We start from the raw sequence: 72089 nt of genomic DNA on the forward strand, positions 1-72089 counted from the left end.
TCTTCTAATTATTTTTTTACCTCATTTTTAACCACATATTTAATTTTTCAAAAATTCAGTATTACTCCTTCCCTCCTTGTCAAGGTGTCCAATTCATTTTGAAGACAGAAGGAGAAAATTCCTCACTTTTGTGTAGAAGGAGACTCAAGTTACACATCTCATTTTGCACAGAACAGTAAGGAGGCAACATATGTCTTAGCAAGTATAAAAAACAGATCTATGGAGGTGGTGGGTGTCTCCCTGCCAAGCAATATGGAAGAATATTTGAGGGGACAATATGGCAGATAGGGAGCTATGCTGCCTTTCTGAATGCATTTCTGGGATAAAATGAAGTACTTGAGAATTTTGCCAAATATCTGGCACATGAAAAGATGTTCAATATCACTAATCAGCAAAGAAATCCAAATGAAAATCACAACGAAGTATCACCTCACATCTGTTAAAATAACAAATGTTAGAGAGGATGTGAAGAAAAGGGAACCCTTGTATACTGTTGGTAGGAAACAGTAACTGTTGGTAGGTAAACTGGTGCAGCCACTATAGAAAAACAATATGGAGGCTCCTCATAAAATTAAAAATAGAACTACCATATGACCCAGCAATTCCACTCTTGCATATATTTCTGAAGAAAATGAAAACACTAATTTTGAAAAGATATATTCACTCCAGTGTCCATAGCAGCATTATTTACAGTAGCCAAGATATGGAAGCCACATAAGTGTCCATCAACAGATGAATGGATAAAGAAGACGTGATATATATAGTGGAGTATTAACCATAAAAAAGAATGAAATTCTGCCATTTTAAACAACATGGATGGAACTAGAGAGTATTTTGCTTAGTAAAATAAGTCTGATAAAGACAACTATTCTATTTTATCACTTATATGTAGAGTCTTAAAAAATGAATATAAATAAAACAGAAACAGGCTCAGAGAAACAGAGAATAGACTAGTGGTTACTGGTGGGGAGAGGGATGGTGGAGGGGCAAGAGAGGTATGGGTTTAAGAGATACAAACTACTATGTATAAAATAGATAAGCAACAAGGATATATTGTGCTGCACAGAGAATTATAGCCATTGTTTTGTAATAACTTTAAATGGAGCATAATCTATAAAAATATTAAATCATTATGTTGTACCCCTGAAACTAATATAATGTTGTAAATTAATTATACTTCAATTTAAAAATATCCTAGGAATGAAATGTACAAATTCCACAGTTATAAGCTTAGCATTCTTGATCACACATTGAAATAGAAAAGTAGATAATGAGTTTCAGATATAGAAAGGTAGCCTAGGGTAAGATAAAGAATCATAAAAGATTTCAACAATCTGGATATCTGCAAGAAATCATACTAGGCTAAAATCAGCTATGTGATGAATTCTTCCTTTAATTTACTGTTAATAGAAAACAATAACAATGGGAACTATTAATATGGACCTAATTCTGACTATCAAATTAAAATGAGTTGCTTAAATTGAAATAAATAGTATTTGGGGGAGACAATGAGAACAAGGGTAAAATGGACATGGTCAAATATGTATCTTAGCCTTTAAAGAGGCAGAATGCAAAATTTATGATCTGTGGGTTGACTCTTAAAAGTGAATATAGATTAAGAAGACTTAAAATATCTTAAATATAATTCTAAGTAAATAGTTATAAATGACACAGGTAAAGATAAGTAGTTTGTCTCTAAAAAACTGGTTGAAATTACATAGACTGTCCCTCCCGTAATGTTAAACTAATAAGAATGGAATACTTTTGCTAGCATAGTCTAAAAAAAGTCTTCAAATAAAAAGTGACTCTTAAAAATATTCTAAGGGGGATAAAGGGGTCTACTATATTTATATTCAGAACATGTAAAAGAACAAATAAGATAGATAGGGATTTGGTTTGGAGTGGGTGAGGTCATAAAAATAAATGACAGAAATAATACAAAACTGATCAATCTTAATATAACAGACATCTCTATTTAGAAGACTGATCATCAGACTGAAAATTGTGGAACAAACACTGGCAAGAAGTAACTAAATCCTACAGTATTTGGCATTGATTCCAAGACATCACATAGTTGCTTTACAGAAATCCAGGATCTCAGTTTACCAAAATAGTTCCCAGATGATATTGTCAAAGTACAGTTTACAATATAGGAATCATGATAACTGGAAGAAGTGACAACAAATTTAGGTAATGAAATACAACACTATTTTTCTAAAAATCTGAAAGAAAGTGCATCATGCAATGGGTAGGTGAGTTTTATGTTAACTGTAAGAAAGATATCAGAATATGTATATATGCATTACTGGGTTTTAATTATTTAATACAATAAGGACTTTGTATTGGAAGTCAGTTATATCATAAAAACAGCATCCAGACATGTTGGGATGCCAGTAGCCAACCAGCAGGGAGAGAGGAAGGTGGACCAATTCACTCTCTAGGTCTGATCTCCAACAAAGGTAGTGCATATTCCAAAAAGAGCCTCCAGAATTAAGTTCTAATTTGAACTGCCATCAATATCCAAAAGATCACAGTTAAATTACATTGTGGCATGATATATTTAAAGTGATGCAAGGGAGAAACGTACAACCAAGAAGACTCTATCCAGCAAGGCTCTTGGTCAGACTCGATGGAGAAATCAAAAGCTTCACAGATAAACAAAAGCTAAAAGATTTCAGCACCACCAAACCAGCTTTACAACAAATGTTAAAGAATCTTCTCTAGTCATCAAAGCCTAAGAAATGAGAACAAAAAGAAGAAAGAAAAAAAAAAAAAGAAAGAGACCTACAAAAGATTGCTTTGGCTCTTTGGGGTCTTTCATGGTTCCTTATAAATTTTGGAAATGTTTGTTCCAGTTCTGTGAGGAATGTCGTGAGTATGTTGATGGGGATTGCGTTGGATCTGTGGATTGCTTTGGGTAGTTTCGCCATTTTGATAGTGTTGATTCTTCCAATCCAAGAGCACAAGAAATCTTTCCATTTCTTTCTGTCATTTCAGTTTTCAGAGTACAGGTAACCTCCTTGGTTAAGTTTATCTCTAGGTATTTTGTTGTTTTTGATGTAATGGAAATGTCTCTGCCAGTTATAAAATTCTGGGTTTTGAAGTGAAAAAAAAAGTGAATGAAGGGCTGCAAATGGTAAAATATCCTTCTTTTTTATGGGTGAGTTGTATTCATACACACACACACACACACACACTGCATCTCCATTATCTATTCAACTATCGATGTGCGCTTAGGACGCTTCCGTATATTGGCAATTGTAAATAATGTTGCTGGTAATAGCAGGGTGTATGTATCTTTTTGAGTTAATTCTTCTTTTGTGGTTGGCTTTATTCCTTTGATAAGTAAGATAAAATGCTAAAGCTCTAAACGTTCTTAGAAATGATGAACAGTACATATATGTAAATTAAAAAATATATGTGCAGTAAAAAAAAAAAAAAAAGAGCTATCAAGCCATGAAAGACATGGAAGAAACTTAAAAGAAATATTACTAAATGAAAGAAGCCAGTCTGACAAGGCTACAAACTGTATGATTCAGACCAAATGACATTCTGGAAAAGGCACAGCTACAGAAACAATAAAAAGATCGTGGTTTCCAGGGGTTTGGGGAGACAGAGGGAGGAATGAATAGATGGAGCACAAGGGGTTTTTAGGGCAATGAAATTATTCTGTATGATACTATAGTGGTGGCTACATGCCATTATGCATTTGTCAAAACCCATAGAATGTACAACATCAAGAGTGAACCCTAATGTAAACCATGGACTTTGGTTCATAATAATGTCCATGTTGGTTCATTAATTGTACCAAATATGCCACACTGATGAGGGATATTGAGGAATAGGGGAGTGTATATATATATATATATGTGGGTGGGGAGGGCTATGTGCAAACTCTGTATTTTCTGCTCAATTCTGTTGTGAACCTGAAACTGCTTTAAAAGAATAAAGACTACTAAAAATAATTATATTGAGGAGTCCAGCTCCTGGTTAAAAACTTATGAGTGATTTTTCAAGTCTGATCATAGACAATTACCTGGCAGGCTTTAAACGGGGGAAATCTGCCCTCCCCAATACAGATTTGATGCACAGGCAAAGCATTGTAGACCCTGAAGGGTGTTGCAGTCAAATTCTCAGGCCCCTCTAGCTGGTCATGCTCTTCACTTATTTGCATTTTGAGCCCAGTCGCCTCTATTCCTATGTCTCCTTTCCGGCGGCCAAGGGCAGAGCTCCTTCTGCTAAGGCCTCCTCAAGTAGGGAGGGGAAGGGGGGAGAAACCTTGAAGACACTTTCCCACACTCTGACTCAGCACCAAGTGCTTTTCCATTCCTAGCCTTCCCCTGTTGGCTCCCCATGGCCCCAGGATTGATAAAACTGCTAGAGCCTTTTGTTAGAATCTGTTACTGGCTAAATAGTGCCCCTCAAATTCGTATGTCTATGCTCGAACCCCTAGTACCTGAGAATGTGACTTTGTTCAGAGATAAGGATTTTAAAGAGGTAATGTGGATAAGATGAGATCATATGGGTGGGCCTTAATCCAATCTGATTGATGTCATTAAGAGGAGATTTGGATAAAGAAACTCCTAGAGGGAAGACCATGTAAAGATACCAGAGGAAGATGGCCTTAGAGAGAAACAACCCCTGCTGAGACCTTGGTCTCAAACTTCTTAACTCTCGAATGGCAAGGAAATGCTTTTCTGTTGTTTAGGACACTCATTCTATGGTACTTTGTTATGGCGGCTAAATTTATTTGCTAGGACTGCCATAACAAAATGACAAAGACTGGGTGATTTAAACAACAGAAATTTATTTTATCACAATTCTGGAGGCTGGATTCCCCAGATCAATGTGTTGGCAGAGTTGGTTCCCCCTGAGTGCCTCTCTCCTTGGCTTATAGATGACTATCTTCTCCCTGTATCTTCACATGTTCTTCCTTTGTGTGTATGTGTGTCCTAATCTCTTATAAGGACATCAGTCATATTGGATCAGGAAGCGTGAGCTCATTTTAATTTAATCACTTCTTTAAAGGTCCTGTTTCTAAATAAAGTCACATTCTGAGATACTGAGAGTTAGTTAGATCTTCAACATATGAATGCGGGTGGGGGAAGGTGGACAGAATTCCATCTGTAACAGCAGCCCTATCAAACTCATGCATGCTCTCTCAGCAGTAAGATGACCCCCACATCTGTTCTGATCCACGTGACCTTCTACCAGCACGCTGTTCCTTGGGAAAATGGAATGCAAGGAGTCTGTATCTTCTCGAATTTTAGCCCCTTGTTTATGCAATGATAGAAATGACTAAAGTCTTGATTGTTACTTCAATTTTTGGCTTGTTGCTTGAACTAGATATTCTGATACCTGACATCTCAGTTAACTCTCTAGTTCAACTGAGTTCCTTACATACATATTCTGGTTGAAAAATATCCCAGATGATAAAAGTATAAGAAAAATGCTCACATCTTCAGCTCCATACTAAAAAGGGCCTGGCAGGACTTAAGAAAAAGTTCAGAGAAATGGTCAAACAAGTGGGGGACTCAATGCAGAAACAGAACCAAGCAAATGAGAAATAATCCCAGTGATTGGCAATGACCAGAATAACCAGTAACTTGGGAGGGGAAGGAACCAATGCAAATAAATCTTTGGACAAGATAATGTTTCTAGAAGACATTCCAGATTTCAGACCAGGAAGATTAATTCCAAAATCTACCTTCCTGTGAAGACTTGTCATAAATTATCACATTTTCTCAGACATGGGGTGGAGCAGAGCATGCCTTTGGGAAGGAAAGGCTGAAATTGACATTTTAAGAAAATTATCCAGCCCAAATTGATTCAATTTGCTTTTATTAGAGAGTAACCAGTGTTTTAATGATAGGAATTCTATGAAAATTATTTCATTTCTGTATTTAAACAATAATTAGAACTAAATGTTTCACGATAACATTTTGGAATGGTTGGCAAAGTGAAAAAAATAAAATGTAAGTTTTGTAGAGTTTCAAGCAGTTGAATGTCCATAACCATGAGGATCTGATTAAGGGATCATTATCAAGCTGGATAAATTTTTAAGTAATTTTGCTGTCAGCCCTGTCCTATTAAATATTTTTATTAGTGACATGAACAAGGACATTTAATAACTTGGTCAAATTTGTCAAAAATATAAAAAAGGAATGAAGAGCTCACATGTTGAACAGCAGGATGACAATCAAAAAAGATATAACGGGCCAAATGTAACAATGTAAAATTTAACAGAAAATAAAGTTAGGTATTTGAGTCTAACTATGCAGAAACCAAAGGACATGCAGCTTACTTGGTTTATGTGAATATAAGACATTTATGGATAGTGCTTCAAAGAAATGAATTTATAAGGCGATATGACTGATTATTTTCAAATTAAAATACAAATTAAATAATTACATATGAAAGATTACATTTATTCTATTTTATCTTGTACAACAAAACTAGGACAAATTAGTAGAATTTTAAGGGGGAAAAAAGTAGCTAAATAAAAAGTAAAATTTTCTAATACCCAAACTATCAAAAAATTTTTTTTTCCTAAGAGCTAATGAGCTCCTCTGCACTGGAAGTGTTCAAGCAAAGCATGAATAATAAAATATGGTAGTGTGTGGTAGCTTTTCTGATAAATTTTATATATGTACACTTTGCTTAAGGGAAGCCTTACTTTAATCAAAAATTAGATACACTATAGGAGTTGACTAACTCAAAAAACTTCCTGACAGTCAACAGTATTTCTATATCATGGACAAGAATTGGATTTTGAATAGAGTCATTTTCAGGCAAGAGTATCTAAGGGCCCAGCAATTAGGTATAATAATAAAAAATTGTTACATTTTACTTTCCTATGACTCATCTGAGCTATAAAATAAATTATCTGGCATAAATATTATATAGAAAACAGAGGCCATCTCACAAAAAAGGTCATAAATAATATTAACGTAGTAAACTGAAATGAGAAAGATACAGACATAATTTTTCATACTTCTCTTTTTAAATTGCTCTTAAGATGAAGTGATGGTAAAAAAACATCACTAGGGGATTCAGTGTTTTTCTTCAAAGGCTCTCATATAAAATTGTCTCAGTTTACTAGTAAAAGGATGATTTTCTCCCACATGGCAGCACTAAAACTTTGATTTTCAAATTGCAATATCTATGTTCTTCCCTTTCTCTTAGAAAAACAATGGAATTCAAATTCCCATGCCTGATATATAAAGCTGTCTATTTTGTTATTCACCATTTTAACGTGTAAAATTCAAGAGGCTTTCAGTACCTTCACAATGTTGTATAACTGTCACTACTATCTAACTTCAGAATATTTTTATCATCCCTCCTCCTCCCCCCAAAATATATACCCATTAAGCAGTCATTTCCCATTTATCTCTCCCTTCAACCTTGGTGGTCACTAATTCGCCTTCTGTCTCTACGGATTTGCCTATTTGGATATTTCATACAAATGGAATCATACATATGGCCTTTCCGGTCTGGATTCCTTCACTTAACATTATAATGCTTTTAAGGTTTATCCATGTTGTAGCATGTATCCGTATTTCACTCTTTCCTATGAGTGAATAATATTCTATTACCTAGAAATACCACAATTTTTAAAATCCATTCGTCAGTTTATGGACATTTTAAATTGTTTCTGTCTTTTGGTTATGGTAAATAGGAATGCTATGAACATTCCTGTGCAAACTTTTCTTTATACATATGTTTTTAATTTTGGGGCTGCTCAAGTGTAACAAAGTACTACAAACCTGATGGCTTAAGCAACAAAAATTTTTCATCTTGTAAGTGTTGGAGGCTAGAATTGAGAGATGAAAGTGTCATCGGGGTTGGTTCCTTTCGAAAATAGAAAAATCTAATCCACAAATATTCTCTAGTTTCTGGTGGTTTTCTGGTAATCTTTGGCATTCCTTAGTCACCCTTATCTCTGCCTTCATCTTCATATGTCATTTTCCCTAAGTGCATTTCCATGTTCAAGTTTCTCCTTCTTATAAGGGTACCAGTCATATTGGGTTAGGGTCCACCCTAATTACCTCACTTTAACTTGGTTACTTCTGTACAGAATATTTCTCCAAGTAAGGTCACAATCTGAGGTAACGGGGATTAAGACAGCAACATATATATGGAGGAGTGGAATTGCTGAGTCAATTGTGTCTAACTGTTTGAGGATTTACCAGCAATGTATGAAGGTTCCAATATCTCCATCCTTTCCAGCATTTATTACTTTCCTATTTTAAAAATTGCAGCCATCCTATCTTTGTCAATTTTTATAACATTACATTTCAAATACTCATACTAGTGATAGGGCTAGTGGATTATCATCAAAAATGGAAATATGTCACTTATATGTGGAGTCTAAAACAAAGACATAAGTGAACCTACTTACAAAACAGAAACAGACTCACAGATATAGAAAACAAACTCATGGTTACTGGGGGGAAAGGGGGTGGAAAAGGATAAAATGTGAGTTGGAGATTTGCAGATACAAACTACTATATATAAAATAGATAAACAACAAGTTTATACTGATTAGCACAGGCAACTATATTCCATACCTTGTAGTAACCTATAATGAAAAAGAATATGAAAAGGAATATATGTTCGTGTATGTATGCCTGAAACATTATGCTGTACGCCAGAAATTGATGCAGTATTGTAAACGGACTATATTTCAGTAAAAATGGAACTGTATAAAAACCAGTGATGAATAATGCATTCTTCTTTGAACATCAAATATTCTTCAGATCCTCTATAGATTAGTGTGCAGAAAAATAGCCCTACATTTACTTTCACAACAATATAATTGTATCATTGAGGGGTTACAAATAATTAATGTTAAAGTTATTACTCATTTAAACAATATTCTAATGTCATTTCTTTCTTTGACTGACAAAAACTTAAAACATGGGGGCTTTTTAAATGAAAATATGTCATTGATATGAATCTTTCTTTGAGTGTGTATTTCCATCTATTTTTAAGACAGGAACTCAGCCAGCCCAATTAATTTCTCTCCTAGGTCTCATTTAAGATGTAGTATGGGACCCTTCTCTATTACACATACAAGTAATATGAAAACTCAAAGCAGTCTCCTTTAATCCTTCTTGAATAAGAATTGTGACCATGGGGAAGAGCAAGTTACTATTTATATTAACATAACTGTTACTGTTATATTAGTGAAATACAATGTTACCTTCAGGATGAGGAAGCAGACAAGTTAGAACTCGATTCCTGATTCTCAGTAATATACCCTATTTTAAACCCAGCTTCACATTTAACACATAGATAAAGGCAATATTTAACCTATATGGGGCAAACCTACTTTGTACTTAAATCCAAAATGTTGAAGAGGGTGTTATAGAGAAATGTGATTATTTATCTTGGTAAATTTGCCTGAAATACTTGACTTTTTGAGGGCTTTGCTTTCTTCTTACACTGTACATGTAACTTGTGTTAGTATCAAAGAGACAGTTTAATATACATGAGGAACAATATATAATTCTTCAAACATGGGGAACCTAGCAGGACAATCTCTATTGCTCAATTTCTGTTGCATAATCTGATATTGACTAGAAGATATCTCATTTCAGTATGTATGTAAGATAACTTGAAAAATTCTAGCCAATTGAAATTTAGAGAATATTTTCAAGATATTTATTTTAACGTATCTTCATGTTTGTTTGAATAATGTTTAAAATTATAATGCATTGAAAAGTTACACTGAATTTGGTAGATAAACTGAGTGGCTTCATTATGAAAAGCATAACATGCTTAGGGAAATTAACCAGCATACATGCTGCATGTAGAGGTACAGATCATTTAATTAATGGAAGAAAATCTACCAGAAGTCTTGAAGCTGTCAAGTTCTCTCCAAGAGCAAATTTGAAAGAACAATTCCATTCAATAAGTAAATAGCCTTTTTCATAAATGCACATGAAATAATACTGAAAAGACATCTTACTTCTTCATCTGCAAGATGCATAAGGACTTCTATTGCATCTATTTACTTTAAAAAGAGAATCAGGTAACATATAAGTTAATATATGTTAATATAATGTTAATAATAATAACAATAATATTCTCAAGGTATCTCTAGTCTTACATCACTTTTTTCACATTTCTCTTTTACTTTCCATTTCAAAGAAGTGAAACTCGCTTCATGTTCTCAATTTGGGGATCCTCAAAGATAAACCTAATCCCACTTTTTTACTTTCTATTGGCCAATAAAATAGATTTTGATAAAGTCCATTCGGCCTGGTGGAGTTCTTCATCACACCTTTGTTGGCTAACCATACATGCAAAAACCTTGAGCTATTGAAAATATTTTTATCTCATATTACATGCTTTTTTTTAAACAGCAAAATGAGTCCCCCAAATGGCACTATTCTATTTTTCTGCTCATTTTGATGACATTAAAACAGACAACAGAATGTCATGTTAGACATAGACATACCTACCAAAACATAAGCCATTGAATCTCCCTGTAAGTTTCATATCAGTCCTCAAAATTCCAAAATATCTATCATCCAGAACATTAAAACAAAACAAACCTTGATGATCTTCTTGTGAATATTTCCAATTGTTTAATAGATAAGAAATATACTAGCATTCCCTTTATCTTACTATATGTTACTTTAGCAATTTAATGTACTAAATTAAGATGACAAACCTATAGATAAAATAGATGTCTGTGACAACATAACTGTCCTGGTCCATTGTTTATATGGCATGACTTGAAAAATTTCTTACAGCTCTCACAAACCTCTTCCACTGCCCTACCTTCAGATCTACAGTCGTCACACTTATCCACACACATTGGGACTGAGTCCTTAAAAATCCCTGTTAAAACTGCAAATACTATGTAGGCTTTATAACTCACTTAAACTTCAATTTGAATGTATATATCAGATTAGTAATGAAGAATACAAAATTGATCATTTGCCCAGGGAACCTAGACTTCTAGGAAATGGAGTGAAGATAAGGATGAACTTAGGTATTTAGCGATTTCACAGTAAGTTAATGGTAAAGAAGACCAAAATTCTTAGGCATGGGATGGTATCTTCTCTTCACTTTTTCACTTTTTTTAACCATCTGGTTCTGGAATTTGTGAGTGCCTTTGTGTATATGGTTATGTACACAAATACACACACATAAAAATATATATCCTTGAGTTTTGACTGCATGCAGAAAAAGTTAGATTATCTCTACTGTGAACACTCTGAAGACCAAACAATTTCAAATTTTTCTTGACATTTTTTATACACTATTTCATTCAGGATTTTGTTAACTTTGCTACAATTTGAGAGGTAGAACTAGGATTAGTAGGTGAGAGTTAATAATAAAAATAAGTAACATTTATTCCATGGTTACTATTTTCAAGTCACTGCGCTTAGCATTTGTGAGTAAATTAGCTTGCTGAATTGTCACCACACTAGGAGGTAACGTTATTATTATTATTCCCATTTTGTATATATGGAATCAAGCTCGCAAAGAATAAGCAATCTGTCCAGCTTTGAGACTTAATACTCATAACTAGGTTTTTCTGATTCTAGAACCAAAGCACTTAAGAAATAAGCTATGCAATCTGACTTCGTTTGACAGAGAAGAACTGACTTGTAGTCAGAGTTCAAAGGAGTCTAAAGGGAGATAATGACCCTTATTAGCTGAAATGTTATAGCTGAGGTTAAATGACCAGCAGACAGAGTTGTAATGGTGATTAAAGCGTGGTACCTGTGGTAGTCTCTCCAAGTTGTGAGATTCTCTTGTGAGGGATGTGAAATTGGGCCCAGCATAAAGGAAAGGGTAAGAGAAGAGGCTGAGCAAAGAACAGAACAGGCATTCCTTTTTTTTTCCCTGTGTGAGATTAGTTTTTTGGACCACATTGTTGTAAATTCCCAGAATCTATATTTGAGTGGAAGAAGTCTTTTCCAGAGCCAAATTTAATGTGATCTAATGACATCCATCATTCAGTTTTATCTGACCCGTCACTACCTTTCATTAATGCAGATAATCAAAAATGAATCAATGAACAGTGCTCAGATGAGTCCAAGAGCAATAAAACAGATTCATGTGAGATATATCTTTTTATTACACACATATGCTAGGTTCTGTCACCTTTAAATACACAAAATATGAGGTGCTTATTTGCAAGCTTATAATTTTTACATTTAAAATCTTAAAATTCTGTAAGTGTATTTATTCTTACTAGGGGACAAGGATGATATCACATGGATAATTCAATTCCAATAGCCATCTCTATGGAATTCTGCTGTTTTATTTAGCAGTCACTGTGTTGAAAGCAGTAACAGGTCATGATAAACTAACAAACTAATGGTTAATTGCTTGTAATGACTGGTTTCTTGGAGATGATAGCCTAAATGTATTTTAAAAGTTGTATGCTTTCACATAAGTCTATGTATGCACAGAAGTTACTGTGCATACCAAAACACTGGCTCTTATCCCTTGAATTGCAAAGACAAATATAAAAACAAAAATCTTACTTCATAGTGCTATCATAAAATACAATATTTCGTTCTTCAGTCACACATTAAATGGATTACCCTTCTCTCTATATAATATAAATCTCTCTATACTAATGTATTGATCAAAACAGTTGGTCACATCTCCAAACACAAAGTTAGACTGTTTAAGATGGATTATTCATAATAATACAATGATTCACTATTATATGTTTCATATTAGGACTTAGGTAAGCTATGAGGATTGTGTTTGAGAGCCCACTTTTGAAAACAGGGATCTGTTAAGCTCAATTCAAAGACATTTTAACATAAAAAAGTCACTCATTGTGAGAGGAAGCATAAAATCCTAGTTTGAACATTGACTCTCACTCACAAGCAGTAATGGTACTTTGGGCTCTACAGGGCAGTCAAAACTCATTGACTCTCCCCCAAAGTTACATCTTGTTCAGAACTAAGTCATTTTATATAATGGCAAAGAGAGAAAAAAATCTGACTTGCCTGCATGGATGTTTTTAACAATTATGAAATATATATTTTAGCAAAATAAGTAGAATGCAAATTCCATTCATAAACAGCAGAAATGGTAACATTCCTCACTTTTTTCTCTTGCATACATGATAGTGTTACTGTTATTGTTATTTAAAATTAAGAATTTACAAAAGGCTATTTAAAAGTATTGGGTTAATGGGGACCTTTTTTTCACTAGCAAATTGTTTCAGCGGTGTAGACTTAGTAAATTAATTAATTAATGGGAAACAAATACATAAATGTATCATAATTAATGTTCAGGTCCAAACAGATATCTGGACAAAAGAAAGAATTAGGAAATCAATTAGGTCATTAAATTCAATTGTCTTATTTAGAAAAATAAATGGCAGATCATAATGTACATTTTAGAATTTTACACTCCTATATTTCTCAAAAGGTTCTGAGGATCAGTCAGTATTTTCATATAATTATGCCTGTAACTGAAGAATAGAATTTTACTCATGTAAACTCATTATTTCACTAGACCAGGATTCAAAAATTTGCTAATTGTCCTTCTTTGATATAGATATGTATTAGTCATTCAATGTTAGATCATAGAATTTATAATAGATTGGCTGTTAAATTATATAAGTGAAAAGCATTTATAAAATACACAATTTTCACCTATCATAGGTGCCTAGTAATTATTAACTCCTGAAATTAATTACTAATGTTTACTAACTTAACAAGATTTTGACTAAAGTATCAAAATATCAGTATTAATATGTATTAGGAAACTGAAAATCATTAGACTTGTAAATGATTTTTAAGTATTATTTAAGTGTAATCATTTTAAATACGCTATATCTTCTGCAAAGACTCCATTTTTCCTAATCATAAATTGAAAACACAGAAATATTATGGTTTTTGAGGTCTTCTATGAGCCATTCAAATATTTACCTAAAAATTAAGCACTCTGAATTTGGAAATGACTTGAAACATAATCTCAAAAAACTAACTTTTAAGAAGAATGCCAAACAGCTGATATTTGCATATATGTATTTTAAGGCACCAAAAATTAAAATAAAGACTAAATTACTTCCATTTAAATAAATGTAGACTGAAAATTCACTTACGAACCTAAACCTAAAACACAAAGTGAGGGCTTGAGTGAAAGTTAAGTATATAAATTGAATTAAATATGAGAAGTAAGAGGAGAGCTGAGAAAAAAATGAATATCAAACTAAGAATTTGTCAATTGTTTACTAAGAATTTAAAAAATGAAGCACTGTAAAGTGAATAAATTCAAGAATGTTTTCCAAACTCAAATCCCAATACGTAAAGGAAATTTAAAAGCATATACTGTTAAATGTATACCTTAGAAAATGGGAAAGACATCAATCTTTCATAAGAGAAACACCTGCCACCAAGGAAACTCAGTGCTGAAAAACTATGAATGAAATTCACGTAAAGTGTTCAGAAAACAGACAATATGTTAACTTACAGCATATCTTCGAGTACCCTAAGCCACTTTCACCTCCTGAACAGAGTAAAACATATGGGAATACGTTTTATAAAAGCTATTGCAACAGTGTTTCTAAATAAGCAGAGCAGCTGTTTCTATAATTACAAAACAGCTAATTTTTTACTAATTTGGGACAGGAGTTCATAGATAGGCAACAGCTGCAGTTTTGTCAGCTGCATCCTAATGCTCCACACACCTCTGCTCAAGGAAATACAAGTAGACACCACCTCCTTTTACTGCCCTATCTCCTCTCCTTTCCAATAAATATCCTGAAGGTCATCAGTAATGAAGTTTCACCAAAGGCTTTTTCATTCGGGAAAAGGTAGATGGCAAACACCAGATCTCTCGAAGTCAGCTCTAGGATTTTAACAGAGTAATCATGGTTTAGAAAAATTAAAGAGGAGTCAGAAAGGACTTCCTACCTGGTACAAGTTGTTACTTCCTTTCACAGCTTGGAACCCTAGTCGTTGGCGTTTCCACTTAATGGCTGAGATAACACTTTTTTTTTCCCTAGTAGAAAATGATAAGAAAAAATAAGAAATAAAGTTCTATTAGTCGTTGCCTTATTAGAAAGGGATTATTTCATTCCCCCATTTCCTCACTCTCTCTCTCTCTCTTTTTTTTTTTTTTTTTGTCTCTGTTTATTTTCTCTTCTTTCAAGAAAACTACTTTAGATGGAGAGTAAGGGGGTGTTTATCCTGGCTCGGAGGATGCATGTTTGTGTGATAACTGCTTGCTCCCTGCAGTATAGCTGGCAGGATGTGATGTGCATACTAAGGGAGATTGCATTAGACAAGTCTTAGCCAAGCCAGGTTTCCATTCTCAACATTTCTATCACAGAGTGAGTGGGCTTGCTTTGTAAAAAAACTGCAGTGTTATACTGATATAAAAATGGGTCAGTGTTTCAATAATTGCGTTTGCGGGCAAAGGGTACTGAGGATGTGTTTGAATCCAAAGAAAAGCAGATCGGTCAAAGGACCCTTTCAACCCAGGTGTCGTGTCACAGAAAAGCAGGTACTCTCTACATCTCAAATGTGGTAATATTTTTTCGCATGTAAAAAAGATCACTGAATCTTGCTTGCTGTTTCTATCCACTGAATTTTTAAAAATCAATCTTTCAGATTTTCAGTAATCATCTCTCATACAAAGTCTAACCCAGAAAACATCAATACTCCCTCAAGCCTCATGCGTAAACAATACGTAAGAGGGTAGGAAAAAAATAATCCTTTGTTGCCCAAATCTTGGTGAAAATTTAATATGCATAGAACCCCCAATACTGGTATGAAGTAGAAAAAGCCTCTACATTTGTTCCAACATTTATGTATACACTAAATATCATTCTACTCTGGTTTGGGAAGCTAAAATAGCTTTTTGACATCTCAGTTGTGTGTATCTCCCAGAAGCCAATTAAATTCATTAGTAAAGCTACACAGAAAATATGTAATTAAACCGGAATCCCTTTTCAGTTTCTGCATTATCTATACTATTATCAAACACCTGGTAACAGACTTCATCCATCACCAACAATACAATTAAAATTCATTAACTCGTATATTTTTGCACCAAGTTCCCATCATCCATCCTCCCTTGGACTTATACAGATTAGGATGTATGGAATACACATTATCATGACATATGTTCAGTTTCTGGACTTTAATAATATTCATATATTTTTAATGCTTTCTGTCTTTTATAATGGGCTTAATTATCAACTCTGACACATCATCAGACAGACAGACACTAACTGGCATCAGGCAGATTTAGACTAGCAACATCAAATCAGAGAATTAGTCTCAACCTAACAATAGTGAATTCTAAGTACTACCAAAGCCTCAGTACAGTACCTTCTTTCCAAAGTCAACCTTTAAACTTCAAAAGCTAAAAATACCTCCTAAGATAAAATACTTTCTGTTGCAGTGGGGAAGGTATACAGTACTAATAATGAAGATAATATGACAGGAAATTCTCAGTTTGAGCCTTACATGAATAGAAACTGAAAATAAAAACACTTTCCCTCGCTAGGCATATGTAACTGTAATGAGTTGATGATTCACACATGCAGCTGATCAAAACAGGATTCAAATCTCTGCATCAATCCTTCCCTGAAGAAAATGATCATCATCTCTCAGTGGCTAAAGGCTACACCCTAGTTTGTTTGTTTTTGAATTAGGATTACTTCACCAGCATTCAAAAATATTTTGCAATAAATAAACCAGAAGGCCCCAGCTAAATGCTTTTTGATTTTTTGTGCTGTTTTTCACCTTTAGAATCATATGTTAGATTGAATTCTAGAAAATTGTTGCAGATAACTTGTAGGTTTCTCTTGATAATAATTATATAAAACGCTTAGGCTAGTGGAATCGATATTTGCACAAAATGACCTATATGAAGGTGAAAGGTCTTCTTAATGACACTATAAACACTGCTTTACTGAAAGATATGCCTCCTTTTGGAGTTTTCAAAACACAGGGGAGTATTTAAATCTGGGTTATTTCTGGGAGTTTTTAAAAATCACTTTATCTGAGAGGAAAAGAAAACATTTCAGTTACTTAGAAAAAGCTCTAAAAACCCTGTTTTATGCCACACTATCATCAGTAGTTAGGAAAGAAGCTAACAATATAAAAAGACAAATAAAAAGAAACAGTCTGTTGCAGATATTCATGCAACCTGTTATTCTTCCGAGTCTATGACAGTCGTGCCTTTCGAGTGAAATACAAGTAACACTTGGCTGCCAGAAAAATCTTTATAGGCAATTGTGCCAAAAGATGTTTATACAGTCTGCCCTCCGTATCCACAGGTTTGACATCTGCAGATTCAACTGACCATGGCTTGAAAATGTTTAAAAGAAAATCCAGAAATTTCCAAAAAGCAAAACTTGAATTGGCTGTGCACTGGCAGTTATTCAAATAGCAATGATATTGTACTTACAACTATTTACATAACATTTACATTGTATTAGGCATTTATAAGTAATCTAGAGATGATTTAAAGTATACAGGAGGATATGCATAGTTTATACGCAAATACTATGCCTTTTTATATAAAGGACTTGAGCATCCACAGATTTTGCTATCCACGGGGAAGGGGTCCTGGAACCAGTTGGCCATGGATACAGAGGGTCAGCTATATATTAACACTGAAAATGTCTGACAGTCACTCCTCCTAGAGCTTTAATTCAGAGTCATGATTGAGTTTAAGATGTCTTTCAAGTTGGGTAACAACAGGAGAATTAGGGTTACATGAGCCGACTGACAAAATCTCTAATACTCCTCGACAAATCTAGAGAAGTACCCATTAGTACTAATAAATCTTTAAAACAAAATTGAAGTGACGACTGCAAATTTTACAGCAATTATTCTAATTCAATGAAGACGGAAGAAATTTGTTCATCACAGCAAAAAAAAAAAAGGTAAATTTTACAAACTTTCGAGATGGAGTCATCATTATTTTTGATAAGGATAAATGAAAATGTATTCGAGCATTTTACTTTAACTTAACTGGGATTTATACTACACTTATTCCCCAAAGGACTTGAGGATGCTCTATCATAATTTGCAATGGAATCAGCAATGATAAAAATATAAACTGGAATCCTGCAAGAGAGGAAATAAAAGAAGGAAAAAATGAGAAAATGTGTAGTTGTATTTGGTGTTCACTTTTTTCAGAAAATGGAAAATAAGAAAATTAACTGACAGGTTCTTTTCTTGATTTAAAACCTATTTTTTTTTAAATTGAGATATAACTGACATACAACATCGTGTTAGTTTTAGGTGCACACAATTTTACATATGGATATATTGTGAAATGATTACAACATTAGTTTAGTTAACATCCATAAGCATATACAGTTACAGTTGTTTATTGTGATAAGAAATTTAAGATCTCTCTTTTAGCAACTTTCTGGTAAACAATACAGCATTGCTAACCATAGTCACTATACTGTATAGCACAGCCCCAGGAATTCTTTATCTCATAGCTAGAAGTTTGTACCTTTTGGCAATCTTCACCTATTTGGCCCAGGACTCTCACCCCCACCTCCGGCAACCACCAATCTGTACCCCGTATCTATGAGTTTAGGGCTTTTTCAGTTGTTGTTTGTTTAGTTTCCACATCTAAGTGAGATCATACAGTATTTACCTATCTTTGTGTAACTTATTTCACATAGCATAATGCCTTCAGGGTTCATCCATGTTGTTGCAAATGTCAGGATTTGTCTCTTTTTTATGGATAAACAATATTGCTATATATATAAATAATATAGTATATTATACCATCAATTATGAATATTAATTAATTAAAATATTTATTATTAATAAATTATTATGTTATATATTGTGTATGGATGAATCATCTCTATGGATGAATCACATTTTCTTTATCCATTCATCCATCAATGTAAACTTAACGCTGATTCCATGTCATGTCTACAACCTAACAATGCTTCAATGAACATGAGAGTACAGATATCTCTTCCAACAGCAATTTCATTTCCTTCAGATGCACAACCAGACCTGGAATTAATGTACCATACTGTAGTCCTACTTTTAATTTCTGAGAAACTTTTGTACTGTTTTCCATAGAGGCTGTGCCAATTTATATTCCCACCAACAGTTCACAAGTGTTCCCCTTTTTCCATATAGTCGCCAACACTTGTTATTTCTTATCTTTTTGATAGTAGCCATCCTGAGAGGTGTGTGGTTATGTCTCATTGTGATTTTGATTTTGAAAAGTGAGTTGCTTCATACAAACAGAAAAACATAAGAACCAGGCTGTTCTCAGGTTTTTTTTCTTTTGCAACATTCTGTGCAAGACATGAAGCAAGAAATATTTTCAGAATTTGAGCACATAAAATTTGGAACACATGCAGTTCTACCAATCAAGTTGTTTTAATGAATGAAGACAGCAGAAATAAAGTCTGAATATAAAAGGTATTTGAAAATAAACTAACCACCTACTTATGAAAATAAAAACTTAATAAAAGACATGCATTTATTATCTGAGAGATTAAAGAAAAAATGAAGAAGTTATAATATGGAAGAAGCTCTAGTAAAAATATAAATCAGATATAAATAAATTTTCTAAGTAATCATACATTTTGGTTGCTAAAATGGATGCAAATAATTCTGGGGGTAATAGATAATCAATTGATAATGCAATTTTTAATATTGATTTTATTTCTATATTCTACTTCTGCACACCTTTACTGTCATGGTGATTCTGCTTTCAATCTATTGCCCGACTGAAATTTCAACCTCTTGCTTCATACAAATGTGCTTGCTTCTTTTTTGGGGGGATAGAGCCTTCCACTTGCAACAAGATTTTGGAATTTGTGGATCTGTTTCTCTTTTTCCTTTGCCTGAATTCCAGGTGAATTGCTTGAGGGCTGAATTTGCTGGAAATCTGACCACCCTACCAGTGAAGAGAATTTTTCTATGAGACTCAGAAATTTTTCTACAAGTATAAGAATGAGGAGAAGCCATGGAGAACGAGATGATCAGCCTTTCCTTTGGAAAACAAGTTACTCCTTGGGCGTGATTTTTACCTTTTCGCCAAAGGGACACTCTAGTTTAACCCAAAATTAAACAGTCCTGGAAAGAAAGACCAGAATAGGGTAGTTGATAATTCTGGTGTTTCACTGTTTTGCTTTATAAATTGTATGGTTTTTTGTTGTTGTTCTTTCCGATTTTTCTTATGCAGTCTTTTGAAAAATACATGTTCAATATTCACATAAAATTAAAAAAAAAAAGACTACTGATTACTCACTTTTCTCATCTCTAGGAAGATAGGATTATATTATCTGTTTTCCAAAGTCTTTTGCAATTTGAAAATACTATGATGATTATAGTTTGATAGATATATTTTTCATTTACTATTCAGTGTATTATATTATTACTTCCATAAGTCACCCAATCTTTCAGTTAATTCAGTTCACAGAAAAAAATGTGTGGAAAAGAGACACAGTTGACTGGATTTTTCAATTTTCACTTTTCGACAGGTTATATTTATATCATGCTGACACACTAAAAAGAAGATCAGTAAAACTAATTCTGTTAGGTGAAATAGAATTGGTTACAGAAATTATATATATAGTATATAATGCAGAAATTACATGTAAATTATCTGACATAATACAATATAGAAATTATAATATATAATACAGAAATTATATATGATGCATTATTTATGTATAATTATTATATATAATGCATATATATTATAAAACTCAGTCTTTTATTCTAACTCTGATAATGTATTAACACAAAAGTAATATGTGCTAAGGGAAGACAAATTTGAAAATACAGATAAGCAAAGGAAATAAAGAGGAAATGAAATAAGAAAAATCTATTTTAATTCTAACATCCATAGATAACAATTATTGTTTTAATGTGTATTTTCTTGAATCCTTCTCTCTCTTTTACTCCCCAACCCTGGTTTACTATACATGCAATTATGTGTTCTGGTTAATTTTCTCAGTATTATATTATAATGATTTTCATGTCAATAAATTGAGATGTTATTCTCATGTCTCATGCATAAAAGTCCTTGGATTTGATGTATCAATCTATAACATCTTCTGCTTTGGATATTTTAGTTTATTCCAATTTTTTTTGTTCAAGTGAACACAGCCGTAATGCATATGTTGAGAGAGCTGAGAAAAATTATTCTGACATGTGTCTCCTAGCTTTAAACCACTGCTTTAGTCCATATAATATCTATTGATGTAAAAAATATAAAGTAAACGTATAGATACAGAAATTATATGTATGTATTTCCTAAACCACTATTTATTCTAACATACTTGACTGAATTGTAACTCTTTTTAGTTCTAATTTGATATGCTCTACTTATCATATGCTAAATAATTAACTTCTCTTTGTCCTTCTATAATTGCAGTTTTGTTCAATTAATCTGTATGCTCATATTTGCACTAGTATCACACAATTTTTATTATACTTTTATGCCAAATGATTTTACATTGTATAGGGAATTGCTATAATTGTTGGTGTACACACTGCAGAAGGAAAAATCAACCATGATAAACAGTTCATACATATGTGATAGTCAAGATTGGTAATGTCCTGACAGACACACTGATAGCTAGCAAATCCATTTACTTTAATTCATTTTGATGTGACATTTTTACTGATGGTCTTTGTACTGTTCTGTTACTTGGGCTGCTGCTCTCAATTAAGAATGACAAGCAGAAAAGAGTCTCCCTAGATGGAGAAATGCAGTTCTCTGGAGGTAACTCTGATGGTGAATTAAAACTCAGTGAGCCAAGAACATGGTTTTTTACTCACTAGTCAATCCAAGTGTAATTTGAGAAAGTAGAACTCTTCAACTAGTTCCCTATGCGTGTTTTTCCTGTTTTTGGAATACAATAAATGTTAAGAATACTGTTTAGTTTGGTTAAAAAAATATGGCATTCAAAATATGGCACTCAGAAGTACTGAACAAAAGGCATTATTTTCAACCTTGTCATTCTATCAGTAATAAAAGAACACAAGGAGAGGGCTAATAAAAGCAGAGAAATAATATGATGATCCCATTACTCTATTAAGCAAAAAGATACAACGATTAAATAACTGAATTGTTTTCTGTTTCTTGAAGGTGATTAAAAAAAAAAGGCACAAGACCTAGTAAGATGTGATCTTAACATCTGTATCCATAAGGGCAAACCTGAACTATACTGTAACACCAGTATTTTCACTAAAAAAAAAAAAAAAAAAAAAAAACAAGTCCTGAGCCTAATTATAACTTATATATTTATTTGAATTTAAAGTGCATCTTTTGTACCTTGGGTTTCAGCAAAAATGTGTTCAATGACAGAAGAGAGAGTAAAAGAAAGAATAATAAGGAAAAAAAATCAGAGAAGTTATATTTGTCCTTTAAAACTTGGAGAAATGTAGATAATGAACAATCTTTGACTGGATTAGACAATAGTGTATACACTTTTACAGCAATGTTCTTAAATATAAAATGGTTTGTTGTAAACCATTTTAGGTTTGAGATCCTATCTCTAATGCTTGACTTTAGCTTGAAGGATTTCTCAGTTCTTACAGCTTACTGGGGATTCAATACTAGGACAAATTGATTAAAGAAGTGAAAATTGATCAATGATATCATTAGACAAAGTATACAAAGGATATAATTTAGACCAACTATCCAAATTATGGGCATGCTTTTTGAAGAAAACAAAAACCTTAAAACTATAATAAATTAAGATACCTAACAATATATGAATTCATAAGTCATACATCAGTATTTCTTATTATACACAGAATTCCAAAACCTGTACTTTTGAAAGATTGGCTTTTGGCTCTTGTCTGTGGAACTTCAGTTGCTAAGTAACTCATCTTTGTTATAAGCCAGTTGTTTTGTGTCACTCTCAGCCTATCAATAGTGGTGTTACCGGCTAGGAATGGCTGATGTGCTCTCCTGGGCCCATCGTATTTGTGAGATCCTCCACAAACATTTTTCCAACCAGAGCCAATCTCATGGCTAGACAGGCCCTTAAGGTTCCTATTATGATTGTACGATGCACATCAGCAAAAATAAACAACAAGTGTCTTCTGTATAGCACAAGGAACTATATTCAGTATCTTGTGGTACTCTATAATGAAAAAGAATATGGAAATGAATCTATGCATGTATATGTATGACTGAAACATTAAGCTATAGATCAGAAATTGACACAACATTGTAAACTGACTAGGCTTCAACGAAAAAGAAAAAAATAATAAATAAATTTAAATTAAGTAAAAACAACAACAAAAAACCAAAACCAAAAAACTATCAGGGAATTTTTTTTGGGGAAAAAAAGAGATCTATTACTCACATGTCCTGGAGTGTATGTGGCAAGCCCAAGGGCCACAGAGCAAAGTCACAAGGGGAGAAAGAGAGAAAGAAGACACCAACCTGGGTCTCTGCCATTACTGGGGTCCAATAGAGGGATGCCTAAGGCTTCACAGGTTCACTCTATTGGAGTATTTCAAGCATCAGAGTAGGAATTAGGGCATGGGAAGGAAAACACAAAGTCATTCAAGTGGTAGGTTACTCAGGGTTTTCTAAAAGGGAAACCTCATGTGTGGGGCAGCCTGGTTTCTTATCTAGTTGTTTCACCAGTAGCTGTGACATATAGCTGACAATATGTTTATTTGAGATGGATGTTTTTGAAATGGATGCCCTGGCAATCCAAAGCTTCATATCAGACATATTACAATCAATAAGCTTGATGCCAGGCACTTACACGACAGCAATTATACCAGTGAGGCAACGTCACCTTTGCAGAATACGTATTAAAGACAAAGCAAAAGAAGGACATTGGAGTTTTCAGGACATCTATTTTTCTCCCCTCTATTCCATAATTCCCATTAGCACTGAAGTTTTCTCTAAATCCAACTTTGATCATTTGCCCCACGGCTAACTCTCTTCTGTTGGCTCCTGATTGCCTAGATAATGAAGTTCAAACTCACCCTGATAACATACAATTTATACTCCGATATGATGAAATATTTTTGATTACTTAATAGCCCTTTTATTTCGATTCATTTATATCATTTTCTAGCTGTTCCATTTGTCCAAAATGTTCTTCTTCCTCTTTGAATTAGCCTTGGTTGAATTCAAATTAAGGACAGACAACATTTCTATTCCTATGTCAAGGTTTATTCAACTCAATGAAGAACAAAACCCTTTGCTTAGACTATCATAGTATTTTGTATACTTCTATGCTGAATGCATCATAGTCTAAACTTATTATGATTTGTCATGCCTATCCCTGCCCTCGCCACTACACTGTGACCACATTGGAAAATGGGCCATAATGTATTCATCTTTGTAACTCTGCAAAGAAATGGAGATTGTTGTACATAGAAGGAAATTATGATTATTAAGTACATGGTAAAGTTTATAATATAATCAATTCTAATAATATGACAGACTATGATGTGGGAGTAAAGAAGACAATCTTTTACCTAATCCAAGTGTCTTTGTTACAAAAGAAGCCTTGGTTGCCAAAGACCAAGGGTTGCAATTTCTAACTGACTGCAGTTTCTGATTGTAGGCATAAGCCATGTTATACAATATTCTTAAAACACCAGGACATAGCACAGTGTTCAGAAGATAGTACAGGCATACCTCAGCTGTACTGTGTTTTAATGTTCTTTGTAGATATTGTGTTTTTTACATAATAAAGTTTTGTGACAACCCTGCATCAGGCAAGTCTATGGCTACCATTTTCCCAACAGCATTATTCTGTAATTCAGATATGTATACCATTTTTCTTAAACACGTAATGCTATTGTACACTTAATAGACTACAGTATAGTGTAAACATAACTTTTATACGTACTGGGAAACCAAAGATTTTCTTTGACTCACTTTATTGCAATATGTGCTTTACAGTGGTGGTCTGCAACCAAACCACCAATATTTCAGACGCATGCCTGTAAACTGCCAATAAATAATTGTTGGTAGTTGAAATGCACCCTACCATAAGCTGATGCAAGGGTTCATATATCCCCATTCCATTTGAGGATAAAGTTTAAAAAATAATAAATGCACATGTACTTGCTGAATTGAATAATTCACCAAAGAAAATATAATTGGATTAATTATGTTTGCTAGAATTAGTTATTTCCTCAAATATTATAATATTAAGACTATATCAACATACGCTATGGGGCATGGAAGTCATTCTAGGTATTTCTTCCCAAAGGAATTTAATGCAAGGAATTAAATGCTTTAAGCCATTGCAAGACTTGGAAGTCAGGTGTAGAGCACGAGCAGCTTTCAGATTCAGGACAGCAACTGTGGTAAGGAAAGTGAGGAAACGACTGCAAATGTCACACTTTCCCTGAAGCTCTGACATATGTGACTTACGGAGAAAGAAGTCTGGCTGACTGTGACAATTAGTCATGTCTGGTGAACCCAGTATCAACAATTGCTGTCTCTCGTAATAAAGACAAATGACTTCTTTTCCTCTTCTGCTTTCTAAGTCTCTTCCTGGTATCTCATTGACAGAATCTAAATCGTGTCTAGTATCTTAATGGCAAAGATGTGAAAACGGTTCATTAAGGCAAATAGTGAGTCCTTGCAAGATAATGTCGTGACAACTGTTTCAATTAAATGTGAAGCAACGAGGAGGGCAGCATCTTTTCATGTAGTTTGAATAAACATTAAATAGAAGCTTCAGGTCTCCTTCGTTCATGCATTCCTTTCTCCCACTCTCACCCACATATCATCTTTCACTTTATTCCTGGACTAACCCATTTGTTACATGAATACATGTAGACCCTAGTTACTGATTATCTCAAAACAACTGATGTTATTAGATTTTTCTGACAGGAAAGGGAAAAAATTTTCATGAAAAAGGGTGTTCTTTGGTCTCACCATTCCAGTAATACAGACTTATCACTGGTAATTTCCTCAGTCAATTCTAATAATATATTATATCTTGATCACTGTGTCACAAACTGGAAGATCATGAAGTCACATGGACATCCAGTAATCTGAAGGCCATTGCACTTGTGTTGGCTACATATAAATCATTTAACCATTTTTTTTGTTATTTGGACATTCCCTGTGTACTGTGCAAACTGAATGTTACTTTATTTGGAAAATAGAATCTTTAAAATGTAATCAAACCCAAAATCTTGAGATGAGATTATCCTGGATTATCTAGGTGGGCCCCAAATCCAATCAAAAATGTCCTTACAAAGAAACGAAGAGATTTGAGACACACAGAAAAATAGAAGACAGAGGAAGGGACAAAGAAATGTAAAGATGGAGGCAAATATTGAAGTGATATAACCACAAGCCAAAGAACATGTAAAGTTACCAGAAGCTGGAAGTGGCAAGGAAGGAATATTCCAAAATTAATAACGTATTTTTCCTCTATCAGAGAACAGCAGGAAATTGATTTTGTCTGACTATACTAGAGTGTGGTTAATATGCAACTATGGAGATTATAAGAAGCCAGTGATGAGAACAAAGTGGGGAAGATTTTACATACTATTAATATGCATTTCAAAGTACTCTGAATACATTTTCCAACAAAAAAAAATACATACTTTAAAAAATGCTGTCCAGTCAATTTCAGTCAGAAAGGACCTTAATGATTATCCAATTGAATACCCCACTGAATGATTGAATTTCCTCCTGATATAATAATAGATGTTTTCTAGCTTTTTCTTTAATACCTGCAGTTTTATTGAACACACAGACATCCAAAGTAGCCCATTCCAGGTCTGGATAGCTCTAATTGATAAATATTTCTTCTTTGGGTGCATTATTTGTGCTTCTAGACCTTTTTCTCTGCTGGTACTTATGGAATCCTTCAAATATGTGAAGGCAGCAAAATGTGCACCCCACCAACAGGGTCTAATTTTTAGATAAATCAGATTTTCCAAACAGGTTGTGTATAAATGAACATTTTTGATATAACTGTAGGACTTTATATGTATCTGTAATAAATTTTACTTGGTTAGATTCAACTAATGTTCTGGTCTACAAAAATGTATTTTTGGTTTTAACATACTAAGTCTCCTCATTCTAATGTTGTACACAAATGATAATTGAAAGCAATCGATATTTTCCTTAATAACTGGTAAATATTATTAACAGGAGAGAGGTCTGTTGCATGGTATTAGTTAATGCACTCTAGGTTCATCAGGACTCAAAATTAGCACTGTCCCTGTGAGGTTGTTCAACTAGTTAGAGATCAGCCCAACATTATTATCAGTTAGCCCAGATCTTTCCATCTTTTCCAGAAGGACACAATGACACACTGATGAAATACAGACATACTACATCTATTGCTCTATTTCCCTGATGTATTAGTCTAGTAGCTTAGTCAAAAATTCAAATGAATGAATGAATTAGTGCTCATTCATCTCAGTTCATAATTGTCAACAACTTATATAATGATTGATTTTATAATTGTAATGAAATCAAGAGACATGTCACTAAAATGCTATTTCCTTTTCACGAAAAATAAGGACCATTTTTCCATAGTCACCCTTCTAACCCCTTTCATATGTTTTACAATGAGTAAAAACTTATTGGCAGCTTTGGTGATGTAATTATTAAAATTGTTCAGAACTCTCTTTTGTAATTAATTTCGGTCAGGAATCTTGACTACATCTAGAGAAACCAAGTGCTTTCTTACATTCTCCTGACATATCAGCAGATGCAGTTTTCCATTACCAGTGTTGATCACATATTTTCTGATCTGAAACTAATGCATCTTACCTGAGAAGATGGAAACATAATAGGAACTGAGTAGTTTTACTTCTCTTCATCATGTATGAATATCACATTTCCTTCCTCAAATGTCAGATTTTTCCTTTTCTTGTTATTTATTTGTCTGCCCGATTTTAGTTTAAACATTATTTTAAAATCTCATTTGGACGACTTTATAATTTTGTACTATTTGCCAATTTTACCTTTATACATCATTCCTATTTTATGACAATTTTGAAATATTTGACTTATAAAACATGAACCTACACACAAATCTTATACTTTCCTAAAATTAACTCAAAATGGATCATAGAACTAAATGTAAAACTCAAAACTATGAAACTCGTAGAATGTAACAGGAGAAAGTTTAGGTGACCTTGGATTTGGTGGCCATGTTTCAGATACAACACCTAAAGGATGCTGCATTGAAAAAAAAGCATAATTTGGAATTCATTTAAATTAAAAACTTCTGCCCTGTGTAGGACACTGTTCGAAGAAAAAAAACACAAGACACAGAGTGGCAGAAAATATTTGCAAAACACATATATCGTAAAGGAGTGATACCTAAAATACCCAATAAAGAGCCTTAAAACTTGATGGTAAGAAGACAAACAACTCATTTAGAAGTGGGCAAAAGATCTAAACAGACCCCTCAAAAAATAAGATATATAGTTGGCAAATAAGCATATCAAAAGATATTCAACATCAAAGGACATCAAGAAATTTCAAATTAAAATAATGGTGAGATACCACTACAAGCCCACTAGACTGTATAAAATCCACAACACTGACAATACCAAATACTGACTAGAATGTGCAGCAACAAGGTTGCTCATTCAGTACTGGTGGGAATGCAAAATGGTACAACCACTTTCAAAGACGTACTGGCAGTATTTTACAAAACTAAATATACTCATACCATTTGATCCAGCAATTATAGTACCTGGTGTTTACCCAGATGAGTTGAAAACATGCATCCACCCACACAAAACCCTGTCACACAAATGTTTATAGCAGATTTACTCATAATTTCCAAAACCTGGGAGCAACCAATATGTTTTTCAATAGGTGAATGGACAAACATACATAGAGTGATATGACCAGACAAAGGGATACTACTCAATGCTAAAAAGAAATGATTGATCAAGCCATGAAAACATGGAGGAACTTAAATACATATTGCTAGTGAAAGAAGGCAATCTGTAAAGGCTACATACTATGCAACTCCAACCATATGACATTCTGGAAAAGGCAAAACTATGGAGACAGTAATAAGATCAGTGGTTGCCAGAGACTGAAAGTAGGGAGAGAAGGGTAAGACTTTTAATGGTAGTGAAATTACTATGTATGATACTGTCTTGGTGCATATATCCCATGACAGATTTTTTAAACTTAAAGAATGTACAACACAAAGAGTAAATCCTAATGTAAATGATGTACTTTAGTTAATAATTATTAACTCATTAATTTTAATCAGACTAATGCAAAATGTCAATAATAGGGGTCTCCACACAAAAATTACTAGAGCTGATAAAAGAATTTGTTGAGGTAGCAGAATACAAGATTAACATAAAGAAATCAGTTGCATTTCTTTACACTAACAATGAAATATCAGGAAAAGAAAGTAAAGAAACAATCCCTCTTAAAATTGAATTCAAAACAACAATATACTTAGTAATAAATCTGACAAAAGTGGTGAAAGACTTATACGTGGAGAGCTACAAAACACTGATTAAGGAAATTAAAGAAGACTTAAAGAAATGTAAAGATATTCCATGCTCTTAGATTGAAAGAATCAGTATTATTAAAATGGCCATACTGCTCAAGGTAATCTATAGATTTAACGTGATGCCTATCAAGCTACCCATGACATTTTTTCACAGAACTAGAACAAATAATCCTAAAATTTATATGGAATCACAAAAGACCCAGAATCACAAAAGCAATACTGAAGAAAAATAATGAAGCTGGAGGAATAACCCTCCCAGACTTGAGACAATACTGCAAAGCTACAATAATCAAAACAAAAATGCTAAATATTGCTAATTATCAGAGAAATGCAAATCAAAACTACAATGATGTACCACCTAACACCAGTCAGAATGGCCATATTTCAAAAGTCCACAAATTGCTGGAGAGGGTGTGGAGAAAAGGGAAGGCTCCTACAGTGCTGTTGGGAATGCAGTTTTCGCAGCCAATATGGAAAACAGTACAGAGATTCCTCAAAAGACTACATATAGACTTACCATATGATCTAGCAATCCCACTCCTGGGCATACATCTGGAGAGAACTCTAACTCAAAAAGATACATGCACCCCAATGTTCACAGCAATACTATATGCAATAGTCAAGACATGGAAGCAACCTAAAAGTCCATCAACAGATGACTGGATAAAGAAGCTGTGGTATATTTACATAATGGAATACTACTCAGCCATAAAAAATACCCAAAAGAATGCCATTTTCAGCAAAATGGATAGACCTGGAGATAGTCACTCTAAGTGAAGTAAGCCAGAAAGAGAAAGAAAAATACCATATGATACCACTCATATGTGGAATCTAAAAAAAAGAGGACACTAATGAACTCATCTACAAGACAGAAACAGACTCACAGACATAGTAAAAAATCTTATGGTTACCAGGGTAAAGGTGGTGGGAAAGTACAAATTTGGGAGTTTGAGATTTGCAAAATGTTAACCACTATATATAAAAATAGAGAAAAAACAAATTTATTCCATATAGCACAGGGAACTATGTTCAATACCTTATAATAACCTTTAATGAGAAAGAAAATGAAAACAAAAATATGTATATACATGCATGACTGGGACATTGTGCTGTGCCCCAGAAATTAACACATTGTAACCGACTATACTTCAATTAAAAAATAGTAACAATAGGGGTAATTGTGGGATGGGGAAGAAAGGGGTGTAAAAAATTAAGAAACAGAAACCTCAATTAAATAGAGTCAGGAGAACAGAAACGGCAGCTCTCACTCAAGTGTGCCAATAACAGAACCCAAAAGAAATAAAGAGACAACTCTTCTTTCTTGGCAAGGACACATCCAATGAAAAGCCATGGACTCTTAATTGCAATTCTCTGCTGATCCCAAATAAACTCATTTTGCTAAAGAAATAACTAACCATCTATTTCTTTTAGGTCAACAGAGAATACATTGGGTCTCTGTATTTTCTATAAAATGAAAACTACTCTAGAAAATTAAATATATTAACTACAAACAAATGAAGGGACTGAATTGGGTTTACACTTTCTGTCACTTATAATTTTATCCTTAAATGAATTCATGGGCAGTCATTCAATTTCCTCCCATTTTATTCACTGTCCCTAGAGTTTCTCATCATAATAATTTAGAACTGTTAGAAAAAAACCCTGGAATTTCAGGGCACCAGAACCTATTAATTTTATCTCACATATAACTCTGAATGTATCCTCTCTTAAAACCTTGCTTTGGTTTTAGTAGTAGCCCTCAAACTGGTCTTCTTAACTAAGGAGATATCCCCATCAGTCTCTAGTCTTTTCTTCCATCAGTGTTCCTTCTAAAATCCCATATTCATTATTGTAAAATCCATTGTTGAAACACATCACCATTTTTTTACAATATACATTTTTTTCTTAACATGGCATAAAAGGACCAACACAATTTTTCTCATCTGTATTTTGTCTCTCATTTTTTTTAACATACTTTCCACTCCCTACTTATTACATACCACATACAAACACACTCAGAACAGTTTACAAAATTAAAGTCCATATAAATTTATGACTAAATATTCCATGTTGAGTTGTTTGCTTTCTCCAAAATATGTATTTCTAGGCTATTCTAGCTACAAATTATGATCATTTATTCATTCACATATTTATTTTCTACTTTCTTTAGGCTAACAGTTTCTTCTGGGAGGAGATACTATCTCCAATGTTACTGCTCAGAACAGTAACTTGTACATAGAAATAAACTGTTTGTAAAACAATGTATATTGATTAAATATTATGAAAAACATTTAACAATTTTTGAAACAATGAACAAATGAGAATATTAATCTTTTAAAATATATTGTTACTTCTTTCATCTTAATAGACAGTTATTTTAAATAAGTTTTATATATATTTTATCTTCTACAAGTAAGACTGGACTGGTCAGAAAAATTTCTTTGAAAACTCTGAAACACAACTACAGTGAGTTATTATCCTTTGCTTTATACCTGTATTTATAAATGCTATTTTCAGCTATTTCTGAAAAATTTTTGAATAACCATACAAAATCTAACTGTATTGTCATAAAAAACTTAATTAATACAGTTCCAAATGTTTCGCCCATTATCAAACATTTTGTACAATATTCCATCAGGTATTTTGCTATGCATACATGATACTAGAATGATTAAAAAAATCTGAGAAATTCAACTCTGTGTTTAAATTGGTAGCATGACAACATCTACATTGCTTGCCCTCCACAAAGATGTTTTTGTCTCCTTCAAAAAAACAAACAGTATAGTTAAGCCTGAGAATTCTTTAGCAGGCTAATGGTGTAATATCACAACAATAAAAGAAAGATGGGAATTTTAATTAGAGTCAAGCATTCCGCAAGTTTTAAGGAGGTTGTTAATTCTAAGCCAAGTGACTATCATCTATATCCTCCATTTTCCTTACTGAACTGCTTCAAAATTTCACTGATGTATCATTTCATATTTAACACTCATCAGTCTATTAAGTTCAAAGGCTCTTATTAAAATATTAGTATAAAGATAAATAATATTCTGTCACAATGAAATCCACATTTAGTTACTTCTTTTTATTAATCCAATAATTCCATTAATATATTCTCATTGGACAAATTCAAGCAATAGTGATTTTTACACATAAGTATGTTAAATTTGAGCTTTTTCCCACTCTGCTACCACCACCTACTGTTAACTGCCCACACTCTTCTCAAGAGGTGATTTTTGTCAATATTCTAGTTACACATTTTTCTGTTTTCATATATATATATATATATATATATATATATATATATATATATATATATCATTAAACTGGTTTTGAACATACAGATAGTGTTTTGTGATTATTTTTATCTCATTAAAATATATTTTAAAGGTCTTTTCATGTTACATACAGGTTTATATTTATATTCTAATAATAAAATATCATTACATGGAAAGGCAACATAACACAGTGATTAAGAGTGTGAACTCTGAAATCAGTGTGTTCGGATTACAATACTTGTTAACCACTCACTCCCTGTTGTGAATTATGGCAAGTTATTTAACCTCATTGAGACTGTTTTCATTCCTATATATTGGAGAAAATAAGAGGACCTTTCACTTTCGTGGTCATGAGCGCTGGATGAATGAATAAGTGTAAATCATCTATGTCTCAGGTCTATAGTAAATACTCATTAAATTTCAGGCATAATGATGACATGGATGGGATGTATAATTTAGTAAATTATTCCACATATTTCTTGAAGTTTTTTTTTTTACTGTTACAAACAATTCAACAGTGAATATCTTTGCTAACATAACCTCACCACTTGTCAAATATTACTGGATGTTGAATTGCTCCTTAAAGCATACATACATCTTAAATGTTATTATATATATTGTCAAATTGCCTTCTAAAAAGACTATTATTTCATTGATTTGTAGAGGCTGTCTATAATCTCTTGATAAGAACTATCTTCATCTGTTATTAAATCTTACCAACCTTAGCTCCAGATTTGTAACTTTTTAAACTTTACATCAATTGTCATTTATAAAACAGAAATTTAATTTTAATTAGGTCAAGTTGTTTAGTTTTCTCATTAATAACTCTTGGGTTTTGGATACTGTTTAAGATCAAGAGCCAGGAATTTTTTTTTCCCTGAAAAGGCCAGATAGTAAATATTTCAGACATTATAGGTCACATATGGTCACTGTAAGATGTTCTTCTTCTTTGTTTTTAAACAATTTATTAAATGTGAAAACCATTCTTGGCAGGCTGAATTTAGCCACAGTCCAGATGTGAGCCATAATTTGCTGACCCCACTTAAAACTGCTGTAAAACTATTCTACTATATTTCTACTAGTCTTTATTGTAGTAGTAAGGTCAGTTTAAAATAAAAATAAAAATTAATCCAGGGACAAGCTAAAATACATGACCCTTGACTTCATATGAAAAAAGAAGCATTCACTGAACATTTTTAACTCACTCTTGTGTTCAGGGGAACACAACACATGTGGTATAGTGTACCTACAACCATTAAATAACTTAAAATGTCTTGAGTTGATATCATATCAAGGTGATAGGCAAAAAACACTAAAAGGAATCAACCCAGAAAGCAGGGTACTCCTAGTATGCAAAATCAAAGTTTACCGAAATATGAGATCACAATAAAAAGTTACAAAGCTACAAAACACAAAAGAAAGCAGTTCAAAACAGGAGCAAGAATCAATGAAAACAATCAACAGTGGATTCCTAAATATGCTGTTAATTTTTTCATTACAGAAAATAACATGACAAAAAGAGATTTGAAATGTTTAAAGAAATAAAAGAGAACATTGAAAACAAAACAGGTTGGTGTGGAATGCAGCCAGGTAACACTAACAGAATAAAAAACAACACTGCTGAAATGAAAAACTCAGTTAAGTTTTGCTTCTATTCAGATATATAAAGAGTCTGAAAGAGCATCCCTCACAAAACAGGGACAAAAAGCAAATCTTTGATGCCTTGAGTTTATCTGACTACAGATGTCTCAGGGAAATCAACCAAATTGATTTCTGGAGTAAGACATGTACTTTCAGGAAGAAACATGACTCGAGCATTTGCTTATCATGGGCAGAAACCACTGAAATTCATATAAACCAATTAGAAGATTCAACTACACAATTTTTAAAATTGAAGTATAGTTGATTTACAATATTGTGTTAGTTTTAGGAGTACAACAAAGTGAATCAGTTTTTTTTTTATAGATTATATTCTATTATAGGGTATTACAAGATGTTGAATATAATTCCCTGTGCTATACAATAAATTTTGTTGCTTTTCTATTTTATGTACAGTAGTTTGTATCTGTTAATCTCATACTCCTAATTTATCCCTCCCCACCCCTTCCCCTTTTATAACCATAAATTTGCTTTCTGCATCTGTGAGTCTTTTTCACTTTTGTACACAGATTCATTTTTATTATTTTTAGATTCCACATATGACGTATATGCTATTTGTGTTTCTTTGTCTGAATTACTTAACTAATTGTAATATTCTCTAGGCACATTCACATTTCTGCAAATGGTAATATTTCATTCTTTTTAGGACAGTGTTATTCCACTATACACACATGCCACATTTTAAGCCAAATGTCTGTTGATGGGCACTTGGGTTGTTTCCATGTCTTAGCTATTATAAATAGTGCTATTATGAACACTGAGATGCATGTATCTTTTTGAATTAGAGATTTTGGGGTTGTTTTCTGGATATATACCCAGGAGTGGGATTGCTGAATAATACGTAGCTTTATCTTTAGTTTTTAAAGGAACCTCCATACTGTTTTCCTTAGTGGCTGCAACAATTTACATTCCCACCAACAGGGTTGGAAGGTTCCCTTTACTCTACACCCAATCCACCATTTATTATTTGAAGACTTTTGGATGGTAGCGATTCTGACCGGTGTGATATGACACCTCATTGTGGTTTTGATTTCCATTTCTCTAATACTTAGTGATGTTGAGCATCTTTTCATGTGCCTCTTAGCTGTCTGTATGTCTTCTTTGAAAAATGTCTGCTTAGGTCTTCTGCCTAATTTTTGTTTGGGTTCTTTTTTGTTTGTTTGTTTATATTGAGCTTTATCAGCTATATGTATATTCTGGAAATAAAACGCTTGTCAGTTGCATTGCTTGCAAATATTTTGTCCCACTCCATATGCTGACTTTTCATTTAGCCCACAGTTTGCTGTGCAAAAGCTTTTAAGTTTGATTAGATACTATTTGTATTATTTGGTGACCCTGTCAGCTAGACATTTTTAATGAATTTCTAAAGTGGAATGTGGGGTATCATGATAGGGTAAAGCCCCTAGGGGGCACAAAATAGGGATATTTACACCTTCTTATATGCTTTTGTCCCAAGTACCCCACTAGGCTTTCAGGAAGAATGATGAGAATCCTGAGAAGACTTCCCCCAAGGTGTTGCCTTGGGGAAGGGAACAGCAGCCACTTCGAAGGCTAAACACAAGTCCCTAACTTCTGTCTCCCTTATGGAAAAATCATTAACACACAGAGGGAAGAGAAACAAAACCATAGCCTGAGACAACTGGGGATATTTTATCAAGCCAGGAGAATGACCTACAAACACACACCTCTACCCCCAGGAGGGAAGTGAAAAATATATACCAGATATTGACTAGGATCCACTCTCAGCTCCTTGGGGCTACCCACAATCCCCTGCCACACAGTGCACAAACTTACGGTTACCAGCGGTGGGGAAGGGAGTGGCTTGGGATAAACTGGGAGTTCAAGATTTGCAGATACTAACCAATATCTATACTATAGACAAACAAAAAGTTCATAGTGTATAGCACAGGGTACTATATTAAGTATCTTACAGTAACTTATGGTGAAAAAGAATATGAAAATGAATATATGTATGTATGTGTATCACTGAAGCATTATGCTGTATACCAGAAATTGAGACAACATTGTAAACTGACTAGATTTATATATATATACATATGTATGTTACAGTTCATAACAGAATTGCTCACACGCAAGGACTGAAAGCATAGATTCTTAATCAAGTAAAATTGCTGCCTTGAAGCCTATTCTGAGAAATATTTGACATTTAACCACCTCCCTGTATTGAAAGTGCAATGAATTTTCTAACTGTTCTTTAAGTAATAAACATCATGTTTCAGAGCATAGACAGAGATCTTAAATAGAAAAAGAAAGCTCTAACAAAAAAGTTTTGAACGGATATTATGCCAAAAGAATATTCAAAACAGACTATTTTTATCCCCTCTGGGCAACTTTAAAGAATGAAATGGGAAAGTCTAGTTTAATTGTTAACGTGTTAGAATGAATGAATGAATGATTAGAACAAAGGTTGCTCCTATGATGTTGAGAAAAATGGCATACAGAAAAATGAATGAAAGGAAACATCTGGAAGATAATTCCCACACAAATTCCACAGAGACCTCTATAGCTCTAAAGAGGTGAACATGCCTTTATCAGAGTTCTGAAAGAATAAAAAAGCAACTGTTGCTTTAAGTAACATATTTCTCTTTTCCTTTCTAGTCTATTTGGTACCTCTCTTGTGATCTTAGGGTTCTTTGGGATAATTTGGATGTGGGATAGAGGTGCAGAATAGGGATTATCAGAGTTATTGCATGCAGGATTTGTTCTAACTTAAAATTGTAGGATGCTTCAGAATAATTAAGCTAAAATCAATACAATTTTAGTGTATTTGGAGAGGGAGAATGCCCAGTTTCTCTGAGCTGTATTTTAAATATATTTGTTTCACAGTAATATGCATGGAAAGTATGTCGAGTGGATGAGGATTAGTTAACATCAGAATCAAAATTCAAAAGAAGCTTTGTAGCTCCCTTTTTTATGTTAAGGAACTAGTTATACACCAACCCACCCCCGCCCCAGCTCCTAACACTGACTTCTTTGGGATTTAACTATTTTTACCAAGTACCAACTAGGGGACTGTTGATTAAATCAGTTCCTTTTCAGTCACTCTCTGAAATTCACTACACAAAATTAATTTTAAAGTAGCCTTCAGAAAGTCCCCCAAGGAAGAAATTCCATATTATTTCCTATCTAAATACAGAATGGCCTTTGGTGCACTTAACCTCAAAGTAAATTAGGAAAGAGAATCACAAGTATCAGCCAGTTCTCTCAATGAACTTTTTAACATGAGGGGGCTAATAAAATTCTGGAGTTTTGAATTTACACAAGACAAGAAACAGAATCTCATCATACAACTTAGTGGGTAATCAGTGGTCTTGGTTTTCCTAGAACTGCCCCAGTTTTAGAAAGTTCTGCATCCCATGAAACCTCTCAGTTTTGAGCAAACTGGATACTTCGTCATCTTATGGTGTAGCCAAAATGGAGAGAAAAGGGCTGAATGACAGTTCAGATACTTGGATTCACAATTGGTTGAGCAACATCCTCAATAATTGTCAATCTGGAATATTTTTAACACCTTATTCCTTATCTTTCTATCGATTACTTGGAGCAGTTTACTATGCAAATGCTGATCAGAGATTCATGCAATATATACGCTGATGAGAGAATGATATAAAGATAAAAATGATAGGTAAAACGTTAGTTCAAGACTTTAAAATAGTCCTCTTTGCCCCTACTGTTGATACCTTGTAATGGAACTTCAATATAAAACTTAAAAAGGAAAAAATTAAATTACACAATTAGATTTGTAATGTGTATCACAGTTTAAGAATGAACAGTGTTTACCAACTACATTCAGAAATGTTTTGACTTCTCTAGTATATCAGTGGAGTCTGCTTGAACTCAGTTAATTTGCATACGCCACTGGCAGGTCTGGAGAAAATTATAAAGGAAGAGACTAGGCAACAGGCTGAAGTCAGTTACAAAACCTTAATTATCAGAAGAAATGTATTTCTGAGAAGAGAACAGTTCTTGTAAATTGAATTTGTTTCCTACCTAGAATCACTTTGGCCTAAATCCTATAGAGAAGTGGTACTGTGGGGGGAGAGGCTCTACATGAAATTTGAAAAAAATATCTTCTATAGCATATTAATTAAAAAAGAGATTCCAAACTGGTAGCAGTCAGGGTAAATCAAGTACACAGATAAATTTTATTGGACCACATGTGTTTTTACAAATGTACCAAGTGAACTAAGGGGAGCCTTGGCATTGGTGATGGAACACTTCTGTATCTTGATCATGGTGGTGGTTATATGAATGTACACATGTGAGAAAACTACACTGAACTATAAACACACATGCAGATGAGGGCATGTATAAGTGGTGAAATGTAAATAGGCTTTGTGGATTTTACTAGTGTCAATTTTCCAGGTTTTAACATTGTATTACAGTTACACAAGATGTCACCATTGAGAGAACTGGATGAAGATTACACTGAGCCTCCCTGTACATTCTTTTAGAACTTCCTGTAAACCTGTAATTATTTTGAAATAAAAAAGTAAGTTAAAGACCATGTTTCAAAAAAAAATTGAAATAATAATTTATGTACTACCTCTACCCACCCAGTTACTAAATTTTTCCATTTTATCTCAGACACATCCAAGCCCCCAACAACGCTCTGAGGTGAGAGTTGAAAAAACCACTACAAAAGCAAGAAACAAAATAAACAAAAACCTAACTATTCATTTTAAAATATGCTGTTCTAAGTGACAGAATCTATAAACATTTTTATATAATACATTCTCCTTCCTGAAAACTAGATAATAGACATCGCAAGCTTGGTGGGAGGATCCCATGGATAAGAAAATCTGAGACCTGGGAGGAATAATCCTCAACTAATCAAATGATTTTAGTGGTCCTCATCAGGATGCCAGATAGAAATGGACTCAATACCCTGTTATCTTTTCTGTCACTAACTGTTAAAGACACATATCAATGAGACCTAAGCAGGAGTTACTTGCTTTTTCTTTTCCCCCAACACTCCACTTAATCTCCTGCCTTTCATATGAAAAACCCTACGTTGACAACTGTTTCTATAGCCTGGGGTACAAAAACCCCATAGAACAGAGATATGCAAGACTTCTCAGAAGATGTTGGTGATAGGAAGGGAAGGGAAACCATTAAGATTTCCAAAGTGAACTCTTATCAAACAGATCCAGAATCAAACTCACCTAAGATTCCCCACAGTCCCATTATAACAGTGCAACATACCACACTTATTACAGCGAAGATTTCACAATGTATTCATACATCCAACAAGTATCTGTTGAAGGACTATCATCTGCCAGACACTGTTCTAAGCATTGGCATAAAGCAGTGAGAAAAGCTCTTATGGAGCTTACATTCTAATCTGTGTGTCTATGTACGTGGGTGTGCATGCATGGCTGGGAGAAATAAAACAGTAAAGGAGACACAAAGTCTTTCAGGCACGGTAAAGGGGCAGACAAGTTTAATTTTATAGGCTTCCTTAGTAAAGCAATCAGGATAAGCCTTATATATTGAGAAGATAATATTTATGTAAAAAAAATGAAGGTGAGGGGATGAGGAATGTGAATATCTAGGGGAAGCACATGCCAATTACAGCAAATGCAAAGACCCTGAAATGTGACTGGTCTGGTGTGTTGCAGGTGCAGAAAGGAAGTCACGGCAGTGTTATCAAAGCAATGAGGGGACAATAGTAAAAGATGCAGTCAGAGGTAATGGGGGGTTTGTAAAGGTACCTGTGTCTATTCAGGTCCACTTTCCAGAACAGACAAAATGTACCCATGAACACAGATCATTTTTTTCCTTGTGATGGGAACTCTTCGAATTTACACACATAACTTTCATATATAACATACAGCTGTGTTAATTATATTTATATAACAAGCAGTGGTTTCTCCCCAGAGACACTGAGCAGTCTGGGAGAGGGAGTTAGTGAGCTAGTTTCAGTTCAAGATTTTGTACAGGGATACAAACTGTGCCCACAAACCTCTTCTCCTCATTATTTGTGTTAGGTGGGTCATAGATAATGCATTAAATTAATAACATGCAGATTATGACCTGCTGAATGAGGAGATACAAGTGACCCAAACAGGTGGCTTCCTCAGCATCCAAACTCCTACTTTTGTAACTGAGCAGGACTCTGTGAGGACTTCCTGGGACAGACATCCCCCACCATTGTCATCTACCTACCTCCTATTTGTATAATTTTAGCCTCCCAGGCTTCTTCCGAGTTGCAAAGAATAAATTTGATCAGAGGAGTGAGAAAATGCAGAAACAAAGGAAAATATTCAAGCAAGTAAAATAATAATAGTTTAGCCATTGAACAAAATCAAAGACATTTAGTTCCTCTTCAAGGCCTATAAATAATATGCTGAGTCATATCTTTTAAGTTGCAGATACAGAAACCTCCACCAGGTGGAAGGAGCTAACTCTATGCTGACCACAAGCATGTAGACCCCAGATTGGCTGGAACCAGTAGGTTGATGATGTTGACTTCCAGTTACCTCACCAACGACTAATCAGTAGAATGTGCATGAGCTGATCACACACGCTGCAACCCTCTCCCTCACTGTGTCTTTAAAAATCTTTCCCTGAAAGCCATCAAGGAGTTCTGATTTTTTAATTAGCATCCCAGACACCTCGTTTGGCACCTGCAATAAATGCTGCACTTCCCTTCACCACAACTCTTGTCAGTCAACTGACTTTACTATGTGCAGGTGAGGGGACCCAACAAGTTAGGTTCAGTAACAGTTTGGGGAAGTGCAAACCCTGGGGTCATTATGACTAAAGGTGCAGTTTCAGTTCACCCATATAAAGAAAGTAGTCACAAGATTTATTACTTACAAATCCCAGAATAGTAGGGGAGAGAGGGAGAGTAGGAAGGAACATTAAGCCAGGGGAAAGGCAATCCTCTGTCTCACATCACCAGTGGGCAGGAAAGAGAGCTGGGTAGCAAGCACCAATTACTTATAAGGTGGTTGTGGCAGAGGCCACTAACTTCTTGCGGGCTCAATTCTAAATGGTTATTTTTAAAAAGTATCTTGGGAAAACCAAAGTAGGAACTTGAGGTGGGAATCGTAAACTCAGATCCTTACCTAAATATTAAGATTCTTGAGTGTAAGCAACTCAAAATGCCTGTTTTCTCATCATTACAGCCATTGGCTTCTGATATTTACTTTATGAGATTTAAAATAAATTACTAATTCCATCTCTTTATTTTTTACTTTCTACTTCTTGAGTCACTTTGTATACCTTGTGTCCTTCTTTTAACTTTCCTATTTCATTTAAATGATCTAAATTTTTGCAATGCAGTGGTTCATACCATTCCTTTATTATCCCTTCTATTTCTGTAAGGTCATTACAGTAGTGATGTCCCCTCTTTCATTCCTGACTTTAGTAATTTAGTATTTTTGAGTCTTTCTCTCTTTTTGGAGGATCAATCTACTTAAGGTGTGTCAATTTTGGAGATTTGTTCAATGCATCATCTCTTGCTTTTGTTGATTTTTCTCTATTTTCTGTTTCTTTTATTCCTTCCTTCTTCTTGCTCTTGGTTAGATTTGATTTTCTTTTTCTATTTTCTTAAAGATGGAAGGTTAGACTATTTGATATCTTTCTTCATTTTTATGTAAGTGTTTACAATTGTAAATTTCCCTCTTCACTATTTTAGCAGCATTACACAAGTTTTCGGTTGTTTTGTTGTTATTTTCACTTATCTCAAATTATTTTCTTATGATTTGTCTGACTGATTATTTAGGTATTTCAATTTCTACTTATTTGTAATTTTCCCTTATTTTCTATTGTAGATTTATACTTTAGTTCCATTGTTGGCTGGAGAAGAGATTTCTTTGATTTCAAAATTATTTTAATTCTTTTCAGGATTATATTATAGCCTAGCATATGTCTCTCCAGGAGAAAGTTTCACGTAGCCTTAAAAAGAATGTGTATACTACTGTTAATTGGATAGAGCACTGAATAAATATCTGTTAGTATCAGTTGACTTATAGTGTTGTTCAAGTCTTCTATTTCCTTGTTGATCTTCAGCCTAGTTTTTCCATCCATTATTGTAAGTGGGGTATTGTAGTCTCCAACTACTATTGTTGATGTTTCTATTTATCCCTTCAGTCCTGTCAGTTTTTGCTTCATGTATTTGGGAGCTCTGTTGTATAATATAATTATTATTTTTTTGGAGGGACTGACCTCTTATTATTGTATCATGTCATTCATTTTCTGTAACAAATGCATTTGTTGTAAAGTCTATTTTGTCTGGTATTAGTTTAGATACTTCAGCTCTCATAAGGTTAAAGCCTGCATGGTATATATCCTCCCATTATTTTTCTTTCAATGTATTTTTTAATCTATCTGTTTTTTTTCTTTCAGAGTACATTTGGATTATTTTTGTTTATCCATTCTAGCAATATGTACTTTTTAACTGGAGTGAATATTCTATTTACATTTAATGTAGCTACTGATATGGTAGAATTCACTTCTGCCATTTTCTCTTAGTTTCCTACATGTTTTACATCTTTTGTTTCTCCATTTTTGTATTCTTGTCCACTTTATGTTAAACAGATGTCTAGTTTACTTTCTTAATTCCTTTGACCTTCAACTCCCCTTTTCTGTACTTTTATTGTAGAACCAATTACAATATACATGCATATATCCAAATTATAAACCCATCAATATATTTTATACTGATTATGTTATGAAGTTATTTTTCAAAACAGATGAGAAGAAAAGTGATACAAGCCAAATATACATGCACGCAGTCTTTTATATTTACCTGTGCCTTTATCTATACTATTTCACTTTATTTCTCCTTATGATTCTGGGTTACTGCCTATTGTCCTTTCATTGCAGCCTGAAGAATTCCCTTTAGTATTTCTTGAAAGGCAGCTCTACTACTGACAAATTATTTCAGCTTTTGTTTACCTGAGAATGTTTTAATTTTCCCTTCAATTTTGAAGGAGAGTTTAGCTGGGTATAGAATTCTTGGTTAAGAATCTTTCCCTTTAAACACTTTGAATGTCATCCCACTACCTTTTGGCCTCCATGTTTTCTTAGGAGAAGTCACCTGTTAACTTTATTAAAGGACCCCTTTTTTGTGAAAAGTTTTTCTCTTGCCACTTTCAAGAGTTTCTTTGTCTATGACTTTCATTAATTTGATTATAATGTATCTAGATGTGGATCTATGAGTTTTTTTTTTAATTGGAGATCTTTAAGCTTCTGGAATATGTAACTTGATGTTTTACCTAATATTTAGGGAGTTTTCATATATCATGTCTTCTAGTATTTTTTCTATCCTAGTCAATTTATCTTTTACTTCTGTGACTCACCTATACATTAATATGCTTGATAATATCCCACAGGTCTCTGAGGATCCCTTCCTTTTTCTTATTTTTTTTTCTTTGTGATCTTCAGACTGTATAATCTCTATTGGCCAATTTTCAAGTTCAATGTTTCTTTATCTGCTGGCTCACATCTGTTTATAAGCCCTTCTGGCACATATTTTATTTCAACTCCAGAATTTATCTTTTATTCTACTATTTGTAATATCTATCCTTTTACTGATACTCTCTGTTAGGTAACACTTTGATCCTATACTTTCCTTAAATTCTTTAGACACAATTTCCTTTAGTTCTTTGAAAATATTTATAATAGCCAACCTAGTCTTTTTTTACTTATTACAAAATCTAAGCCACTCAGGGACCTTTTTCTGATTATTTTTATTCCTTTTGTATGTGACATACTTTCCTATTTCTTTAAAGGTTTTTTACTTATTGGCTGAAAACTAGATACCTTAGCTAAGACATTAATATAAATCTGCTATCAGATTCTTCCACCCCTCCTCCCCAAAGAATTTATTGCTGTTGCTGGTTTGTTCTTGTTTTTCACTTTCTTGTTGATGCTTATTAGCTTAGCAGAAATATTGGACTAATAAAGTAGATTATGTTTTCCTGGCAGTGTGTGGCCATTGAGTCCTCTGGCAGTTTTTGTTGTTGTTGTTATTGTTGTTGTTGTTGTTGTTGTTGTTGTTGTTAAGTTCTCATTTTATTTTTAAGCCTGGGCTTGCTAAGGATCACACTTGTGTCAGTATAGTTTAGCAGTGATGCCAGAATTAATCATGTTTCCTTAAATACCTTTCCTTTATATTTTCTACCTTTTCTCAAGGGGACATATGTGAAAAAGAGGACTCTCAAACTTCAGAAAGTTTACAAGACAACCTTAGATTTCACTTCCTGCTTGCATAGATTCTCAAGATCACCCAGAGGTGAGTGACTAGGAATTTCTCCCTTCATAGGTTTTTACTAGCTAAGTGCATAGCTTTCTGCATAAGTGAATCCTATTATATTGCCAGAAATGTGTCAGAGCTTTGCGACAATCTCTACTATTATTTGGTTTTCCAGTATATCCTTTTAAATTCCTGGCCAGGCCCTACATTGCCTCATCTGAAATCACAGTCAGGCAGCTGATATGTTCACAGAGTTTGCTATTGTTTGGATAACCACAACAAATAAAATAGTAACCAGATTTTGAGAATGCTGACTTTCCAGGGACCAATAACTTTGTATAAAATATTTATTGTGCTCTAGGGATGGTGCTTTTAACAAAACTCCAAAGGAGGTCAGATCTGTCCATTGTCTGCAGCTTTTGGCTACTGCGCCAGTAAGCATGGGAAGGATGGGTGAAAGGAACAGACATAAATTAAAATGTCAGATCTCGCTGTTTTACTGAGAGTCAGTAGTTTATACTGGACAGACCATGTTCTGCTTTTTCTGTGGCTTTGGTTAATTGTCAGAGCTCTGAAATAGTCTATTTCATTAGTTTTTATTTTTTTTAGAGGGAGAACAAGTATACTAAGGTTTTTATTAAATTATTTTGAAAGTTGAACCATAAAAGGAATTTTTAACAGGGTAAAATATTTGAATAGAGAACCATTCTGCTGTCTATCAACTCTGAGATTCCATGCTTCTATGACTTTAAATATGTTCCTGTGAAAATAAATTTTGTAATCTATAGAAAACCTCCCTCCATATACGTAAGGCTAGGGATTCATTAGTATTAACTTATAAAAGAATGAATATGAATGTTTTCCATTTTTGAACAAAGTTTTCTTGGGGTTTTAGAGCAGAAAAATCTTCATTTAATTCAATTTACTTATATGTTCTTATTACCATTATGATTTTGCCAGCATGATGCCTAAAACTTTGAAGACAATAATTAACTATTGCTGCACAATGATACTAAATTTAGAATCATAGAAATAAAACATTGTAACATATCTGTATGTATGAATAGACAGAAGGGAAGCTATCACCCAATATCTTCTGAGGGATAAACAGGAAGCCACATCCAGTGAAATTTCCTCAGTTTCAATATGGAAAAAATATTTAGTTCCATATACAATATAGAGTGATACCTAGTGATAATGTATGGTTTGAATTTAATGGAAATATAATAGGTTTACCTGGCCAAAAGCAAAAAAGTAAAAGTAAAAAAAAGTTGTAAAGTTAATCTTTTTGTTTAAATATTTATCATTTGTCATGTATAATTGTCCAGAATGTTTGCAACAAAATTTATATGTGCCATTATTTTGCGTAAAATCAATCCATTTTAGGCATAATGATGTAATTGTAATCCTTTCAAAGTTAGATGTAACAAATCATTCATAGGTTCCACCACTCAACAGTTGGGCATGCTCCATCTTGTGTCTTGTCTCTCCAAAATTAGAAGAAATGTATGCATTGAAAAATGAATACCAGGAAGCAGTCAGTTTGTTTATATCTCTATTCTTTATAAAGCAAAAAAGTACCCTACATAAAGTTAAAAGTCAAAGTAATGATGCTTATGATTTAGCTGAGCTGGATCCTTGCATATGTTGATCAAAACAAAACAAAACAAAAAAAAAACCCAAAACAAAAAACAAAACATAGATCAATCAAACTACCATAAGAATATCGTCATGAACAGACAGCCTCCTGAATATTAAACAACTTCAGTATACAAATTTAATTTTTACATTGATCAAGTTGATAAAATATTCTCCAAAGAGGACTAAATATTTTCAAATTCATTACCATCAACTTTCTTCACCACAATTTCAAACATCATGTAGTCTAGTCAGTCTTTTGATGCCTCATGGACATTTTGTTGGAAAAGTACTGTGTGCATTTGGGCATTTATGTGTGAGTATGTATAATGGTCCTTATAATATAGTGACTTTAGTCCAATCAGCTAATAATCCACTCAGGAGTTTACATGATTCCACTCCATTGAACTATATAACCCACTTTAGAGATTGGCTGGCAACTCAGCTCTCTTCTGGAGATGCAGAGAATTCATATAGCACTGCATTCAATTGAGAAAGCTCTTTCCCTTGAGATTTTTATGAAGTAAATCTTTTGTAATTCAATACTTAACTTTTCCCCACTAATGAATCCAAAGTGGAAGAGAACAGAGTATAGCTTCTCGCACTCCAAGACCAGACGTGATGTAGAGGTGCAGAATTATGACCATATGTGTCAGCACCAGAACAAATTATGTTTTTCTTCCCTTAATCTTTTATATTACTGAGATAGTTATTTGGCTCACATGTTCAATATGTTTTATCTTTTCAGTTCACCTATATTAGCATATCCAACATAAAATTATCAGTATAACAGGCCAGTATTGTAATAGGTGGGACAACAAAGTGATGATTTTGCTTTGGCAAACTAGTGATTTATTTCTGCAAAAAAATATGCAGGAATGATCTCACCTAAGCAATGTAACTTACAATCAAAGGGATTTTTAAAAGGACCTCACAACAAGCCAAGGTTTATTAAATTAAAACCACTGCCTGCACCCTCTGGTACACAGAGAGTCCCTTCATGTATTTTAGGAAACAAATGGAAAAACATGCCATGTTCATGAATTGGAAGACTTAATATTGTTAAGATATTAATACCACCTCAAACCATCTATATATTTTATATAATCTTTATCAAAATCCCAGAAACATTTTTTCAGAAATAAAAAATTCATCCCAAAATGTATATAGGATTGCAAGGGACCCAAAATAGCCAAAACAATCTTGAAAAAATTAACCAAGACAGAGGTCTCACATTCCTGACTTCAGACCTTACTGAAAGTCACAGTCATCAAAACAATGCAGTACCAGCATAAACAGAGATTATAGACCAATGAAATAGTATAGATAGCCCCCAAATAAACTATATGTTCAAGAGAATTTTGACAGGGATTCCAAGAACATTGAATGGGGATATGACAGTCTTTTCAACAAAAGATGTTGGGAAAACTAGATATTCTCATGCAAAAGAATAAAGTTGGACCGTTTCCGTCCATGATATACAACAATTGAATCAAATGGATCATAGGACTTAACAACTAAAACTATAAATCTCTTAGAATAAAACACAGGGGAAAGCTTCGGGACTTTGGATTTGGCAATGATTTCTTGGATATGACACCTAAAGCACAGACAACAAAAGAAACATTAGATAAATTATAATTCATCAAATTAAAAAACTTTTCTTCATCAAAGAACTCTTTCACTAGAGTGAAAAGGCCACCAACAGAATGGGAGAAAATGTTTATCAATAATATCTGATAAATTGTTACTATCCAGCCTATATAATGAGACTATATAACAAAAAGAAAAACCAATCTAATTTTAAAATGGGTAAAGGAATTGAATAAACATTTCTCCAAAGATGTACAACGAGCACATGAAAAGATACTCAACATCAGTTATCAGTGGGGACACAATGAGATGCCACTTCACACCCACTAGGATGGCTATTATCAAAAACAAGCAAATGACAAACAAAACAGAAAGTAACAGGTTTTGGCAAGGATGTGGACAAACTGGAATCCTCATGTTTTGTTTGTGGGAATGTAAAGGGGTGCAACCACTATAGAAAACCATGTGGCGCTTTCCCAAAAATATAAACATAAAATTACCATATGATCTAGCTATTCCATTTCTGGATATGTACCTAAAAAGCAAGGATGCCACATACACCTGTACACCAATGTTAATAGCAGCATTACTGATAGTAACTAAAAAGTAAAAATGATGCACATGTTCACTGACAGATGAAGAGATAAACTAAATGGGATGTACATACAATGGAATATTATTCAGCCTTAAATAAAGGAGTGAAATTCTGGTATAATGCTACAACTTAGATAGGCCTTGAAAGTAAAATAAAGCCAGACCCAAAAGGACAAATATCACACAATTCCTCTTATATGAGGTACCTAGAGTAGTCAAATTCATAAAGACAGTTAGTAAAATGGTAGTTGCTAGTGACTGGGTAGAGGAAGTTATGAGGAGTTGATGTTTAATGGGCACAGAGTTTCAGTGTGAACAGATGATCAAGTTTAAGAATGATGGTGAAATGAAAGTACTTAGTGCCTCTGAACTACGCAATTAAAATGATTAAAATGGTCAAATCTGTTACATATATTTTCATCAGAATAAAATAGCTAGTAAAATGAGTGTCACTATTGTACTAATATCAATAAAACAGTATGAATTCCATAATAAGAGTGTTTTTAAACTTTTAGTTGTCATTACTGCTATCGCTACTACTATTACCACTACCACTACTTCTGTACTATTAACAATTTATGGATATTTGTTCATTTAGCACACAATTTAGCTTCTCTGGTATCTCTTCTCCCATCCATAGAGTCTGAGAGTTTGAATCCCGGTAACTGTGTGTCTCCCCAGTCCCTCAACCATGACTGATTGGACTGAGAGTAAACAGATGATCCAGTTTGGGTCAATTACATTCTTACTCCCAAGAATTCAGGCAAGTATTAGAGAGATAATCAGCTAGAATTACCAGATGACTATAATCCAAACATGGGAACTGTGAGAAATACATGTTCTTTCTTGTAGATGAAGAAGCAGAGAAAACCGATCTACAAGCAAGACCTTTTTTTCTTGAAATATTATTATAGCCCCACTCTTAGGTGTATAAGACACCTTCATGTTTACATCTCTACAGATATCAAGATATATCTATATCTTTAGATTTAGACCCCTCCCCTTGTTTAGCACCTAAAAGTGAAACCTCAAGTTAATATGAAAAATGAAAACCTTTTAGAATAACAGTGTACCTGCATGTAAAGGCAATACTCTATGTGTATACCCCAGCCAATGATATTGGACTCCTTCTTCATACAATTTCTTTTATCACTATTTTTGCCAACACCATACATACAGAGCTATAGAAAACTCAAAACCTAAGTCAATGTGAAGTGCTACATGGTCAGACATTTACCAGGATGAAGAGTTCAGACAGAAAATATGCTCCATGAGGACAGGGTTTATGCCTACTTTGTTCAATGAACATTACTTGGCATGAGAGGCAGTTGAGTAAATATTTATTCAATACATAAAGAATGGCCAAAATTACACTTTTTCTGAGTGCCCCAGGGAGGGGGGCTTCTTCCTAGCTTTCCTCTCCTATCCTTTGATTTCCTTGTTAAATTCTCAGATTACTGGAGAGCAGGAACTGTCATTGTCTTGCATAATGCTGTATCCTCGGCACCTAGTATATAATTGGTGCTCAATACAGACTTGTTGAATAAATGAGTGCGTGACTTTGGAACAAAGTGCACACTGCAGATGTCATAAAACAACACGTCTATGGATTCAAACTTTTCAGTTATCAGAATTCGAATTGAAAATGTTAGTAATTTAGAAGAAAAACAAGTTGGGGATGAAAGGCTTTAGTGCCTGGTTATTCTTTCCAGAAAACCAAATCAACAGAATTCTGTGATCAATAAAATTTGGAATGACACAGTAGAGAGATGATTCAAACACAAGTCCAAGATTATTCAGTTGGACGTTTCTTTTAATTTCTCCTGCCTTAGATCAGGCTTGGTCTAGACACTAGTAAAATAAGTTAAATTTGCAAGTCACTTAGAATTAGTTCCACCTGAGAAGAGGACAGGACCTGACATTCATGCAAAGTCCACAGTCTATGAAATCAGGGAAATTTATTAGTTCCTGGATCAGGTTAGAACTTAGCTCAAGAAGAAATCAAGAGAAAAAAGGGAAAAATACTAAAACAGTAGTTACAGAAACTTATGAAAAAGAGAGAAAATTGTATGGAATAGAGCTATATTTTTTACCTCTGAATCAAAATTTCTTAAATTTGGGTATGAATTGTCAATGTGCTATATGGGTGTTTAAAACACGTTTATGATAGAGAGGAAAGGTCTGCTTTGTTGAACCATGAATAAATCCCAAACAAAGGCGTTTGGCTGACTGGACAGCTGACAGGTCATCAAAAGTAACCACCAAAGTAAATGTTCAAAAATAACTACAAAACACAAAAATGGAAACGTATCTTAGAAATATGTTCAAAATGTTCAATTGCCACTTTAGCATGCATTCTTAGGCTCTTGTTTTTCCAGATCTTCCCACTGACATCAGGTAGCTGAGTATGGAGAAGCTAAGTATTGTTATAAACACTGAAGACAAATGAAACAGAGACTTTTATACTCATCTTAAGGATCTTCTCAGAAAGATACCAGCCCCAAAATAAAACAGAAGTTCAACTTCAACAAAATATTTATAAACAATGTGGATCTTGAGTTGAGGCTTTGTTTTGTTTTTTGGAGGGGCAGGGGTGGCAGTAGCAAAATCATCAACATTGCATAACATAGGATGATGGTTATTAATATTTAAATGTACACACTTTCTCCCTAAAGTCCCACATTTAAGGCAAGTCCCCTTAAGGCAGCTGTTTTATTCCTTATCTCTCTCTTCCTCTTTCTCACTCTCTATCCCTTCCTCCCTCCCCACTAACCCTCTTTTTGTCTTCTTCCTCCCCCTCCTTCCTCTCCATCAATTATGGGAATAAAATTTGACACATCTCAACTACCTTCATTCCCTGTCATTCTCTTTTTCACTCATCATCCTCTTCAATGTAACAGTGAGCCTTGTTAATTACCAGAGCAAGTCAAGTTTAATTTCTTTAGAAGACAATGGAGGAGAACAACTGTAAAAACTTATACTGCATTCTCTTCTTTCATTCATATCTTGATGAGGTACTATGGACTGTTTTATCAGTCAAAGTTCCAAGGCTTAGAATGAACAAAATGCATATATCTACATGGGTGATGCCTATGAAGAACATAAGGTCTAATACAGCTACTGTAAATAAAAATAATTTTTGTAACACTGTCACAACTCTTATTCTTGGCTGTGAAGAGACACATGGAAAATAAAGTTAAACTTTGAATTTATTTGTAACTCTTTAGGCATGGGAAAGAGGTCTATGAATCTATGCAGAAGAGGTCACAGAACAAACTTTAAAATAAATAAACATACAAGAGCAAATGGCTCCGACTCTCCTACTCTGTTAGTTGCTGCTAAGAAAGATACATGGATTCTCTGAAGTTCTGCTATGGGGAATGCCAAACTAAACAAGTATGAAGATAATAACATGATAATAAAACTGTATTTTTTGCATTAATAGTTAAAGATAAGTGCTCTCATTTTAACATCACTGATTCCATCTTTGCATATGCAAAGTGGAACATCAACTTATAGTTTAAGTCATTATTTTATATAATCTTAAAACAAAATTTTGTCATCTAAGTATGTAATTAACTATAATGAGAGAGAATTCACTCCAAAGGACACACATGTTTGCTCCAAAGGTAAAGCGGAGAGGACAAAATCAAGTGATTTTTTTAGGTTTCTTTTACCTGATTTCTGCGTATGAAAATTAATCATTCTATTACACTCATTCTACTGATGACCTAATTTCCAGGCACTTTTAAAGATGAAATCACAAATACTTAATAATGAGTTAAACCCTGCCAAGAGAAGCAGATTAAAATCACTTAATTATCTACATTTTCAGAGTATAAATGCATTAATTCTTTGGGAAGAAAGGTATTTTGCTAATGCAGGAACTATCCAAATTACATATATTCAAAATTCCAATATAAATATTTGAATCTGGAAGATAATTTAATGAATATCATATGGCAAAGTTGCCAACTGTGAAAGCCACAGCATCAGAAGTGTCTGAGAGAGAAAACAGGACTGACAGAAAGCATGAGTAAGTAACAATTAAAGCCACATGGAAAGATATATTTTAATGTGTACAATAAAATATAATCTGAATTTCCCAGAAAAGGTATAGGGAAAAAGATCATATTTTCCACACATCATATTCAATTTTATTCCAAGTATTTGACTACGCTATTTTCCTTCAAGTGACTGGTCTTTCTACTCTTCTGTCTGATGCAAATTACATTTATACTTCCTGAAGCAATTCATAGTCAATCTTGTTCTTTACTATTTCCTTTTATTGTGTACTCATAGCATATAAAAGAATGAAAAGTCAATAAAATGGCAATTATTTTTTGAGAATAATTTTATGACAGTCCCTTAAATGATTTTTGGCACATATTTTAAAGTTATTTTAAATATACTTTAAATGTTGGATGATCTTAATGAAAAAAATAGGTGCTAACAGAATGAGTTGTAACCATTACAGAAAATTTAGTGATGTTCTTTTTGTTTTTTAACAAAGTTTTCTAGCCTAAATGGGTCTGTCCATTAAAATTTACACACTTTTTAAACAGAACTGTTAAGTGATGTTTAAAAATTATAAGTGAACAAAGAGAGGGTAAACATTGGTAACTGGCATTGATGATAACCTTTGGATTTAGAGGAAGTCCTATACGAAAGTAACCCTCAGGAGTTGGAATAACTTGACCAATTTCTTCCTGCTAGTATATGTCTTCCTAGAAATAATTACACAGTTTAAAGGTAAGGTAAGCCAATATACTAGGAAAACTGTTTAATCAAATAAAATGAGGCATTAATTGATACTCCTTAGAGCCTATTACCTAGGGAGTCACTTGGACCTATAGAGAAAACATATATAGCAAAAGCTTAAAATCTATATGCTATTGATGTTGTTTCAACTCTGGTTCTTCCCATATGTATTAGAGTTCTTTCAACTTTGACTAATAAACTTGGAAAGAACTGGGTCATAAATAGGATGGGTTAATTTAAATCATAAATAAACAAATGAAAAGGTAGTAATTTATAAGTATTGTAGTTAACAATCATTTGGTTACTTTAAAATAAAACCTCTCCATTCAAGACCCTCACCCAGGTTTTAAAGAAATAAGACACATTTTAGATATCCAAATTATCAATTTATTACTGTATTATGACTACTTATATTGTGGGTTCATCACCATTTGTGGGTTCTGGCCAGCAGAAGTCCCACCGAGATGGAATGAATTACTCAAGACTGGGGAAGTCAAGAGAGCGAGAGGGAGTCAGGAGCCAACTCCATGAGCCTCTCAAATCTCCCATGTTTATTAAGTACAGTTGAAGCAGGAATTTAGGGAAGGACAGGGTGGGATCACAATGAGTACAAAGGCTTTGTTTATTGTTGGTGTTTGGCTCAAGGTCAGAAGACCCTTTTTGGTGAATCATAATCCTGTTGAGCCTTTCAGCTTATCAGGGCGGAAGTATGAGAATCAGCTGCTTGACAAGATTTTCCTGGACTCAGGCGACTGTGCCTGTCTTAGGTTGCCCCCTCAGGGGATCTTACCCGTCATTGGCTCACCAGCCTTCTCACCTCTGAGTCTGCAGCTTTCTATAAGTTGTTTACCATTCCAGCCCAAGGCTGTTTTGGGGATAGAAGACTAACATCAGGCACGCCCAGCGTTTATAGCCGGGGGCCTGGGTCATACTAAAACCTCAAGGCAGTTACTAAGCACATCTTCTTTAAGGAGATAAGTGGCTGGGATCTGTTACAATTTGTTAACCCAATCATGGGCTCCCACATTATATAATATTATAGTGTTTTAAAAATATTTTAAGGTAATATTTGTGTTCAATCTCTTTCTTAGACTAAGAGGGCACAAGACCTTGATGGGAAAATCAATTTGAGGTTATTTTCATAAAAAGCTGAGGAATAAAAACTAAAAAACAAAAATTTTAAAAAACAACCATAGCTTCAAATTCACATACAGCTCTCTTAAGAGCAGGGAAAACATCTTTACATAACCCAACAACCATGTAATTCAAATGAATTATTTTAATTCTTTGAAAATGTAAAACAAAAATGAATAAATAATTTTTGACTGAATATTGCAGGCAGTTGTTTTGATGTCATGCCATTCAATTATTTTTCTCTGAAGAGTTGAGTGGAGTTCTTTAAAACAGTAAGAAAAGTTACCCACTATAGCAGAGGATTATACCGAAGGTCTGTCCATAATCATGTTCCCCCGGAGTGGTTTAAAACGGGTGAAACTATTTTTATTACTTTATCAGTAGTTCACATATAATGTGTAAATTATAATTGGCATTTATTTCTCATTTAGCTTCCAAAAGCACTTTCCAATGATCACCTCTCTAATCCAACTGTGAGGTAAATAGATGGCAAATATGATTAACCTTCTCCCTAGTGGGATATCGGCAGCGGAGAGGGGTAAATTACTTGCTTAAGGTCACCTAGGGGGTCAGCGACAGAGCCAAAATTTGTTTTAAACTTCTACTCTAAATTTGATAGGGACATGCAGATGAGCTTTTATGAAACCAACTGAATTGCTTTAAGTTTTTTTGAAAATTAAAAATGATTACGTTCCATAAGAAATAGACACAATAAATGAAATGTAATATAAGTATGAGTTTTCTTCTCATTTTCTCTTTAGGTAAATTGTTTCAAAGAATGCAAATTTACCCTGAACTAGATATGACATTAAAAGCTGTTTTCTCATATGCTCCTTGTCTCCTGAACTGTGTCGGGGAAGGTAAAATTGCCAACTATATAATGCACACACACACAAACAAACCTGGCAAAAGTCACAAAATGACATTTAATAAAATATTCATTAATACAGACAAATAATAATGAGTGAAAGTTTTGAATTATGGATATAAAATTCATCTTCTCTCTTCCAAGTACCTAGAGCAAATCTATTTTAAAATTATTAACTCTAGGATGGAGTCTTAATTCCAATAAAAATATAAGCAGCTTATATTTTTCCTAATGAGTTCAAATTTTGATGAACCTCTGTCCAAATTATGTTCAATTATGAAGTACGAAAGTTCCTACTAATGAATGTTTAGTGTATTGAATGCCAAGAGAATGTTTCTCAAGGTGAAAAGAAGTCACAATCTCTACTTAATCACTTTTGGACCTGTTTTTGATTTTGATTTTTGATGTTTAGTAATTTTCCCCTAGAGTTATTAAAGCTGGACTAGAAAGGAATCTGCAGATACGTAGTGTTAACTCTATTGTGTAATATTTAGGCTTTTCAAAAGGAAAAATGGCTTTCCCTCTGTATGCTCAACAGTCAAGTATTCATTCAGCCAGAAAATGTCTCATATCAATGGAATGGATGATAGAATATTAGGGAATATGTAAGCCTCTCTAATTAGCAAAGCATTCTTCCACGCTTGTCACAGAAAATCAAAGCTTGGCAGAAACCCATGCTCATCTCACATAAGAGGAATGAGGCTTAAAACAGCACATGCAAATGGTGACCTTTAAAAAGTATGTCAAGTTGTTCTATAAAGTGTTTTAAAACCTGAAAAATAGGCATTAGTTCAGGGAAATAAATATGGCAGAAGGAAGACTCACTGTATTAGCTTATATTTCTATAGAACTTTCCCATTGATTTCGTTGAAAGAATCAGTTCCCTATTATATATTGGTTTACTGGTCAGAAAGGAAAAGGCAAGCTTTCTAATCATTATCTATCTAAAAATTAGTCCACATTTCTTCTGTTCTCTCTTGTGGAATTATTGATGTTTTGATGACATTATATCACAAAGCATGGCTGCACAGAAAGAGAGAAGAAAAATATAACACTGATTAATATACAAACATTTTTGATTCAACACAATGAGGGAACAATCAGAACAGGAGTAAAAAAATGGTCAGCATGAGGTAGGAGAGAAGCTCATCAATGAATAAATGAATATGCGATCCCTTAGGAGGAAATTTACTAAGGAGAATAATAAAGCTTTAATAATTGGAGAATAGACGAATTGGTAATTTAAATACTGCATATATATTTTCCCCATAATTATATATATATATTTCAAGTAAAATAATAAAATACTAAAGAATATTGATAAAGACATCATATGACTTCCATTTGAATGTGAACACAGCAGTATACAGTAAGAATTTTCTACTTCTCTCCGAAATCAGTTAGAAATACCAAAAAGAACTAGGAAACACATGAGAACACAAACACAAAAGGTCTAAAAATGCTGCTATAAGCAGTGGAGTTCAAGCAGAGATACAGGAAAAGTCAGGTAGAGAAAGTCCTCATGGCTGCTGATGTCAGAAATAAATAGTAACGTATATTTGCCCAAAGCGAGGGGCACACGTGAGGACAATGGCAATTTCATGATGGAGTTTTCCAATGACAAAGATTCTTTGCTTGATTAGACTCTGGTCAGACCCCTGAAATCTCTCGTAGGCGCATCTGTGCAAGTCTTTGTAAAATCAAGTTTTGGCAAAAACCCTGCTAAGTGAGTTTTACCAGAACCTCCTGCCCCTGATATCTGTTCTGGATCCTCATTCTCTCCCATCTCTCAGGTGACTTCTCATCGACCTAGCAAGAATCCTGTTAAGCTGCTTTAGCCAAAACCCGCTTACTCATGATGTTTCCTCTTAGTAATTTTCAATTCACTAGCCTCACCCTGCTGCTTGTTGTAAATTCCCTCTTACACAAGCTGTATTGGGAGTTGTGCCGAATCCCTCTCCTCTACTGTAAAAATCCCACTGCAATGGTCCCTGTGTATATTGTTAACAGTCCTAAATAAAATCTGCCTTACCACCTTTAACAAGTATCATCAATATTCCTTTTCTGTAAAACCAACCACACACTTTGGTTCCATACAGAGGAAGCAGGCTTAAAACACACAGAAGAGTCAAATTTTCAAAAGCAGTCTTGTAGCAGATGGTAACTATTCTAGATCGTGTGAACTATTTGAGATGTTGAGAGAGAACTAACATCTAAATCACTGCACATACACACAACCATGACTCTAGATAACAAGGAAAAGCACAAAAAGCCTGAAACACCATCCACGCTTCTTCAAGGAAAGTCTCTAGTCAAACCTGATCCTGTAAAAATTTAACACAATGAAAAAGGAGTATAATTTTAAAAAGCAGTAGCACAGGATAAATTTAAAATAAGAAAAAAAGGATGAAATAAATGTTTTTTAGCATAATTTATGAACAAATTAATTGAAAGTTAAACTAAAGTCAATGTTCCAGAAAACATTGACACAGGATGTATGGATAGATCTGCAGATAGACAGATACATGGATACAGATATACTGTTTATCATGTATATGATATACATTATATTATTATATGCAAAATAGTGTACTACATGTATATACATCATCTAGCCTATATAATGCATTACTTAGTTTATATATAGTTTAGCATATATATTATAAACTATAATATGCTACATATAAACTATATAATGTATTAAACAGATAACATAGTGTATACCTATAGTACATTATAGTCTGCATATATATGTGTAATATATTATATATCAAATACATAATTAATATACATATACATTCCTAAAAATATTGAACTTTAAGTAATAAAGATAAAGTCTTTGTGACACCAAAGAAAAACCAAGTTGCATATGTTGATTTTTTAAAAAATCAGATCTGACTTCATAATTCCCCATACACTGGTCAATATCCAGAAGGCACACACACACACACACATAGACACACAAAAACCAAAAAAACCTACAAAATCCTTAAGGAAATGTTTCGTGCATTTTGGATATTTATATACATAAACTTTCAATCAAGTATAAAATCAAGAGGGTAAAAAAGCCTAAGAAATAGCAGGCATGATTGACTTAAACTACAAAATGAAACTTTGTAATGGGGTTAAAATTACAGAGCTAGACAGGAAGGAACTGGGAGTGATTGCTAATGGGAAGGGGTTCTTTCTGGTGTGATAAAAATGTTCTCAAGTTGACTGTAGTGGTGGAGGTTGTATAATTCTGTGAATAAACTAAAAATCACTGAATTGTGCATTTTAAAAAGATTAATTTTATGGTACATGAATTACGTCTCACTAAAGCAGTATAAACACATTCTATGCCTCACACAAATTTTGATATGTTATATTTTAATTTACATTCAAAGTATTTTCTAGGTGGGAAGGTCATGTTAGCAAGATGTCCAGACCTCACTCCCACCCTCCCAGAAACACCAAATTAACAACCGTTTGTGGGTAAAAATACATTTATGTGCACTTCAGAGTTCAACTAAGAGATACTAGCACCCTGATAAAGCACAAAATCTGCAGTCAGCTGCAATAAAAAGGGTAAGAAGAACTGTTTCCCTTTATCCATGTCATTTCCCCGCCAAGCCAGCATATTTTAGGACTAAGAGAAAGTCCCCAGCCTACAACTTCTCCCACAGGAGAAGGAGAGAGTCAAGTGAGAGTCTGGCCTCCCCAGCCTTTGGGGGAAATTTCCCAAAAGTTCAACCTCTATCTTTCTACACAACTAATGGTTAGAAAATAGGCACAGATGCATCTGGAGGCAAGTAAGTTCAAAGAAAATGGGCAAGGTCTCAGAAAATGACATGTGTAACTTTTTTGTAATTGAAGCATCCTTGATTTACAGTACTGTGTTCGTTTCTGGTATATAGTACAGTGATTTAATTATACACGTATCTACCCTTTTTTCAAAGCCTTTTCCATTATCAGTTATTACAAGATACTGAATATAGTTCCCTGTGCTATACAGTAGGACCTTGTAGTTTATCTATTTTATAAACATGTGGATCTTAACTTCCCAGTGCATCCCAGCAGATGGCACCCACTGCACACCCACAACTAGTGACTTGTACACTCTTGCAGCTGGTGCCCCATATACCCTGCAGCAAGCACAGATCTCCGCAGCTAGTTCTACTCTACAGGATGGGGTGAAGGTGAGTAACACTCAGATCACTTCTTCAGGAGTGAGACAGAGAAGTGGAGCTTGCACTCATCACCCTGGCATCACAGTACACTACTTGAGGGAAAAAGGATGGGTGACTTCAGCACACTGACATGGAATTGTTGGGTAGGGAGAAGGTGCACAATCCTAAGACATTTCCTTCAGGAGGGAGGGAGGTAAGTGGTGCTTGCATCCAATGCCTTGACGTATCAGGCCAGAGAGTGGGAAAAGGAGTGGGTGGCTCTCCCAGCATGGCTCTGTGAGATCAAGAGAGGCTACACAATCCTAAGACTTCCCCCATCCACAAACGAGTGAGAGAAAAGAAGGAGGCACATCTATAGAAAAGGTTTGAGAGATCACCAGAATCTTTAGCCTGGCTGTCTTGTGAAGGTATTTCCCTCCTAAAGCCAGCCCATGAAGACTGAAAGAGGTGATTGCTTCTTCAAATGTACATTCACCAATACAAGGCTACAAGGATAACAAAAAATACGGAAACATGGCACTATTTCAGGAATAAAAGAAGCTCTGATAACCAACCCCAAAGAATTGAAGATCTATGAGTTATCTGATGAAGAATTTTTTTTTTAAATTATCTTTTCATGTACCTGTTACCATCTGTATGTCTTCTTTGGAAAACTACCTACTTAGGTCTTCTGCCCATTTTATTGACTGAGTTGTTTGTTTTTCTGGTATTGAGTTGTATGTGCTATTTATATATTTTGGATATTAATCAATTGCTGGTCACGTCATTTGCAATTTTTTTCCCATTCCATATGTTGTCTTTTGATGCCATTTTTTAATTTTTTCACTAATTATTGGAGAAATGCAAACAAAACAACATGAGTGATCATGTCACACCAGTTAGAACGGCCATTATCAAAAAACCTACAAATAACAAATGCTGGCAAGGATGCAGAGAAAGGGGAACCCTCCTACACTATTGGTGGAAATGTAAATTGGTAGTCACTATGGTAAACAGTATGGAGCTTACTCAAAAAACTTAAAACTACCATTTGATACAATAATTCCACCCCTGGGTACATACCTGGAAAAAACAAAAACACTAATTCAAAAAGATAAATGTACCCCTATGTTCATAGCAGCACTACTTACAATTTTTACTATTTACTGTTGAATCCTTAGAATCAAGTAGAAAAGTGTTTGCTACTTCAGATGTGCTGGCAGACTAACAACTCATCAAACACCATGAAGAACTACAGTTAACACTGTACCACAAAAGGAAAAAGACAATTCTCCAAAAACCAAACTTAAAGTCATGGAATACTGTGTTCTAAATGGTAGAGAACTCAAAATGGCGTAATAAAGAAATTCAGTGAGATACAGGAAAACTCAGAAAGGCAGATTCATGAGCTTAGGAAACAAACTAATGAAGAGAAGGAATATTTTATCAAAGAGGTTGAAATTCTAAAAAAAAGAACCAAACAGAAATTATGGAGTTAAAGATCTCAATAAATGAGATGAAGAATGCATTAGAAAGCTCTGGAAATAGAGCAGACCATATTAAAAAGAGAATTGGTGAGCGTGTAGAAATTTAGAAATGATACTCATAGAAAAGGAAAGAGAATCAAGATATACCAAAGTGAGGAAACCCTACAGTAGCTGTCCAACTCTTCTAGGAAGAGCAACACTAGGGTAATGGGTGAGAAGACAGGGAGAGGGAGCAGAGAGCTTATTTTGAAAAATAGTACCTGAGAAAATCTCAAACCTGAGGAAGTATTGATATACAAGTCTATGAAACTAAGAGAACATCTCATTATCTCAACACAAAAAGACCTTCAACAAGACACATTATATGAAAACTGTCAAAAGCCAATGACAAAAAGGATTTTAAAGGCAGCCAGGGATAAAAGGATAGTAACTTACAAAAGAATCACCATTTAGGCTTTCAGCCAATTTCTTAGCAGAAACTCTACAGGCCGGGAGGAAGTGTAATGTCATTCTCAAAATACCAAGAGATAAAAAAAAAAACTGTCAGCCAAGAATACTCTATCCAGCAAAGTTATCATTCAGATATGAAGGAGGAATAAAGAGTTTCTAAGAAAAACAAAAAATGAGGAAGTTCATTAACACTAGGCCTGCCTTACAAGAAATACTGAAAGGTGCCCTTCTACCAGAAATGAGAAGCAAAATAAACAAAACTTGAGTAAGGTGATAAATAGGTGAACAGAAACAGAAAATTATAAATTCTATACCACAATAGGTTTTTAAACACTTTATTATAGCATAAAGGTTAAAGGTGATTAGAAGCAGAAAAAATAACTGTACCTACTTCAATTCAGTTACAAACTTACAATGTAAAATACTGATCATTTGAGACAACAGAAAGATAAAAGGAGAAGAGGAAAAGGATGGAACTTGTATAGGTAAATGAAGATACCATGTTATCAGCAGAAAAATTACTATTTTCTATATGAGATATTTTATACTAACCTCATGATAAACACAAAACATAGATCTAAAGCAGAGATACAAACATTAAAAAGAGGAAACTGACAAAAACATCATAGTAAACCACCAAATGAAAATGGCACACAGAAACACACAGAAAAAAAAATGGAGCTATAGAGCAACCAGAAAATGAAAGATAAAAATGGCACTATTAAATCCTCATCTATCAATTATCTTAAATCGAAGTGTCTTGAATTCACCAATCAAAAGACCCATAGTGGCTAGATGGATTAAAAACAAGACACAATTATATACTGCCTCCAAGAGACTCCCCTCAGCTCTAAAGATAAACATAGCCTCAAAGTGAAAGAATGGAAGATGACACTGCAAGCAAATGACATCCAAAAGGGAGTGGGAGTACAAATCCTGATATAACACGAAACAGACTTCACCCAAAAAATGTTTAAAAAGACAAAGATGAACAATATATAATGATAAAGGGGACAATTCATCTAGAAGACATAATGATTATTAATAAGTATATATAAACCTAACTTAACCACACAAAAATATATAAAATAATTATTAATAGACCAAAAGGAGAAATTGACAGCAGTATAATAATACTAGGGAAATTTAATACACCAGTGACATCAATGCATTGATCATTCAGACAAAAAGGAAACAGTGGCCTTAAATGAAATATTAGACTAGATGGATTTGATCTGATAAGATTTTTATAAAACATTCCATTAAACTACAGCAGACTATACATTCTTCTCATGTACACAGTGAACTTTGCCAAGGATAGATAATGTGTAGGGATACAAAAAAAGCTTCAATGAATTTAAGAAGACTGAAATCATATCAAGCATCTTTTCCAACCACAATGATATAAAACTAGAAATCAGCTATAAGAAGAAAGTTGGAACAATCACAAATATGTGCAGACTGAACAACATTCTATTGAACAACTTCATTAGGTCAATGAAGTGATCAAAGGAGAAATTTTAAAAAATACCTGAAGACAAATGAATATTCAAATATGGCATACACAAATATTTGCATGCAGCAAAAGGGGTACTAAGAGGGAAGTTTGTAGCAATAGAAGCCTACCTGAAGAAACAAGAAAAATCTCAAATTAACAATATAACCTTATGTATAAAGGAACTAGAAAAAGAACAAGCAAAGCTCAGTCAGTAGAAGGAAGACTCTAATAAAGGAGAGAGCAGAAATAAATGAAACAGATACTGAGAAGACAATAGAAAAGATCAAACTAAGAGCTGTTTCTTTGAAAAGATAAATACATTTGACAAACCTTCAGCTAGACTAAGAAGAAAGAAGGTGCTGATAATAAAATCAGCAAGAAAAGAGGAGAAATAAAAAGATACCAACCACAGAAATACAAATAATTATAAGAACATTATGAACAGTTATACACCAACAAATTGGACAAACTAGAAGAAATGGACAATTTTGTACTATCATACAATCTTACAAGAGTAGAATCAGGAAGAAATAGAAGATCTGAAAAGATAAATCAAAAGTAAAGAGATTGAAACAGTAATCCAAAAACTCCCCAAAAACAGAAGTCCAGGACCAGACAACTTCACTGGTGAATTCTACCAAATATTCAGAGAAGATTTAATACCTATCCCTCTCAAACTCTTCAAAAAAAAGAGAAAAAAAGAGGAGGGAGCATATCCTAAATCACTTTGTAAGGCCAACATTACCCTGATACCAAAACCAAAGACAACACAAAGAATATTACAAGCCAGTATCGCTGATGAATATAGATGCAAAAATCCTCAACAAAATATTAATTTACCAAATTAAAGAAAACATTACAAGGATGATGCACCATCAAGTGGGATTTATTCCAGAGATGCAAGGATGGTTCAACATGCAAAAACCAATCAATGTATATGTATAAAATTTTATACACAGCACAAACTATTCTATACATTAAATAAGCTACAAGAATATATTGTATAGCACAGGGAATATAGACAATATTTTATAATAACTTTGAATGGAGTATAATCTATAAAAAGTTGAATCACTATGTACATCTGAAACTACTGTTGTAAATTAACTATATGTCAATAAAAATAATATCAACAGAAAATTATAACATCAAAAGTAATCTATTAAGTGTTGTACAAGATTAGTAAACTGAAAATTATAAATATTAGCAAGAGATATTTGAAAGTATCAAAATGAATGGCAGAATAGAATGTGTCTGTGTATTGAGTTAGTATTATTAAGTTGTCAAATTTTGTGAAATTAATCAGTAGATTCACTACAGTACAATCAAAATCAAAAAGAATACTGGGTCAACTGGGGATCCTCATGGAATAAAAAAGAAACTTCATTTCTTTATCTCATGACTTATACAAATACAGTCTCGATTTATTCTGATCTACATTTTAAATGTACCATAATAAAAATGTTAAAGAAAATAATGGTAAAACATTTTTGTGACTTAAGCAAATATTTCTTAAACAGAGCAAATGTATGCTAATCATAAAAGGCAAGAATGATACATCGAACTATATTTAAGTTAAGTACTTCTGTTTATCAAAAGACACCATTCAAAAAAACAAATTTCAGGATGGTAGAAGTTCGCTTTAATACAACATCCAATAAAGAATGACTATCCAACTATATAACCTAAAAAAAACTAAATCAAAAAGGAAAAACCTAAAGGAACTGAACAGAAAATAGGACAAAATAATTAAACAGATGCTTCCCAAGAGAAGATATGCAAATAGGTATTAAACATGTGAAAAGGTGTTCAATCTCATTAATTATCAGGGAATTGCAAATTAAAACCACAAGAAGATACCACTAACCGCCCATCTGAATTGCTAAAATAAAAAAAAAAAAAAAAGTATTAAACACATGTTCCAAGGGATGTAGGACAAGGAGAGTACTCATGAACTTTGGAAGTATATCCTTTTAAAAAGTGTCTGAGAGAACCTACCAATGCTGAACATGTTTATAACAAATGTTCCATCAGTTCTACTGCACAAAAGTTAATACATTGCTTTCAAAAGACATGTACTGAAACATTTGTGGCAGTACTACCCATAATCGTCAAAAAAACAGAAAAAAATCAATGTTTATTAAGAATAGAGTAGGTAAATGCATTTTATTCATACAATGGAATACATTGCAGCAAAGAGAATGAATCACTAAATTATATCCTACAATCTGAATGAATTTAAGAAATGTAACTTTGAGTAACACAAACCATACCTATCTTAGTCAGCTAGGGATACTATAACAAAATACCATAGATTCAGTGGTTTAAACAAGAGACATTAACTTCGCATAATTTTGGATGATAAGTCTAAGATCAAGGTGCCAGCCAGTTCAGTTCCTGCTGCAAGCTACTTTCAGCTACCTTACAGAGGGCTACCTTCTCATTGTGTCACTATATGGAGAAGACTAATCTCTTGCTCTCTTCTTCTTCTTACAGAGCCACCATAAGTCACCAGCCACCTCATCATACGGTCCCCACTCTCATGATCTCATCTAACTCTAATTACCTCCCAAAGGCCCCATCTCTGGATGCCATCACACTGAAGATCAGAACTTCAACATATAAATTATGGGGATATACAATTCAGTCTCTATAGCAATACCCATATCAGATCATATCTTAGAGGAAGAAAGATGTTCTCTCTACCCTTATAGGCTTGATAGCTGGGCCTATGAAATAAACTAGTAACAGGAAGATTAATGGGAGAAAAGATATACAAACTTATTATTTCTTAATAATATGTTCACAGGGACATCACAGTAAAAAAGTGAATACCCAAAAAAGCAGTGACATTCCAAAGCTTATGTATCTTCTTAAAGGGGGAAGCGGGAGGGAGATATGAGCCACTTAAAAAAAAAAAAAAAAGAGTAAATTATTTTTAGGAAAGATGAATGGGCCCTTAGAAGAACAATAGTTTGTCCAGATTTGCTATCAACTTCTAGTCTCCTCTCTTGGGATAAGAGTCAATCTTCTCTGATTAATGAATCTCCCAGGGAGGGGATTTATTAAAATTTAGTCCCTCTTAGAGTATCTGTCTTTAGAAAGATAAAGGGAGTTGAGAAAAAGCCTCTCACTATTTGCTATTTTTCAAGGGTCTTCAGCTAAAAATAATCAATATATCAAAGCTGCATATTTGGGGTACTATGTACCTCTTTTAATGTCATAAGATCACATTTGTATAAAGTACAAAATAGTTAAAATTCATAAACACTATTACAAGTCATGCTTTTGGTTACTTTTGTGGGAGGTTAATGCAAACAGTTCTGCACTACTACTGACGTGCTTTTCGATCTGGGAGTTGGTTACACAGGTGTGTTCCATTTTAAAAAAAAATTCTGCATGGTATGCTATTAACACATGCGCTTTTCTATCTGTATACATGTATATTATACTTAAACCAAAGTATCATACATACACACACACACAATTAGCATATTTGCTAAATGTGCTATCAGCAAGTTCCTGTACTATGAAGTTTTAAGTTGTTGATGCCATATCTAATTTCCAGTATGGTATGTTCTATCTATTCAGTGACACCTCCTTTAAAAAATATCAACTTGAATTTACAGAAACAGTAAAATAAATTTATTCAATTCCATTCATGTCTTTGCTAATGGTTTTCATCAGTACAGTCAGTAGATTTTTCTGTGCACACAAAGTAAATCCAACATCACTGAAAGATTCTCTTTGGATCAAAGATAAAGATTTTATACATTTTTAACATCAATCTTTTTTTTTTAATGGAAGTTAACATCCATCTTGAATTATTTTCTACTAGTGAAACACAGGTGAAATTTATTCTATTGTCCTTTGTACTGTCATTTGTCTGTTTCAATGCCATTCATTTGGGCAAAAACTCCTTTGTTTTCATATGTTAATTCAGTGTTAAACTGTTTTGAAACATGTTTTTGAACTTTTGAGAAGCATCATTATTCTACAACTGCTCAAGATATTTCCATGTTTGCCTTTATATTTGTCTTTCAAATAATTTTATCTCCAGTTAGAGATGCAAACGCCATCATTCATTTCCAATTTGTCTGAAATTTGTACAAACTCTTGAAAGTCACTCACTTTCATTAGTTGCTCCCTAGTTGCGAAAACCTAAATGCTTAATATTATTACTTGTTTAATTATTACTCAATCTGCCAGTAAATGCATTTTTGCCACAGAATAAGAAATCAATCTTGTGACATCTACTTTCCTGTAAAAATTGTGATCTTGCCATCAGATTCTGGAAGATTCAAGTTGGCCATGTTCATAACTGTTATAATTGTTTCTTCTGGCTGTTTTCAATATAGGAAATATTTATTAATTCTTTTAAATATCAATTTTCATTGTCTTTTATGTCTCTATTTTAACAAAATTTCCAAATGGCAAGTTGACTGAACTTATTTGCTTGGAAAAATTTATGACATATTTTGTTTTCATTTTTATACATAATAAGCATGGCAATCTGAGAAACCAGTAGAAGCAGATTTTGTTACACAGAGGGACTTTTTTCCTGGTGACCTTAGTAGAAATTTAAGATGATGGACTGGAAACTGGGAGGGCTTTTCTGTTGCCACTGCCCCAGCAATTTTGAGAGGTGGCCTTGACTCCTTGTCTGTGTGGGCCCCCTGTCTGTTTCAGATTTCAGATTTTAATTAATTTGAAATTTATTTTAGGACATAGTATACAAAATAGTCTTAATTTTATTTTTTCATTTGGTCAAAAAGCTGTATCATGTTTCCCACTGTTACAGAAAGCAGTGATTAGAAAGACTATCTTATACCAATTTTCCATTTATGAGTGTAGGAGTTTCTAAGCTTTCCTTTCTGTCAAGTTATGTCTTTTATTCTTTTCTCTGTCAATACGAACATGCCTTGAATATCAGAACATTATAATATGAATCGATATATGGTAAGCCATGAAAACACAGCTTTTTACTTACTCAAAATAGACTTCTGGGGACAATTTGTATTTCCTTATGATCTTCAGATATAATTATCTATATCATCTTAATATTAATATAGCACCACCCTAATGTTTATGGCCAGTCATATATCTTTAACTGAGAATTAGGAATTGCTTGCTGATTCTCCTGAGTAAATATTTTTAATGGATTTCAATTGAGTAAATTTCTCAATAATTTTCAAAGAACTAAGTATTTTCCCTTAAACAATGCAGCACATATATGTGAACACTATTATGAAGACATTTTCAAAATTACCCTTTCATCCTAGTCTCTGCACAATTATGAATTTGCTCTTGAATATTTTGTTTGAAAATACCTCATGGAAACTATTGTAGATGATTGAAAAATATATGCAGGTATATTTAAAAAATTAAGTAATCAAGGTAAAATTCTTTAAAAACATACATCATTTTTGCAGGTATGTATTTTTCAAAAACCACATATAAAGCACCAACAGTTTGAAGAATCTGTGAAACACTGACATAACATTGGTGCTATAGATGTGCATGGGGTTACTTCTGTTCTGGTGTAATAAAACTATCTGTTGTCCAAAAAAAGCAGCATTTATTCAGTTTATATATATTTAAAGACTGAGAATATTCATGATTATGCAAATTATATTTTATATGAATACACAACAGGTGACAGAAAAAAGTATACAGCATAACAATTATTACATAATATAAATGGTTTTCTTTCTCTTTTAATGCCTGCTACATGCGTCTAGTGATACATGGAATACCTGATTACATGTTTTTAAGCAACTAATTTTGTTAAGTCAAAATACATAGGAAGTGAAAATTGCATAGGAATTCCCTGAGAAATTAAACATAAAACCCTAGGCACCAATGAAATATATTGTTCTCAATTTTGGGAAAAATAGAGTATACACTTAAAGGTCTAGACCCCTATTACATAATAAATATTCAATAATTCAAGATTAACAAAAAGAATGAAGTGTGAAAATATTAGAATTTATCTTCAAATTACTCAACCTCTAATCTTTAGGAAACACAAACTCCTTTGGTCTTGCAAACAGAAGAAAACCTGCTAATACTATTAGTTTTCTAGCAAAGATCTTCAATATGGTAATTTAGGATAATATGCTGACTTTCCTAAAATTCCACTGAAATTATATCTGTATATATATACAGGATAGTTGTCTTCAACAAGCTGTGGCTCTACACCTGAAGAGGCAAGGCAAGGAAAACAGTGTATTTCTCAATTCCCAGCCCCACTGACTATTCAGCTCCTTAAGCTTTGACTCCACCCCTAACTCCAGAGACTTAATTCAAAGATTTTGCCTGGTGGAAAAGCAAAGAACCTGAGAGTCAGCTGGGATGAGCCAGCCTGAGGTCAGAAAATCTTTCAAACACTAATCTTGGCAACTACTCTTTCAAAAGAACCAGATTTTGACTGATGTCTCTGGACCCCAGAGCAATATAGCAATCAACTGACAATTAGTGGAGCTTAACATCTGAGTTCGGTCAAAGGCAGAGATAGTCAAAAAGAGCCCTGCCAAAGCCACTGACATCCCAGGGTGACTGTAGGCAGAACACAGGTTATGCGACACTGAGGAGCAATTTCAGAAGCTTAGTACTGCAGGGGGACAATAGAATTTGCAAAAATAATCCACCAAATCACTAAATAAATTTAAAAAGCACAAACAATAACAATGCACAGAGATGTTGACTTACTACAATATATTGTCTAAAGGTCCAGTTTCAATAAAAATGAGAAATAAAAACAAATATAAAACTATGACACATACTTTTGGGAACAAAAATAACAAGAAATACAAACAGATGTAGAAGGGTCCCAGAAGTTGTATTTAGCAGAAAACAGACTTCAAATCACTATCACTCATTATAAATATGTTTAAAAAGCTGAAGGAAATTGTGACTGACTACGTAAATGAAGAGATGATGACAAAGTCATATCAAACAGAGAAAATGAATACAGTAATACTTTTCTCTTTAAATAAGAACAAAATGGAAATCTGAGGACTGAAAAATATAAAACTAAAATGAAAAACTTCATACCGGAAGCCAGCAGTAGATTTGAACTGGCAAAATAAAGAATTACTGCAACTGAAGATACACTTGTAGAGATTCTAATCTGATGAACAGAATGGAGAATATCAACAACAGAATGGACAAAGAAGAAGAAAGAAACTGTGGATTAGGAAATAGGACCTTTGAGATTATCCATTTAAAGGAGAACAAGGAAAAACAGAAGGAAAAAGAGTGAAGAAGGCCCATGTGATCTATGGAATACCATCAAAAGGAACACTTTGTAAATTATTAGAGTATTAAATAGAGAAGAAAAGAGAAGAGAAGAGAAGAGAAGAGAAGAGAAGAGAAGAGAAGAGAAGGGAAGGGAAGAGAAGAGAAAGAGGACTGAAAGTTTAATTAAAGAAATAATGACCAAGAGCATAACAAATCTGGGGAGAGATTTGGATATCCAATTTCATGAAGCTCATAGATCTCCAAAACAAATTCACTAACATACCTGTCACAAAAAAAAAAAAAAAATTGTAATTGTCCAAAAATCTAAAAGCAGTAAGAGAAAAGAAACTTATAACTTACAAAGGAACTTCCCTTAGAGCATGAGTGAACATCTCAGCAGACGCCTTGCAAACCAGGAGGGAGTGGAATGATATATTCAAAGTACTGAAGGTAAAAAATACTAAAAGCTAATCAATAATACTATACTCAGCAAAACTGGCCATTATTAATGAAGGAGAAGATGAAGATATTCCCAGACCAACAAAAGTTTAAGGAGTTCGTCACCACTAAATTTGCCTTATAAGACATGCTAAAGGGAATTCTTCAAGTTGAAATGAATGGACATTAAGTAACAACCTGAAAATATATGAAAGTGTAAAACTCACTGGCAGAGGTAAATATTCAAAATTTAGAATAGGCTAATACTATAACCGTGGTGGGCAAATCACTTTTATTTCTAGTATAAAAGGACAAAGGTATTAAAATGTAGATACAGTAATTTGTTAATGGATATACAACATGAATATACGCAAAATATGACATCAATAGTATAAAATGTGGTTAGAGAGAACTAAAGTGTAGTTTTTGTATGCAATTGAAGTTAATTTCTTAGTTGCTCAAAAATAGCCTTTTCTATCTATGTCTCACAGTAACTATAATGAAGAAACCTCTAGTAATACACAAAAGGTAAAAAAGAAATAAAAGCATGCCATTACAAATATTCAACAAATCACAAAAGAAAGACAGCAAGAGAGAAAGAAAGGAACAAAGAAAATAAAAACAGAAAATAATAGCATGAGAAGAGTAAGTCCCCACTTTTGATAAATGACTTAAAATGCAAATAAATTCAGTCACCTAACCTAATAAATAGATATTGAGTAGATGAGTGGATTTTTAAAAAAAAATCCTACAATATGATGCCTACAAGAGATTCACTTTAACTTTAAGGACACACATAGCCACAAAGTGAAGGCACAGAAAAAGTTATTCCATGCACATGGTAACCAAAAGAGAGTAGAGCCAGCTATACATACATCGTAGACTTTCATTCAAAATTGGTTGCAAGAGGCCAAGAGGATCACTATACAGTGATAAAAAGTCAATTCATAAAGAGGATATAAAACTTGTAAAAACATATGCACACATAATTGAAGAAAATAAGTATTTAAACCAAGCATTAGCAGAATTGAAGGGAGAAATAGACAGGAATACATTATTAGTAGGAAACTTCAATATTCTACTTTCAACAATGGATAGATTATTCAGACAGAAAATTAATAAAGATCTAATAGACTTGAACAACAATATAGACCACTTGGACCTAACAGATATAAAAAGACAATTCCATCCAATAGTACTATAATACACATCTTCTCACGTGCACATGGAACAGTTTTCAGAATAGATAATTTAACCTTATATGCAAGAGTTTATTTCTCGGCTCTCTATTCTATTCCATTTGTCTACACAACTGTCTTTGTCACTACCACACTCTTGATTAGTGCATCTTTGTAAAAGCTTCGAAATCATTATGTGTGAGGCCTCTGTATTTGATATTTTTCAGGATTGTTTTCGCTATTCAGGATCCCTTGAGATTCCATGTGAACTTTAGGCTGGATTTTTCAATTTCTGCAAAATAATGTCATTGGTATTTTAATAGGGATTGCACTGAAACTGCAGATTGCTTTGGATAGTATTATCATCTTAAAAATATTGTCTTCCCACCCATGAATGAGGAGGTTCTTCACTTTGTAAATATCTTCTTTAATTTCTTTCACTT

Source organism: Camelus dromedarius, unplaced genomic scaffold, assembly GCF_036321535.1.
Source record: "Camelus dromedarius isolate mCamDro1 unplaced genomic scaffold, mCamDro1.pat HAP1_SCAFFOLD_48, whole genome shotgun sequence".
Taxonomy (NCBI): Eukaryota; Metazoa; Chordata; class Mammalia; order Artiodactyla; family Camelidae; genus Camelus; species Camelus dromedarius.